Source organism: Plectropomus leopardus, unplaced genomic scaffold (assembly GCF_026936395.1).
Source record: "Plectropomus leopardus strain MGB_pleo_1.0 unplaced genomic scaffold, ASM2693639v1 Contig39, whole genome shotgun sequence".
In the NCBI taxonomy this organism is placed as follows: Eukaryota; Metazoa; Chordata; class Actinopteri; order Perciformes; family Serranidae; genus Plectropomus; species Plectropomus leopardus.
In genome coordinates this window covers 1-64,879 of record NW_028274713.1, presented here as the reverse complement: position 1 = coordinate 64,879, position 64,879 = coordinate 1, and the positions used below count along the sequence as shown (strand labels likewise).

The 64,879-nt window shown below is 39.1% G+C and overlaps 2 long non-coding RNA genes across 2 annotated transcripts; both read left to right on the top strand.

The window, feature by feature from the left end:
* The first annotated feature begins 27,444 nt into the window (after nt 1–27,444).
* LOC148185416 (uncharacterized) lies at nt 27,445–62,514 on the top strand. The gene is made up of 4 exons (XR_015775976.1): nt 27,445–27,639; nt 53,218–53,469; nt 53,573–53,600; nt 62,458–62,514. It is a non-coding gene; the product is annotated as an uncharacterized LOC148185416 (long non-coding RNA).
* On the top strand, nt 35,064–36,912 carry LOC148185417 (uncharacterized). The gene is made up of 4 exons (XR_015775975.1): nt 35,064–35,210; nt 35,815–35,897; nt 36,089–36,293; nt 36,412–36,912. It is a non-coding gene; the product is annotated as an uncharacterized LOC148185417 (long non-coding RNA).
* Nucleotides 62,515–64,879: the final 2,365 nt, after the last annotated feature.

Sequence of the window (64,879 nt, the reverse complement as noted above, 5' to 3'; positions counted from 1 at the left end):
CCAGCATTTGGAGAGATTACTTTTTGACCTTTTTTCCCTGAGCTATAGTATGGCGTTTTTCTCCATACTAAACTTTGGCCTAAAATGCTCAAAATATTGACTTTTAGATGATTTTGTCAACAGACTACAGTATAAATAGCATCACCATGCTGTTCCATGACTTTTTCAGTATTTGGAGAGATCACTTTTTAGACCATTTTTCCCTGAGATGTAGTATGGCATGCTTTTCTCCATACTAAACTTTGGCCTGATACGCTCAAAATATTGACTTTTTAGACCTTTCTTTCAACAGATTACACTATAAACAGCCCGAACATGCTATTCTATGAGTTTTTTCAGCATTTGAAGAGATTACTTTTTGACCATTTTGCCCTGAGCTATAGTATGGCGTTTTTCTCCATACTAAACTTTGGCCTATTACACTCAAAATATTGACTTTTTAGAGCTTTTTTCAACAGATTACACTATAAACAGCCCGAATATGCTGTTCTATGACATTTTTCAGCGTTTCGAAAGATTACTGTTTTGAGAATTTTTCCCTGAGCTATAGTATGGCGTTTTTCTCCATACGAATCTTTGGCTTAAAATGCTCAAAATATTGACTTTTTAGGCCACTTTTTTAACAGATTATACTATAAAAAGCCTGAACATGCTGTTCTATGACTTTTTTTAGTATTTGGAGAGATAACTTTTTTGACCATTTTCCCTGAGCTATAGTATGGCATTTTTCTCCATACTAAACTTTGGCCTGAAACACTCAAAATATTGACTTTTTAGACCATTTTTTTCAACAGGCTATACTATAAACAGCCTCAACATGCTGTTCTATGACTTTTTTCAGCGTTTTGAAAGATCAGTTTTTTGAGAATTTTTCACTGAGCTATAGTATGGCGTTTTTCTCCAGACTAAACTTAGGCCTGAAACACTCAAAATATTGACTTTTTAGACCATTCTTTCAACAGATTATACTATCAACAGCCTGAACATGCTGTTCAATGACTTTTATTAGTATTTGGAGAGATCACTTTTTTGAACATTTTTCCCTGAGCTATAGTATGGCTTTATTTTCCATACGAAACTTTGGCTTAAAATGCTCAAAATATTGAGTTTTTAGTTGATTTTTTCAACATACTACAGTATGAACAAAATCAACATTTTGTACAGTGATGTTTTTCAGCATTTTGAAGAATGACTTTTTTGACCTTTTTTCCCTGAGGTATAGTATGGCGTTTTTCTCCATACTAAACTTTGGCTTAAAATGCTCAAAATATTGACTTTTTAGATGATTTTTTCAACAGATTACACCATAAACACCCCGAACATGCTGTTCTATGACTTTATTCAGCGTTTCGAAAGATCACTTTTTTGAGAATTTTTCCCTGAGCTATAGTATGGCGGTTTTCTCTATACTGAACTTTGGCCTGAAACACTCAAAATATTGACTTTTTAGACCATTTTTTTCAACAGATTACACTATAAACAGTCCGAACATGCTGTTCTGTGACTTTTTTCAGCGTTTCGAAAGATCACTTTTTTGATCTTTTTTCCCTTAGCTATAGTATGGCGTTTTTCTCCGTACTAAACTTTGGCCTGAAACACTTAAAATATTGACTTTTTAGACCATTTTTTTCAACAGATTACACTATAAACAGCCCAAACATGCTGTTCTATGACTTTTTTCAGTATTTGGAGAGATTACTTTTTGACCATTTTTTCCTGAGCTATAGTATGGCGTTTTTCTCCATCGTAAAGTTTGGCCTAAAACGCTCAAAATATTGACTTTTTAGACCATTTTTTCAACAGGCTATACTATAAACAGCCTCAACATGCTGTTCTATGACTTTTTTCAGCGTTTCAAAGAATTACTTTTTTGACCATTTTTCCCTGAGCTTTAGTATGGCATTTTTCTCCATACTAAACTTTGGCATGAAACACTCAAAATATTGACTTTTTACACCATTTTTTCAACAGATTACACTATAAACAGCCCAAACATGCTGTTCTATGACTCTTTTCAGTATTTGGAGACATTACTTTTTGACCTTTTTTCCCTGAGCTATAGTATGGCTTTTTTCTCCATACTAAACTTTGGCCTGAAACGCTCAAAATATTGACTTTTTTGACCGTTTTTTCAACAGGCTATATTATAACAGCCTCAACATGCTGTTATGTGACTTTTTTCAGTGTTTCGAAGAATGACTTTTTTGAACATTTTTCCCTGAGCTTTAGTATGGCGTTTTTCTCCATACTAAACTTTGGCCTAAAACACTCAAAATATTGACTTTTTAGATGATTTTCTTCAACAGATTACACTATAAATAGCCCGAACATGCTGTTCTGTGGCTTTTTTCAGCATTTCGACAGATCACTTTTTTGACCTGTTTTTTCCCTGAACTATAGTATGGCGTTTTTGTCCATACTAAACTTTGGGCTAAAACGCTCAAAATATTGACTTTTTTCAACCATTTTTCAAGAGGCTATACTATAAACAGTCTCAACATGCTGTTCTATGACTTTTATTAGTATTTGGAGAGATCACTTTTTTGACCTTTTTTCCCTGAGGTATAGTATGGTGTTTTTCTCCATACTAAACTTTGGCCTAAAAAGCTCAAAATATTGACGTTTTAGACCATTTTTTCAACAGGCTATACTATGAATAGCCTGAACATGCTGTTCAATGACTTTTTTTAGTATTTGGAGAGATCAATTTTTTGAGCATTTTTCCCTGAGCTATAGCGCATGCTTTTTCTCCATACTAAACTTTAGCCTAAAACACTCAAAATATTGACTTTTTAGACCGTTTTTTCATCAGAATACATTATAAACAGCCCGAACATGCTTTTTTATCAGTTTTTTCAGCATTTGGAGAGATTTCTTTTTGACCATTTTTTCCTGAGCTATAGTATAGCGTTTTTTCTCCATACTAAACTTTGGCCTAAAACACTGAAAATATTGACTTTTTAGACCTTTTTTTCGACAAATTACACTATAAACAGATTCAACATGCTGTTCAGTGACTTTTATCAGCGTTTCGAAGGATTACTTTTTTGACCTTTTTTCCCTAAGGTATAGTATGGCATTTTTCTCCATACTAAAGTTTGGCTTAAAATTCTCAAAATATTGACTTTTTAGATGATTTTTTTCAACAGATTACACTATAAACAGTTCGAATATGTTATTCTATGACTTTTTTTAGCGTTTCGAAAGATCACTTTTTTGAGCATTTTTCCCTGAGCTATAGTATGGCGTTTTTCTCCGTCCTAAACTTTGGCCTGAAACGCTCAAAGTCATGACTTTTTAGACCGTTTTTTCAACAGGCTATGCTTTAAACAGTCTCAACATGCAGTTCTTTGACTTTTTTCATTATTTGGAGAGATCACTTTTTTGTCCCTGAGCTATAGTATGGTGTTTTTCTCCATACTAAACTTTGGCCTAAAACACTCAAAGTATTGACTTTTTAAACCATTTTTTCAACAGATTACACTGTAAACAGCCCGAACATACTGTTCTATGACTTTTTTCAGCGTTTCGAAAGATCACTTTTTTTTACCTTTTTTCCCTGAGCTATAGTATGGCGTTTTTCTCCATACTAAACTTTGGCCTAAAACGCTAAACATATTGACTTTTTAGACCATTTTTTCAACAGGCTGTACTATAAATGACTTTTTCCAGTATTTGGAGAGATCACTTATTTGAACATTTTTTCCTGAGCTATAGTATAGCGTTTTTCTCCATACTAAACTTTGGCCTAAAACATTCAAAATATTTCCTTTTTTGACCTTTTTTTTCAACAGATTACACTATAAACAGTCCGAACATGCTGTTCTGTGACTTTTTTCAGCGTTTTGAAAGATCACTTTTTTGATCTTTTTTCCCTTAGCTATAGTATGGCGTTTTTCTCCGTACTAAACTTTGGCCTGAAACGCTCAAAATATTGACTTTTTAGACCTTTTTTTCAACAGGCTATACTAAAAACAGCCCGAACATGCTGTTCTGTGACTTTTTTCAGCGTTTCGAAAGATCACTTTTTTGACCTTTTTTCCCTGAGCTATAGTATGGCGTTTTTCTCCATACTAAACTTTGGCCTGAAACACTTAAAATATTGACTTTTTAGACCATTTTTTTCAACAGATTACACTATAAACAGCCCAAACATGCTGTTCTATGACTTTTTTCAGTATTTGGAGAGATTACTTTTTGACCATTTTTTCCTGAGCTATAGTATGGCGTTTTTCTCCATAGTAAAGTTTGGCCTAAAACGCTAAAAATATTGACTTTTTAGACCTTTTTTTCAACAGATTACACTATGAACACCCCGAATATGCTGTTCTATGACTTTTTTCAGCGTTTCGAAAGATCAGTTTTGAGAATTTTTACTTGAGTTATAATATGGCGTTTTTCTCTGAACTAAACTTTGGCCTGAAACGCTCAGAATATTGACTTTTTAGACAGTTTTTTCAACAGGCTGTACTACAAACAGCCTCAACATGCAGTTCTTTGACTTTTTCAATATTTGCAGAGATCACTTTTTTGACCTTTTTTCCCTGAGTTATAGTATGGCATGCTTTCTCCATACTAAACTTTGGCCTGAAACGCTCAAAATATTGACTTTATAGACCATTTTTTGAACAGGCTATACTATAAACAGCCTCAACATGCAGTTCTTTGACTTTTTTCAGTATTTGCAGAGATCACTTTTTTGACCTTTTTTCCCTGAGGTTTAGTATGGCGTTTTACTCCATACTAAACTTTGGCCTGAAACGTTCAAAATATTGACTTTTTAGACCATTTTTTCAACAGGCTATTCTATAAACAGCCTCAACATGCTGTTCTTTGACTTTTTTCAGCGTTTCAAAACATGACTTTTTTGACCATTTCCCCCTGAGCTATAGTATGGCGTTTTTCTCCATACTAAACTTTGGCCTGAAATGCTCAAAATATTGACTTTTTAGACCATTTTTTCAACAGATTATACTATAAACAGCCTCAACATGCTGTTCTATGACCTTTTTCAGTATTTGGAGAGATCACTTTTTTGTCCATTTCTCCCTGAGATATAGTATGGTGTTTTTCTCCGTAGTAAACTTTGGCCTGAAACGCTCAAAATATTGACTTTTTAGACCATTTTTTCAACAGATTACACTAAAAACAGCCCAAACATGCTGTTCTATGACTTTTTTCAGTATTTGGAGAGATTACCTTTTTACCATTTTTTCCTGAGCTATAGTATGGCTTTTTTCTCCATACTAAACTTTGGCCTAAAACGCTAAAAATACTGACTTTTTAGACCATTTTTTTCAACAGATAACACTATAAACAGCCCGAACATGCTGTTCTGTGACTTTTTTCAGCGTTTCGAAAGATCACTTTTTTGAACATTTTTCCCTGAGCTATATTTTCCTAAATATCACACGATATTGCACACTTCTCACAAAGCCACGCAACAAATGTTCATTAGCTATCTATTTGCGACTGCGGCCCAAACAACAGCTGATGACTTGATGACATCATAGACTACAGCCCGAACAACAGTCGAAGACGTGATGACATCATAGACTGCAGCCCAAACAACAGCAAATGACATCATAGACTGCAGCCTATACAATGTTAGAAGACTTGATGACATCATAGATTGCAGCTCAAACAACAGTTTATGGCTGTGTTCGAAATCATCCACTCATTCACTCACTCCCTATCCACTACATCGTGTATATGATGTAGTGAACTACATCATATACACAATGTAGGGAACGATGGGAGGAGAATTCGGACACTACACGGTAATTTCCTGAATGTGGTTGCGTCAGCAGATGCGGCAGGTATTGCTGTGACGTAAGCGGACGCGCCAAGAATCATGTAAACACACCGGACCGGTCGATAGCAGTCAAAAGATGTGATTCTTCATGGTGGTTTGTTTCTTGGTCAATAAACTGTTGAAATATCAATGGTGTGTGAGTCTGGATTTGTCAACTACTGTTTGGTGTCCTCATTATAAGCTGTAACAGATTGTGCACGAGCCAGTGCGTTCAATCTAGTGGCAAAGTAACGTCTCTGCCAGTAGCAATTTAGCTTGTAGGCTACCGGCTATTTTCTGTTGAAAACAGTTGCCTCACAGTTGTTACTTGATGAAAAATGGTACCCGCTGTTGTTTGGATGCTGCTCGCCCAACTCCTGCTTCTCAGGCATCGACGAAGACGAAGGCAACAGCATCTTAGGCGTTTAAGGCACTATTTTTTGATTCGCCGACGTCAACTGGTAAATAACGGCAATACACCTTAGCTAACATGCTAACTGATATAGGGAAACCTATTAGCACAAATAATTTTCTTACACGATTTAGTGAATGACCACGGAATGAAACAAACTGATTTAATATATGAAACATATAAAACACAATCAGGTGTGAAAGGCAATCATGGCAGAAATATAACAGTTTTCTTTTTGCTTTAATTGAACTTCAATTAGTTTCAACCAGTTATTATATAACTCACCAACTACATAGGTTATCATGTTTGATTTATCAGTTCAAGTAATTGTAACAATAAAACAAAATAACGGAACAGGTAGTCATCTGGTTATTCAACTATAAATACCTGTAGCAGCCCTAATTTCTGTACCCTCAAACACTAAAAAATACAAATGTAATGTTCAAACAGGAATGACAAATATGAATTCTGAAATTTCTTTTATTGATGAATATGCACCACTAGAATATATGATGATCACATAAAAAGGCAGGAATCAGGAGAACACTCTTCCCTGCCCAAGGGACTCCTTCAGGGAGCTGAAGATGTCAGTAACTGTAAAACACAATACAAGACACCATTGTGAGAACAGAAACAGAATGTCAAATGTGTGTACTTAACACTTAGGTTTACACTAACTGGATATCACTAATGAGTCAAGTGTAAGGAAAACTTTGATGTGGTAGATGTAGAATGTCCAGATTTAATATTAAAACCAGTCTCTTGGTGCCATGTCCTAAATTAAACAGCAAGTCTGTTAGTTTGACAACTTTTTTTGTGAAATCTAGGGTCTGTGTCTGAGGAAAAATCTCATGCAGTAAGAGTTGAATCAGATTCAGTTAGAAAATTCACAAATTGTGCAATATAGCTTGAGGATGAAAAAGTATCAAAACCACATTGAACAGTGGGGTCAGAATTAAAGGAGATTTTTTGACCCTCCAATACAATACAAATCACTCTTGTGGACCTCATCCTGCAAAGCTTTTTATTTATAGAGCTCCCTCCAGTTGTTCCAAGGGTGAAGGGCTTCTTTAGGAGCTGTGTGTTTAGGATGAAGAGAAATATGTTTTAATGTCTTCTTGATTGAAATTAAATTATATTTAATTTGTGACATATAATCTGTTAAGATTATACATTAAATAGTGAAATAATGTTCATTTTAGCTGGAACCCCAGACCTACTGCAATCTCAACATTACCATGCCAGTACTTCGCCTGTATCTGGACGAGGAAGCGGACCTGAAGCCCGACTTTCGGCTCTCCAGGGCTTCGCTGGAGAACGTGATAGCAGCCACAAGCAGCCAGCAGGATCACAGATGGGACCACTACCTCGAGGTGCTGGTTTTTGTGTTTTGCTGGCGAGCGCCACCTCATACCGTGTTGTGTCCCGGAGCTTCGCATTCCTCGCACCACAGACACGATATGGTACACAAAGTGTCCAGAAAGCTGCTAAAAATTTTAAAGAGAGTTATTCATCTGCCTTCTGCTGCCGAGCTGGAGGATATGGGCAATGAATTTTGCCCGTCTTGCTGGTTCCCCTGCTTTCTCCAGGGCAGTGGGCAGCATAGATGGGTGCCACATCAGGATTAAACCCCCATCCCTTGATGCCCAGTGTTACCTGAACCGGAAGCTGTTTCCATCTATCCAGCTGCAGGCGGTGTGCGACCACAGAGGCAGGTACCTGGACATCTTCGCAGGGTACCCTGGGTCCGTCCCACGACTCCAGGGTCTTGAAGAATAGCCTGCTATATACAGGTTAGCTATATCCACCCCAAGGCTTTTTTATCCTTAGGGATGGTGGGTACCCCTGTCTGTCTGCTCCCATTGGCCTCATTACACCCTACAAAGAGCCAGTCCACCAACCAACGGCCAGGCGCTTCAATTACCACAATGCCAAGGCGAGATCCATTGTGGAGAGGTCCTTTGGGAGCATGAAGACCCGATGGAGGACAATATTATTCAAGGCTCTGGAGGTTAAACCAACATTTGCCCCTGATGTCATCGCCTGCTGTGCCATCCTCCACAATGTTTGCCTTTCCAACGGTGACATTGTGGAGCCAGCAGAGGAGGTCCTCAGGCCGGATGACGATGCTGGAGACCAACACCAACACCAGGACCAGCAAAGTGGAGAGTGAATTCGGGAGCTGTTGACGGCAGCTGTCTCTGCTCCTGATGGGCGAGTGCCGGCTCTGGAGGACCATGACTACATGTAGATAGGACAACATTACGTTAATACAGATTTGTAAATATATTAGAGGTCAAGGTTGATTCATTTATTCAGTCATGATTCACATTTCACATAATTGTTGTAGGGTAGTTTCTGTCGTAGGTTTTTTATAAGTGACTATATATTTATTCAGTCATGATTCACATTTCACATAACTGTTGTAGGGTAGTTTCTGTAGTAGGTTTTTATAAGTGACTATATATTTATTTAGTCATGATTCACATTTCACATAATTGTTCTGCTGGCCCCGCCTGCCTGGGCTGCTGTCACCTGGGGATGGGGTGTTCTCTGGGTGTCAGGAGGACACTGCAGCAGCCCTGGAGCTGTCCCCCAGGCCGAGGCAACGAGGACAGGAGGCCGGATGGATGGCCTCCCGCCAAGTGCCTCGTCCATCAGGGGGTACCATTTCCAGGACGCTGCAGTGTCCTCCCCTGACTCGGTCCCCCGGACTGTAGGTGGCTTCTTGAGTTCCTTTGAATTATATGCTCATTTAGTTAGGCAAATATACTGTCACTACAGGGCGTTTGCACAAAGATTCAAGACAAATCATATCTTGTAGGTCTTCTTTAAATTTTCCCATTTTTTCCCCACCCTAGCTGGGGACAAGACCTTCTTCAGGCCCATTTCCTTCAGGACCACCCTACAGAAAAAAAGAAAAGTATAACTTACATCAGTACTAATCAAATACACTCTACATAATGCATACAATAATATTGTGTAATACAATATTATTTATCATTACATTATACAATACGCCTAGCCTTGTAATTGTTATTTTGCCTTGGCCTGTCAGATTTACAGATTATATAGCACAGATTTATACAAGTAATCAGAGTTTAGGACTATAATAAGATCACAAAACTGTAAAATTCAGTAAGGAACAAAATTATACAGTCACTCAAATTTGTTTGCTTACTCCCATCCATGCAGAGCCGCATTTCTTCGGCCGGAGAACAGCTGGTTGTGCTTAACACGAAGCTTAATAAGCTTCTCAACATCTTCATCAGTCCCTTGGAACAAGAAACAGAAAAGCATTTATTTTTCTAACACACCGCCAATTGGGAAAAGAGAACAAAACTCTATGATCAGATGTGAGCGGTAAAAGGGTGTCTGCTCCTAGCTAGAGCTGCAACTACCGGCAAGTCCTAGCATTAGCCTTAGCGTTAGCATTAGCTCGCAGATACAAATAACAAACCGGATGCTTCTCCACCAACAGATCCGCCGTTATGACAATTCGCAACCCTTAAAAGGCATAAAACCACGCCACTAAAGTATTAGTAGTTACACTACTAATAGTAAAGTATTATTATTACACTAAAGGAGTTGTACAAGAAAATCTCATAAAATTAACTCATCTCCTGTCAAACAACATCATAACAGGAGAATTAAATGCGGACTCTTGAACTTTAGATCCTTATCAACCAAGGCTCATTTAGTCACTGATTTAATATTGGATAATCATATTGATTTATTATGCCTCACTGAGACCTGGCTTTATCCTGAAGAGTACGTTAGCCTGAATGAATCCACTCCTCCTGGTCATATAAATAGTCACGCTATGCTGGACACTGGCCGAGGAGAGGGAGTCGCTGCTATTTTTGATTCAAGCTTAGCAATTTACACAAAGGCTAAACTAAACTATAGTTCACTTGAAAGCCTTTTTCTTAGTCTTTCTCACCAATCCTGGAAAACTCAGCCAATTCCATTTGTCATAGTGTACCGCTACCGGCCCATACTCTGAATTTCTATCTGAATTCTCTGAGCTTATATCAAGTTTAGTGCTTAAATCAGACAAAATCATAAGGGATTTTAACATTCACATGGATATTAATAGCGATAATCTCAGTTCTGCTGTCTCCACGCTTTTGGATTCAATTGGCTTCAGTCAGTGTGTACATAAACCCACCCACCGCTACAATCACACCCTCGATCTAGTCCTTGCATATGGCATCGATATTGAAGATTTATTAGTCTTTCCTGAGATTCCTGCTTTGTCAGACCATTATTTAATAACTTTCAATTTTTATTACTTGACTATAAGCCTCTCAGTAAGAGTTGCTATTCTAGATGTCTATCTGATTCAGCAGTGGCTAAATTTAAGAAACTGATTCCTTCTGCATTGACATCATTACCATGTCTTACAGTGACTGAGAATACTCCTACTAATTTAAGTCTTCTCAAATTGACTATCTCGTCAATAATGCTACTGGCTCACTGCGATCAGCTCTCAACACTGTTGCACCCTTCAAGAAGAAAATAATGAAACAAAGAAAACTAGCTCCTTGGTTTAACCTCCAGATCCGCAAATTGAAACAAACATCACAAAAATCTGAAAGACACTGGCGCTCAACCAACCTGAAAGAGTCCCATTTAGTCTGGCTGGACAGTCTTAAAGTGTATAAGAAGGCCCTCCGCTGTGCCAGGGCAAACTGTAAATCATCATTAATTGAGGAAAACAAAAACAATCTCAGGTTTCTTTTCAATACTGTAGCCAGGCTGACTCAGAGTTACAGCTCCATAGAGCCTTGTATTCCTTCGGCCCTAAGCAGTGACGACTTTATGACTTTCTTTAATGATAAAATTATAACTATTCGAGATAAAATCCATCACCTCTTGCCCTTACCTGACTTGGCCCCGGATAGCCTGGATATGGCAGCAAGGCCTGAAATTTATTTGGACTGTTTCTCCCTATTGACCTTCATCTACTCTACACTCTGATTTCTGCATCTAAGCCATCAACATGCCTGCTAGACCCCATCCCAACTAAGCTCCTTAAGGAAGTTTTGCCCTATTAGACAACTTTTTATTAGATTTAATCAATGTGTCTTTATTAACAGGCTATGTACCACAATCTTTTAAAGAAGCTGTCATGAAACCTCTTCTAAAGAAGCACACTCTCGATCCTGAGATTTTAGCTAACTATAGACCGATATCTAATCTCTCCTTTATTTCTAAAATCCTTGAGAGAGTGGTTGCTCATCAACTCTGTGACTTTCTCCAAGATTATAGTTTATTCAAGAACTTTCAGTCAGGCTTCAGAGTTCATCATAGTACAGAGACGGCACTTTAATCCTATTAGATCTCAGTGCCGCATTTGACACCATTGACCATCAAATCTTACTGCACAGACTGGAAAACTTAATTGGCCTTAAAGGAACGTCACTAGTCTGGTTTAAGTCATACTTATCAGATCGTTCCCAATTTGTTCACATCAAGATCAAGCCTCCACACATACTAAGGTCTGCTTTGGAGTGCCACAAGGTTCGGTGCTTGGACCATTCCTTTTACTTTACATATGCTTCCTTTAGGCAACATAATTTGAAAACACTCTATAAATATTCCTTGTTATGCTGACAATACGCAATTATATCTATCTATGAAACCAGATGAAACTGATCAGCTATCTAGACTTCAAACATATCTTAAGGATGTAAAAGCCTGGATGAGCCATAATTTCCTGATGTTGAATTCAGACAAAACTGAAGTTATTGTTCTTGGCCCCAAACACCTCAGAAGCTCCTTTTCCAACAATGTAATTTCTCTAGATGGCATTACCTTGGCCTCTAGCGCTACTGTACGGAACCTCTGAGTTTTATTTGATCAAGATTTATTTTTTGCCTCCCATATTAGACTTAAGACCTTCCTCTTTGATAAAGCTTATAATTAGGGCTGGCTCAGGTTGCCTGGACCAGCCCATAGTTAGGCTGACATAGGTTTAACCTGCCGGGGGACTTCCTATGATATGCTGAGCTCCTTTTCCTTCTCTCAATGCCGCCATCTGAAAATCCTGCATGTCTGTTAACTGCATTGCCATTTGCAAGCTTAGCTTAGCCTCCGTAGTTTAGCTTAGCCTTACATCTGTAATAGCCATGTGGTACTGTCACTACCTGGAGCTCGCGACACGGAACATGGGTCTGTTGAACTGCACCACGCTAATCCTGTTGCCTCTTGGGAGCATTCCTGCTCCCTTGTTTCCTGGATCCTGGCCTGGTAACCGTGGTGATAGCTGTGCTGATGCTGCGACCCTGCCTTTGGTTGTGCTCATGCTGTGGCTGTACTGATACTGTACCCACCGCTCGCCCTGATCGTGGGCTGGTCCTGGTTGCGCCGGTGCTGTGATCTTGCCTTTGGACACCTCCCTATCAACATGTGCATGGGACTCCTATCATACCCTCAACATCATCTTAGAGTGCAATTAATGATTTCACGCCTATCATTATTGTAATATGACATGCATCTGTTGCTGCTATTGCTGTGTATGATTCCCTGATGAGTTGTATGTATATGTGTGTATGTTGAAAGAGAGAGAGATAAATATACCATTATCTGATAATCACGTAAATATCAAAACCGACAACGCTGTTGTTATACCGCAGATTAGCTGCTGTTGCTAATAAGCTAAGCTTACTACGAGAGCAATGCTCGTGGACTTGATGACATCATAGACTGTAGCCTTTACAACACATGATGACTTGATGACATCATAGACGACAGCCCATACAACACATGATGACTTGATGACATCATAGACTGCAGCCCAAGCTACAGCTGATGACTTGACGACATCATAGACTGGAGCCCATACAACAGCTGATGACAACAGCCCATACAACAATAGCTGACTTGATGACATCACAGACTGTAGCCTAAGCAACAATAGATGACTTGATGACATCACAGACTGCAGCACATACAACAGCTGATGACATGATGAATTCATAAACTGCAGCCTGAACAACAGATTACAACTTGATGACATCATAGACTGCAGCCCAGCAACAGCTGACGACTTGATGACATCATAGACTGCAGCACAAACAACAGCTGATGTGTTGATGACATTATAAACTGCACCCCAAACAACAGCTGATGACTTGATGACATCATATACTGCAGCCCGAAAAAAGGTGATGACTTGATGACATCACAGAATGCAGCCTGAACAACAGCTGATGAATTGATGACATCATAGACTGCAGCCAATAACAAAGCTGATGACTTGGTGACATCTGCTGATTCCTTGATGACATCATAGACTGCAGTCTGAATAACAATGGATGAATTGATGACATCATAGACTGCAGCCTGTACATCACTTAATGACATCATAGACTGGAGCCCGTGAAACAGGTTATGACTTGATGACATCATAAACTGCAGCCTGAACAAAAGATTACAACTTGATGACATCATAGACTGCAGCCCAGCAACAGCTGATGACTTGATGACATCATAGACGGTAGCCTATTCAACAGCTGCAACTTGATGACATCATAGACTGCAGCACAAACAACAGCTGATGTGTTGATGACATTATAAACTGCACCCCAAACAACAGCTAATGACTTGATGACATCATAGACTGCAGCCCGCAAAAAGCTGATGACTTGTTGACATCATAGACTGCAGTCCAAACTACAGCTTGTTTTAAACATTTCCGATGACTTGTAGCCAAACTACGTGGTCAAAGTCTGCTTTGGTCTAAGGTCCCAAAGCTCTGGGACATACTGCCTATGAATATCCGAGAAGCCACTTCCCCAAATATTTTCGAAAGAAAACTAAAAACGTATTTTTTCTGATGATGAGACATTTTTTTTGTTTTTTTTAAATAATACTTTTATTTGAGCATTCATTTTAATATTTTGCTAGTAAAAGCTGCTTTTCAGCAAACTTAGATATGTTAGTTGTATGTTAATTTACAAACATGTATTTTGAATTTACCACCGTAAATCAGCATCCATTGATTAATTGATTTTGTCATTGTTTTGTAGCCTCCTCATCACATTGTTTGTTTGTCTGTTCTGTGTCCATTAGGTAAGCAGCAACACCTCTGCTGGTGAAAAGCGAAAACTAAAAAGCTTGCAGCGCCAGGTATTCCCAGGCAGTCTCCCATCCAAGCACTGACCCAGCCCGAACCTGCTTAGTTTCCAAGATAAAACGAGCTCGGGTGTGTTCAGGGTGATATGGCAGTAAGCAACAACACAAGTGACACACAACCTATTTATAGTTGGATAAGACAACCAATTTCCACATTGTGAGCTCTGTGGCCAAAGTTTGTAATATATGTTTCAGATTGTAAACAAATACTACAAAATAGCATTATAAGGCTAAATTCAACAAACGCGTGTTATGCTATTAGTGTAGTGTGACAAGGCTTGTTTTGAACGTTTAAATGTGTCCAATGCCTTGTAGCCAAATTACGCGGTCAAAGTCTGCCCTGGTCTAAGGTCCCAAAGCTCTGAGACATACTGCCTATGAATATCTGAGAACCCACCTTGCCAGATATTTTCAAAAGAAAACTAAAAACGTATCTCTTCTGATGATGAGCCATTTTTTCCCATCGTTGAATGGGTTAAATAATACTTTTTGCCTATTTGAGCATTCATTTTAATATTTTGCTAGTAAAAGCTGCTTTACAGCAAACTTAGATATGTTAGTTATGTGTTAATTTACAAACATGTATTTATTCATTCATCTCTGAATGCATGACTTACATTTTTATTTTTATTTATTTATTTTATTTTAAAAGTTTTGAATTTATTACTGTAAATCAGTATCCATTCATTGACTGATTTTTTTCAGTGGTCATTTTGTAGCCCCTCAGCACATTGTTTGTTGTCCGATCTGTGTCCATTCGGTAAGTAGCCGCACCTCTGCTGGTGAAAATTTTAAACTAAAAAGCTTACAGAACCAGGTATTCCCCAGCAGTCTCCCATCCAAGTACTGACCTGGCCCGACCCTGCTTAGCTTCTTTGGTCTTTCGCTGCAAAACAGGTATTTCAGCTGTCTTTAAGTGCAAAAAGCAGATTTTGAGTGCCTTTTTTCTCAAAGCTTCCTTTTGCTCAGACTAACTGAGAAACACATTTATATGCCAGAAACATGTGACAATGGATTGACAAAAAATGTTTTTTTTGGTACATAACTGTCATAAATTTTAGAGTATGAGCAGATTTTGACTTTACATGTCTTTTGCTGCAATATGGGTATTTCCATCAATTTAGGTGTCTTTAGGCACAAAAGCGGATTTTGAGTGCCTTTTCTTTAAAAGCTGCCCTTTTTGACCACAGTGCACAATTATATGCCAGAAACATATGAAAATGGATAAATATGATGAAAAGGGTGTTTTTGGTACAGAACTGTCATAAATGTTGGATTATGAGCAGGTTTTGATTTAACATGTCTTTTGCTGCAAAATGCATATTTCAGGTGTCTTTAAGCACAAAAAGCGGATTTTGAGTGCCTTTTTTCTCAAAGCTTCCTTTTGCCCAGACTAACTGAGAAACATTTCAGTGCCAGAAACTTGAACATTGATTAATATGATGAAAAAGGTGTTATTTGGTACATAGCTGTCATAAATTATTATGATTATGAGCAGATTTTGACTTTACATGTCTTTTGTGTCTTTTGCTGCGAAACGGGTATTTCCATCAATTCAGGTGTGTATAAGCGCAAAAAGCGGATTTTGAGTGCCTGTTTTCTCAGAGCTCCCCCTTTTGCCATCAGTGACTGAGAAACACATTTATTTGCCAGAAACATGTGAAAAAGGATTGATGAAAAAGGTGTTTTTTGGTACATAACTCATGAATTTTGGATTATGGGCAGATTCTGACTTTACATGTCTTTTGCTGCAAAACGGGTATTTCAGGTGTTTGTGAGCGCAAAAGCAGATTTTGAGGGCCTCTTTTCTCAAAGCTGCCCTTTTGCCCACAGTGACTGAGAAACACATTTCTATAACAGAAACAAGTGAAAATGGATTAATATGATGAAAAAGGTGTTTTTGGTACATAACTGTCATACATTTTGGATTATGAGTAGATTTTGACTTTACATGTGTTTTGCTGCAAAACATGTATTTGGATCAGTGTTAGGTGTCTTTCAGCACAAAAAGTTGATTTTGAGTGGCTTTTTACGAAAAGCTGTCTTTTTTTCAGAATCAGTTAAAAACACATTTATATTCTTGAACTATATCACAATGGATTAATATGATGGAAAATGCTGTTTGTAGTACATAACTGTCATACATGGTGGTTTTCCTTGTTCAGAAGGTCAGCGCTCCAATCCCTGGCTCCGCCGGGCAACATGTCGAGGTATCCTTGGGCAAGATACAGAACCCCAAATTGCTCCTGATGCCACGTTATAGAAGTGTGCATGTTACCTAGTACACCTAGTTCGGTAGTCTCTGTCACCATTGTGTGTGTGTGTGTGTGAATGGTTGATTATGAGACGTCCTGTGAAAGTGCTTTGAGAAGTTGAAAAGACTAGAAAAGTGCTATACAAGTACAGTCCATTTACCATTTACCAAATGTGCTCAGAGAAACAAGTCATCAAAGTAAAAAAAAACCAACAACAAAAAAAAACAAAAAACATGTTTTCCATCATATTAATCTATTTGTACATGCATCTGTGTTTCTGGACAAATCTGACAGCTTTAACCAAAAAGGTACTCAAAACCCATTTTCTGTATTTAATGATACTGATCTAAATACACTTTTGCAGCAAATAATATCTAAAGTGCCAATCTTCTCATAACAGAGAGGACATCAAAGTTAACTCCATAAAGCCGGGCAACCGTGGCCTACCTGCTGGTGCTGTGTCCTTGTCAAGCAGCTGCATGTTTCGATTCCAGCCTGTTGCCCAAGGCCCCCACTCTCTCCCTCTTTCATGCTTAAAGCTATCCTGTCAAATGAATGCAAAAAGACAATAAATAAATTGAAAAAAAACCTCTTCAAATAGAAAAGCAGAATTACATGGCTATATGCCTATGGGCACCAGTCATATCTATAAAATTAGCACAATTTCCATATTAGAATCAGCAGTTTGTCATAAAAAAAAAAAAAACAGAAAAAGATCATTGTATAGTCAATAACAACAAAAACAGTCATGAAAATCAGAAACAACATTGTAAAGTATGTTATAAAATAGCAAAAAATCAGAAAAAAGTTTTTGCATAATATATATTATATGATATATATGATATATGATATGATATATATGATATTAAAAAACAGAAAACAAAACAAAAAGAAAAGTAAGTCTATAATTTGCAAAAGAGCTCAAGGTGTAGTTTGTCTCAAAAATGTCATAGTATTTAGTATTTCTTGAAAATGCACAACAAAAACAGGGTCTAGGTTATTGTGTGATAGAACCGTCATACTATAGGATATTATACAAATGGAAAAAGAGTCATAGTTTAGTATGTCCTTAAAATGAAAAAAAAAAATAGTCAGAAAAAGACAGTCATTTTAAAAAGTGTGTAAAGTGCCATGAAAATATAAAAGTTAAATTATAAAATGTCATTAAAGTGCAAAAAAGCCATAATATAGTACATCATCAAAATCAGAAAGAAATCATAATATTGCACTTTTTAAAAATCAGAAAAAAAGTTTAGTCAGAGTGCAGTTTGTCGTCAAAATGCAAAAAAAAACAAACAAAAAAAACAAACAAAAAAAACCACAGTATAGTATGTCATTGCAATAAAAAAGTAATCGTAGAGTATGTCATAAAACCAGGAAAAAAATCATTCTACAGAAAAAAATGCAGAAAAATGCAAAAACTGTCATGGTGTAGTTTGTCTTAAAAATGCATATTATAGAATGTTTAAAATGCAAAATAGTTTATAATAAATTATAGTGTTTCATAAAAATAATTTTAAAAAAAAATGTGTCATGAAAATAGAAATAAATGTGAAACTACAATTTTCCATAAAATTGGAAAAAACCTCACCACCAGGTCATCAGATACTGCCACATAGTGCACTTGAAAAAACAGAGTAATGTCAACAGAAGTTTAAAATGCTCGGGTGTTACGTGACTCATGGAGGCTTTGAATAGTTCCCGGAAGTGTCCGCCAAGCCATTTGAATACATTATTCAGCAGCTCAAGAGTCAGAGGCAATAGAAAAAGCGAAAAGTGCTAAATAAGGGTTAAAATATGATTAAAATACAAAAATAAAATATATTCTTAAAACACAAAATACAAAATATAAAGAATCTATATACACTATATATATATATATATATATACACATACATACACACACACATAAATATATATACACACATATACACATATATAGTACTTTTATATGTAAAATGTAAAATTACATCGTATAAATATGAGTGATGTGGATATGATATATATGGTTATGCTAACATATTTTAGATTTACCATGGTAAAGGAGCAAGTTGCTGTTTTTTGATTATATATATTAACGTGTATCTTATTTATCTTTGTCTGACACGCAGATGAGGAAAATATTGTAGAGTATGTTAGAGTGCGATGTTTGCCACTGTGTTATTTTGGTTGGCACTATTTTATTATGGGTAAGGATACGCTGTGTAATTAATAAAGGCGGAGCCTACCTGCGCTCTTGTTCCTGTCAGAGAGAGAGAGAGGTCGTTATGGCTACCAGTTAGAAGTAAACAGTCTGGCAGGAATTGGAACATGATGCTCCATGAATTTCTGATTGAGAATGAGTTTGTACAGAGCCAAGCAGACCATTGTATCTACACTAAACTATCTGACAAAGAAAATGTGAGTTTTATTAGTGTGGGTCGATGATATAGTTGTGGCTGCAAGTAATGAGATGTGTCTAAGAGAGGTCAAGGAGAAACTGAAAAGTAACTTTAAAATGAAAGACCTGGGACACCTCACTCACTTTATTGGGATTGATTTCACACAAAATGAGGGTACCGTCAAAATGAACCAGTCCAGGTACATTAACAAAATACTTGAAAGGTTTGGCATGGTGAGTGTAAAGTCGAGCCACTCCTAGTGAAACCAAATGTGATCTGATTCCAGAAGGGGACCAAACTGACCAAAGAAAGTACAGAGGAATGTTGGGCAGCCTCATCTACATCATGACCTGTACTAGGCCTGATATCAGTTGGATTGTGAGTAAACTGTCACAGTACATGTCCGATCCCAGAGAGAAACACATGACTGCTTTAAAGCATGTATACAGGTACTTACAAGGGACTAAGGACTATGAGTTGTGTTATCACAAGTGTAACACTAAACTTGAACTGATGGGATATTCTGGTGACTGGGCCAACGATGCTGAGGACAGAAAGAGCACTACAGGCCACTGCTTTAGCCTAAGTCAGGATGGTGCTATTGTTTCATGGAAAACAAAGAAGCAACAAACAGTTGCACTGTCAACATGTGAAGCGGAATATGTAGCATTGACAGCTACTATTCAAGAAGCGCCTACCTAACTCAAATACTCAAGGACATGGACCACAGTTTTGAGCAAACAGCAACCGTGTTTAAGGACAACCAAGGAACTATATGCCTTGTAAGAATCCTGTGAATCGACAAAGGACCAAACATGTGGACATAAAGTATCACTTTATCAGGTCCAATGTATTATGGGCAAAATTGTTTTGGTGTACTGTCCAACTGAAAATATGGTTGCAGAGGTCCGTTTCACAAAGCAGGTTTAGTGAAAACTCTGAGTCTGTTAACCCTGAAATGAGGGAAACTCTGAGTTTTCCGTTTCAAAAGGGAGGTAACTCAAACCAGAGAAAGAAGTGTAACTCTAGCCTGTTTCACAGAGAGGGGTAACTTAAGCTCTCGGTCAGTTACCGTAGTAACAGACTCTATGAACCTAACCTGGTCGAGACCAGGTTTTTCTCAATGAACCTCGAAGTTTCTCTCAGTCTCCGCCTCTTTCAGCCACATACGCTATTTGATTTCCTCATTCATTCATTCAGTCAACAGGCGGAGTGTCGGAGTGTAGTTCTGCCGCCTGTCAAAATGGCATGCCCTTTCATTAATGATCCAGCGGATGAAGGAGCAGCATTACTGCGCAGAGAATTAGGCCTAAATATTCGTCGGGAGATTGTTTTCAGACCACGGATAGATGTTCTCGCATTTCCGGACAGTTATCTTTTTGAGCGGTACCGTTTCACATCACAGTCCATATTATACATACACAACCTAATCCGTCCTTACATTTGCAACATTACCAAACGCAGTCATGCTCTCACATCTCATCAGATATTGTGTGTTGCGCCATGTTCTTTGCAAATGGCAGTTTCTTGTATAATGTCGGAGATGCAGAGCATTTAAGCAAGGCAACTGTATGCAGGGCGGTCAGAAAAGTGTGCCTGGCCCTGAAACGACTTTTTACACATCTTTGTCGTTTTCCTGGACATAAACCTGTCAGAGCCATCAAGGAGGAGTTCCACAGGATTGCAGGTGAATGATGTAGAGATCTGTTAAATTAATTTTGAATCATATTCCGTTAATGACATTGTGCTGCAACCTCAGACTGGGATTAGTAATTTTAATTTCTTTTAGGATTTCCCAGTGTGATTGGCTGCATAGATGGCACACATCCCCATCCCCATCCCCATCCCCACGTGCCCTCCTCCCTGCTGGATTGCACCTAAATGAAATAAAATGAAATAAATTAATACGCTACCATTCAAACAGTTTTCCCCTGTAATAGTATTGTGATTGCAAAGGACTACATTTAAACTTACGCATTGACCCGGCAGCAATGTTCTCCCACACCATCTCCCTCTCTTTTGCAGCTGCAGCGGTGTTGCACTTCTTTCTAAAAACGTGTTCAAACTCTGCATATGAGCGCATTAAAATTTCCAATTCGAGTGGGGTGAAGAACGCAGCCCTCCGCTTCCCCGTTGCCATGGTGACTCGTCGAATCGGGGCTCCATTGATGCTGGCTTTTTATAGTTGTGGTGCACGCGCTTAACTCCAGGTGAAACTACTCCGAGTTGATTAAACCAACTCAAATCAGCTCTTCTGGAACCGGAAACACAGAGTTTCCTATTTCAGAGTAGATCAACTCAGAGTTCAAGGTTACACTCAGAGTTTGTTTTGCTTTTGTAAACGGACCCCAGATGTGTTCACAAAATCTGCCACAAGGGCCAAAATTGAAAAGTTTTGTTCTTATATGTTTGGTAACTAGTATCATGGTCAAAGTGAGTGGCACCATTGAGTGGCGGTGTTAGAGTGCGATGTTTGCAACAGTGTTATTTTGGTTGCCACTATTTTATTATGCGTAAGGATACGCGCTGTGTAATTAATAAAGGCGGAGCCTACCTGCGCTCTTGTTCCTGTCAGAGAGAGAGAGAGCGGTGCGTTATGGCTACCAGTTAGAAGTGAATCATGTCTCCTGTCGTCTATGTGCTTGGTGACTAAGATAGGACTTCTGCAAAGATGTCTACTGAAACTACGGACTGGGAGGAGGGTCTGTTGTCTCCCGTGTTCCTAATCGGACACCCACTGCAGATGACCCAACAGAATAATGCCAGCAGAAGTTGTCTTACACTCACCACAGATTACAACTAAAAAAAAAATATCTGAGGTTATCAGTTTTAAAAAATTACATTAGAACATTTTACGCAAACAAAGAGCACACCATTGGGAAGCCTTGTATATGGTTTAATAAAAATTAGAAACAGGAAAAGGCTTGCAGAAAACAGGGAGCTGACACTCAGGATGAGGGTCCTGTCTTAGTGCAGGGAGTCTCCAGGCTAAAGACATACCTTTATAGGCCTGGGTGGGAAACCACTGGAGATGAGGCTTTTGTGTTCCCCAGCTTCAGTTATGGAACTTTGCTAGTTGTGTTAAGTTTGTTCTTATCATAGTGAATTACTTAGAAATTAGCTTTGCTGTGCTAACCTCAGCTTTTGTCTATAGTGTTTCATATGATAGGCCTACAAATATTGATCCTTTTTTAAAATAATTTATCAAACTTTGATCCTTTGTCAGCTGCCTGTCCCTGTGTCCAATCTTTATCTTTTGTTTAAAAAGGTCTAGGCTACTTCATTGTTCTATTTCATCACACTACTGTTAATATAAGAGAGGGATTTTAATACAAAGTGTAAACTGCTGCATGTAAATGCATAAATTAGTTAGTCCTTAATTAGGCTGTGTAATATTGCCCTCTTCTGGATTAATATCTTAATGAACTGCATTAAACTAGACCTTTCTGTGTTTTTATAACCTGCTTTGAAATAGTTCCTCCAGCACCCAGTGCTCCATTTGCAATATATAATAACAAGATTACATATATAACACCATCATGAAAAATAATATCAATGTTTATTATAATTCCCCATTAAGCCTAGTACCTTTCATTTTTCTAAACGACTTACCCAGTGATCTCATTGAGGTCTTTCAGCTTCCCTCCATTTGCCATCAATGGGAAATCAGCTAAGCTGTAACAGTATAGGCAAATGGAGTCAATAGAATCACAAAGCTAAAAAACATTCAACCTTTAATTTCTGTGTACAATAATGTTTTTTTTACGTTCCCAAATATACACTCGTCATCCATATCAATACTAAAATTGCACTCTGCTATCAAGCACCATGTTATATTTAACAAAGCTGACATGTAACTCACACTGAGCTGTAAAATACATTACACAAGCCTTTTCTCCCCTTTAACTCCCCAGTGTTAGATTAAATTATTTAAGAGAAGGACATTTTAAATTAATAGGCTGTTAGTGGCTGACGATATTTGTACAGTATATACAGTGCAGTGTAGTGACGTTAGCTTACTCCGTTAGCATATCTGTTATTGCTTCAGAATCTACTAATTTAGCAGTTGATAATCCAATATCATGCTTGAATGCGAATGTTAATTTAGCTAAGATATGCTGATAATATAAAAAACGAAGACATCCTACCCTTTCAAAGCCCATCAGAAATAGTCTTCTCTGCTATAACTCCACTGTGCTGCTAGCAATCAATGCTACTCCGGGAACTACTGAGATGCTCCACGCTCCACCATTACTGTGAAAAACCATGGATGAATTATAAGTAAGTCTGGATACAGCCGTATGGGCCTCATTCATTCCTATGAGAGCTGCTCAGTGGCGCATGAAGCAGAGAAAACTCTTTTTCCGGGTTTAGAAAAGTGTAAATAACCTGGATCTACTGGCTCATAGAGCATGCATAGAAGTGACTAACGACAGCCGAACGCGGCCAAGTGTACCCGAGCATTGACTCCCACTCACTGGCTCACTCACACAGATGACTTGAGTGCTCGAAGCGAACAGCGCCGGTGCACGAGCATTGCTCTCGTAGTAGCTTAGCTTATTAGCAACAGCAGCTAATTGACAGTATAACGACAGGGGTTTTAATATTACATGATTATCAGATAATAGTATATCTACCTCTCTTCACACACACACACACACACACACACACACACACACACAGACACATATACATACAACTCATCAGGGAATCATATCGTAATCTCGACCGGAGAAATCAAATTAACAGAATTGGTTGCTGTGAAGAGAGCACAACACACTTTTATTTCCCATGCAGATAATGACATATAATAGCTATAATACCCTAAGGCCCATTTGGCATGTCTCCATCTTATGTTGTATCCAAAATGCCTTTTCAGTTTTGTAGCACCCTTCCCCTTCATAGATAACAAGCACTCCCTACCTTAACCACCAAACACATACGATATACTTAATTGTCCTCATAGAGAAATTTGTCTTGATCGTAACACTGCACAGATAATGGCTCCACCGTTACAATAAAAAACAAAATCACACCAAAACACATAAGTCTAAACAAAAACAACATCAGATGTACCACCTCACATAATCCCAGTTACACCTGACACAATATTGCACATACATTGCATTATTGTACTAGAGACCTCAAGCACTGGGTGTCTCAGTATGTTGGTTGCCAGCAGCAGCACTCAGTCAAACTGGCAACCTTAAACTAGCTTTGCTAGAATTGAGTCTTGATAGAAAAAAAAGTGACAAATAGAACCATATGTTGTATTTTAATTACCTTTTGCTTAACTGATCACTGTAATCTTAAATCAAAATATTCTCATCTCTTTGAGTTTACAAATTGGCCTAATGACACTTAAACATATTCTATTGTATTCTATTCTAAAACCCTTTGAGAGTTAGGGTGAGTGGGTTGCAAAGAGGCGGAAAATTTCCGGAAATTATTCAGAAACTTTCCATGGGAAGTTAAGTTGGGGAATTTTGGGAATATATATATATTTAAAAAGTCCCATTCAAAATTTAAAATGAAAAGAGCCAACAGCTTATAAACCACAGACATTATATAAGGCATTTTACCTAAAACTCATTAAAAAAAATCCATAGACTTTAAGATGAGGGAACTGGAGTTGCTAAAAGGCTAATGGACTTCCACGTTTTAGGACTCATTACTTCACCACTCTATTCTCAAGTATACTTGCATGAAATCTGCTTGTTTTAGTCAAGATTATGCTAATATATATTTTCCCCAACTATATTTAAAATCCCTGTTAAAGGCCAACCTTCAATTTACTAAATTCCACGTTTCTTCCTGTTTATTCCCATAAATTCCTGTTAATTCCCATAAAAAGTTACCAACTTTTTGTGAGCATCTTGCATTAACAATGTTGCCTTTTGAAGGCTCTGTTTTTAAGCCTAAAAACAATTCTAATTAGGGATGTCAACATCTACACGTGTAAACGGGTACACGGATAACAAATCATAACCGTTCAGAAAAATCAGTAACCGTTTACACGTCATTTTTATCTCTCCTCCTCCTCGTTCATTTCTCACCAATACAGTGTTTCCTCTACACTCATTTAGTTTTAGGAGTGGCGGCCTGCCACTCCTAAATCCTACCCGCCGCTCCTTCAAATGTCGTTTTTTTTTTTAATTGCAAATATACCACCACCGCATCACAGCACAGTCCTGCACTGCGTTGGGTGTCGCGAGTGCTGAGGCAGATAACTATCTTGCTCCGTATCTACTCTTTGGGGTAGATACCACCGCCCCCTCCCACCCCCCAACAGAACTAACTGGTGCCGACGTTAATTAGCTACTCGCATCCAGGCATCCAGACATCCAGGCATCAGGTCGGAGAGTCAGAGGAGTGTCGGCTTGAAAATAGCGTGCAACTTACCGGAGAAAAGGTAGACTTATTAGCTTAAGAAAACTTGTAATAGATTTTATTAGTTAAATAAACATTCGCAAAATATTGATGGCCAGCTAAGGTTACGTAGCTTAAGTTAATTGGGCCCGGTGCCAACTCAACTCAGTGTCGCTAACGTGAGTAAACTAATTGATAGCATTAAGCAATATACACGCCATGATGTATTTTTACATTCAGCCTTTAAAAGCGATTTTCATGCCAACCATTCAATAAAAAGGGGCATTATGCTGGGCATAAAACTAAAATCTGCAGTCAAGTGTCATTTGTTTACGCCGCCACGGCTCCCCGGATAGCCTGCCCCCGCTGCTGAAAAAAATCCTAGAGGAAACACTGCAATAGTATTTTTAGGGGTGATAATGTTGCCTGAACGCTTAAGATAATAACATTAACTAACAATACACTTAAATGTTCCCACTAATGCAGTTATCCGCATACATAATAGATGCACAGGTGGCAATGTTACGTTGATATTAAAAAAAAAACGCAGCCACAGCCAGTGTCGCGTCACTTCAAGTTGACTCGGGGCCGCATGGACAACAAGCAACAAGCGATGAACAAGCGGAGCTTAAAAAAATATATTGTACAAAAGTGAGCAATAGTTAAAACAATGATTGAAAAAGAAGGTTAAACCTTTTCCAGCTTTCACTTGTACGTTTTCTTGTCTGTCAAAATTGATGATTTTATTTTCAACTCATTTTACTTTCTGTCATAAGTAGGTCTAAGCCTTAAATGGTGAGATGGATTGCCTACTTTTTAAGTTCTGTTCGCTGAATAAACGTTTTTGTGCAATAACTAACTACTGGAATGGCTTTGATTTAATGAGATTAGGAGGTATTTGAATGGAGACAGAACCATCTAGTGGTTATATAGCTTAACTGCGATAGAAAAAGATCATAAATCGTGTAACCGGGTACACGTCGGTTAGAAGTCCCGTTTACACGTGTAGAAAAAATTGTAAACGTTGACACCCCTAATTCTAATACATGGTAACAACATCTTTGCTAATATTAGCCATGGTGAGCCTAGGCACCATGTACTGCTAGCTTACAGTGAACATGGCTAAATTTAGCATGGACATATAGCTTAGAGGGTGAAAGTTTTTTATGGCCAGATCTGCTATGCCTCAGTGTTAAATGATTGCTTCTAGTAATTTTAGTTGCTCACCTTGTCATCCTTAATAACAGGAGATGGAAAAGACCCTGCAGCTCCTCTGTAACAGCACCTTAGGGCGCCTCTTTAACTGCCCATGTGCCGGCAGAATTTGCGCTGGCTGTGGCCACAGAGAAGGTACAAGGTAGAAGGTCGATTTATTCGTCACTTTTTAAAGTTTAAAAACTAAATTACTTTTGTCCTTGATCCTGCTATATTCGGCTTACGGTTTCATTTCTCCTCTCTGGTCTGGTCTGGTCTTGAGGATCCTCTCACAGTCTGCTCAGTCCAAAACCCACACAACTTTTCCTGATGTTGATAAGTGCTTTTCTGTCATAGAAAAGCCGTGCCTCAGCAGAAGGGGTCATGGTGTCGGAAAAAAGGGAAAAATACAGCAAAATAATAATAATCATCAATCATAATAATAATAATAATAATCAACATGTATGTGCCATCATTATTTAAAGTTAAAAAAATATCATTATGCTGTTAAAGAGAGAGATTTGTGAGGATTGTGCTACAGTACTATTGGAGTTGGTAGTTGGGAGTATTTTTAAAAAAGAAACATGGGAGAAAAGGCAGCTTGGCAAGATATGTAGAAAATTATATTACAAGAAAACATATATATAATTGTTAAATATTATTATTTATTTATATTGTTATTTTGTTAGAAATACAAGTGTCTGTTATTAAAGACGTATATTTGTACTTCTTGGAGCCGCCCAGCTGATGGTGCTAGTGAGGTTCCAATTCCAATATTCATATACCACGCCCATCTAACATCTGATCCCACCCATGTCTGACCCCGCCCCATTCTGCGTGGTGCAGTGGGGGTAGTTGGAGATATCAGGCCCAACATCTGAATATCTGTCCCAAACTATAAGCGGCTGTTTATCGAGTACTCAACAGGAGAGCGGGACTGAGTGGGACAGATTTAGGAAGTAGAGGAGGAGAGGGGGAAACACATCAAGATAACCCTGGGAAGAAGAGATTCTTGGTTTCATGTTGAACCAAAGACATATATTTGGAGTCAGACTGCGTGGATGCTGTCGAACAGCCTCTGTAGGACCAGAGGTAAGCTATCTGAAACAGGAATAGACAGAAAACCGCAGCAGGAGCTTGTTTAGTGCTCCATACTGCACCTTTCTGTGGACATTTGGTCCGGGGAGTCACTGGCGCTTTGTGTCATAATCCCGTGTGATGGCTCATATGTTTAGTTTATTAAGAAGCTTCGTGATGATCTTCAGGAGGCAGGTAAATGACACAGTTAACTTGGTTACATAGTGAAAATTTGTCAGGAAGCACCATAAAAGAGTGTATTTGCATGGTGAAATGTGTAAAACAACAAACAAAAAAAAACCAAAAAGGGTTGACTTCACAGTCTGTCAGTTCATCAACGTTTTGATATGGTCATATTTCAGTATTGTTTCATTAGATTGTATAGGGTTTACATTTCAAGTAGAATTATTCAAACAGTAAGAAAAAAAGACTACATTACTACATAATTACACAGAGCCATGTTATTAGTAATCTTGATAATACTGGCCAACTATATAAAAGAAAACAATTGCACACAAATCTGATCATAATAACATGATAATGCATAACATCTGGTTAAAAGAAAAAAATAAATAGATGAGAATGAGAGGACAGCAACATAACAGACTGCATGCCCTGCTGAAAAAGGCTAATCTATTAATGAGTGCATGTGACCTGTAAGAAGAGCAACGCAAACTGCAGATTTAGATTTTTCCCATTTAATGTCCACAACAGACAGTCAGTGTTGCTGCAGTGTTTTCCTTTCCAAGAAAAACAACTGGGTATCTGCAACTAACCTGCTGTGGGGCATTGTCCATATCTCAGCAGCTTGATTGTTGCTGTGATAACAGCTGAAGGTTCCTTGTATGTTGTCAAACAGAGACAATTTTTCAATAACTTAAGCCTCAACTACTTGTACTCTGATTAAAATCCCGAAACCTTGTGAGCTAGGCATATAGGTTATAACAATCCACAATATATATTTTTGAAATATATTATTATTTTTTTTTTAATAGTGTTGTTAAAAATGTGAACTATTGTGTGGTCCAAGAGTAAAGGCTGTGTGAGGCCAATAAATGAAATATTTCTTCCACATCTCCTTAGTTTTCATTAAAGTATCATGTCATCTGCCCATAATTCATATAATAAACTGTATATAGGTGTTGTATGTTTCCTAACTGTGGCACAGCAGGAAAGTTCAGAGTGTCTGAATGTGGTCAGTTCATTTAACAGTAGGGCTGGGCGATATGGCTGTAAAATAATATTACTATATTTTTAGGCTTCATTATGTAATACATATCTCAATATTTTGAAATATCCTCTACACCACTTGAAATTCCAAAAAATAAAAAAGGAATGAACTACAGTTACAAATAAAGTAGTTACTGTCATAAAATAAAGTTATATAAACTGCTGTTACAATAAAATACTAGTTTAAGTATAATGTTTAAAAAGTATAAATATAAGTATAATTAAAATATAAAGTATAAATAACACACTGTTATAGCAAAGATTAAGGCTGCACGGTGGCATCATGGTGAGCACTATTGCCTCACAGCAAGAGGGTCCCAGGTTTGATCCCGGGTTGGAACGGGGTTCAGTCCGTGGGCAGGGGCCCTTCTGTGCGGAGTTTGCGTGTTCTCCCTGTGTCTGTGTGGGTTCTCTCTGGTTGATTGGTGACTTTAAATTGCCCTTAGGTGTGAGAGGTTGTCTGTCTATACAAGTCGGCCCTGCTTGTATAGTCTGGTGACCTGTCCAGGGTATACACCGCCTTCTGCCCGATGAAAGCTGGGATTGGCTCCAGCCCCCCCGCAACCCTTGCGAGGACAAGTAGTTACGGAAAATGACTGAATGAATGAGTAAAGTTAATAGAAACATTTACATAATTAAATATATCAAAGCGGAAACCATGGTGCTTTTATTTTAAAGAACGCGGCTCATCTTGGCTGGAAGTGTTGATGTTTTTGCTGTGCTTTAAAGAAAGTCTGGATACAGCCATGAAGACGGGCCTTGTCCATTCCTATGTGAGCATCTTATTGGTGCATGATACAAAAAAAAGCACTTTTTCGGGGTATGAAATATTATCTAGGCATGCATGCTTACAGCAGTTGAAAGGGTAACTTCTGCTGATGGAGTGACTGACTTCTAGTTTAGCACCTTGCTAGCTTGAATGGCTGTCTAAAAAATGTAATCTTATGGCTCTTTTAGACTTTCCAAATGTAATCAAATTGTCTGGCTTAAATTTAGATAGTGACATGAACCATTTCGCAGGAGTTTTGATGCTCACAAAAACAATATTTTTTTATTTACAGATATCCCTTTTCTAATGTAAGTCAATGGGGAAAAGTTTTTGTGGGCCAGTGGGCATCACATAACAGACCTGGATGATGTAATTCCACTTTTGGCCACTATGTAAAATTTGTCTGTGATAGGCAGAGACCCTTAGGACAGAGGGAGAAGTGAAAACAGCATTAACTTGAACTCGAAATTTCAATAAAACACAATTAAGTAGATGACTGTGTCCATTGAGTGATATTATGCGACTTCTTTTAAGATGTTACATGACTTTCCACTTGCGATAACATTCCATGAAACATCACGATGGATGTTAAAAACATTAGCAGGTTTATTTCGCTGTAATTTCTGTCTTGTTTCTGTCAAGAGTTAAGATGATCTCTTCCTCCATTCAGACATAACGTGCCATGTTTTGTAGAATGTCATGTGGCTTTGTTGTACTTCTTTTTCTCCTCCTCCTTCTTTGTCTTCTTTGGGTTTTGTAAAAATGGCTTTTTCAAATCGCCTGAAATACCACCCTATGTGAGTGTAAAAACTTTTTTTGCAATAAACTGGAGGTTTCTTTTAAAATTTACATGTTTCCAATAGGTGTATTTTGTATTCGCAATTGCAACAAGCGCAATTTGAGGGTTAATGGAAATCTGCCTAGGGTCTTATGCTGAATCCCTATGTTCAGTATCACTTTCCAGCTCCTCCATGTTTGTTTGATTTGGTGCCATGCATTGGGCAGATGCCCCTTCTCGTCAATAATTTTTTTTATATATATAAAGTTTGAAAGGGCTCAGCAGGTTGTTCAGTTTGATAGACGCATTTACTCAAGGGTTGCTCGATTATGGTGAAAATAATAATCACGGTTATTTTGATTGATCCGGAAATCATGATTATTTCACAATAATTTCACATGATTACTCATTGGCCTTCAGATCATCATGCCGTTATTAAACAGTAACTTTGGTGTTTATTTTTAACACTGGGTGTCCTTTAACTTCAAGTACAAGTGAACTGAAAAACAATGAGAGCTTTGTAGTGCAGCCATGATTATTTAACACATCTTGCACATTATTGTCTTTTGTTCACATTCACATATTATATATAATAAAACCTAACCCAACTAATTTAATGTAACAATACATAGCAGTTACTGAACTACAGAGTGAATTTTGAGTGAGGATCATTGATTGTTTTACTAACTCAGGAGAGACTCAGCAGCCAGACATTTCTCCATTATCTGTTGCGGTCCTAGCCACTTAGCCTATATTTCCCATCATTGCTTGTGCTGCACTGAGTGGTTTTTAGTTTGCAGTGAAGTTTACTGGTTTTTGTTCATACATACAAATTTCACTTTTTGTCAGTGTTTATAATGGGTCCGTTCAGAACATGGTGGTTTATGCAGGTTTTTGTCATCTCTCGTTTTAGTTTGTATCTTACACCATTATAGGCTTATGCCATACAGTTGACTGGTTCTTAAATGCCCCTTGGCCAAAGCCTAATGTGGTATAGAAATCATATGATATGAAGAAATGGCAGTGTAAGTCCTTTAGTGATAAGTAAAGTTTTCTGCCCTGCATATCTGAGCACATTCCTAATGTGTTGTGGACCAATCAGATTGCTTGACTGGTCACATAATAGTCAATTGCATCATTCCTTATGGCTCCCAACAAGGTCTACCCATCCAGTGCAATAGCTGCCGTTGCTGAGTGAGCCTAAATCGCTTCACATCAACTACACTTAAGCAATATCACACGAGAGGGAGTGATGTTGTGCTTGAATCACGGCTGTGATTCAGTTGCAGGTACGAGGATGCAGGCCGAAAAGTCAAGGTAATCACCTCTGATGAAATATAGCACAACACATGACCTAGAGTATAATATTGCTTTTATTCAACAGTTGTACAAGTATCTTTTATTTGTTAATAGTAACAAGCGACAACAGATTATGATTCGTTTGTTTATTTACTGATTTTTTTGGCTCCGCCGACACAAATAGTAGTAGACAACAGTTGTTGCAATGTATAAACATTTTACTGCAAGCTGCTTACTAAGCTGTGTTAGCTCGGTTGTCATGTTTTAAGTGAAATAAGAGTCTGTTAACCAACACTTTGTCGGCCTGTGTGATTCAGATGAGTTAGTTTTATCAGACAGTTTGACCCTCCAGCGTGTGTCGGCTCACTGCCGTGATCTCCGCCACCTTGAGTCTCAGATCACACAGCGTGTGTGTGTGTGTCTCTCAGGCTGTGTATAGTGTCCGACGAGTGTGTCCCTGTCACTGGACATGGTTTACTCCCAGTGAACAGCGGTTCACCAAAACCTGTCTGCCACAGCTGCCCCCTCCTGGGCTTCCTCATAACTTTTATTAACTTCAATGCATGTACAGTCAGCTCAAGACACACTTCAAAATTCCCATCCTTTCTTGCTCGCCCCACTCCTCTCTCTCCTCTCTTCTTATCTCCTCCTCAACTTGACCAACTGACAGCTACATGAACAGCGCCAACTAGCTGTTTGAATCTACGCTTACACCATACTATAAACATATCCCACTTTTCAAACATATCCCACTTTCACTCTTACACTAATTAACGGCCGGATTTTGAACGGCCGTGAAGCGGAGTGATACATGCAAAGTTAAAAGTTAACAGTCCCAGTGATGTTGTATTCCTCTATCAGCACTCATGGAATGCCTCTTGCCCAGTCCAATTGCTTGGTCGGAACTGTTGTATTATCTCTTGCGACCAGACATTAGCCAGACGAAGGCTTGGTAGAGGAACAGCTCTCAGTCCAAGTCGGGTCAGCCTCGCCTGATGCCGCTCTCCTCCCTTTCTTGGTCCGGTGTTTTTGGTTTGTTTCTCCCTCTGGTCTCACTGGGTGCCCAGCATATGCTGTTGGCGATCCTCTCGCAACCTGCTGCATTAGCCCAAACCCCACACAACTGTTTCCAATTTTGATAAGTGCTTCTCTATCATAGAAAAATCATGCTTCAGGAGAAGGGGTGACTGTGTTGAAAAAACAGAAATTTATACCAAAATATAGCAAAAAAGTAGCAAGGATTTGTGGAGCTACAGGCTGCCTCATCTACATGCTCTACTGTCATCACAGCAACAGGACAGGGTGTAGCCTGCTTCCTCCACCTGCCAGAGCAAGAGAGTTTGAATGTTTAAGTGTGACACATTATTTAAAATGTGTAAGGTTTAGGGGCGGGTGTGTGCTAATCTGCCCGCAGAATAGACTGTCCACATCTGTTGTGCTTGGTGTTGTGTGTGAAAAAGTAGACAATGCAATTATCTTATGGTAATCATCTCAACTCGTGTATCATTTCTGGTTGTTGTGAGGGCAGTATTACTTTTCATGTATTCATATTGGAATGTTGACATTGATTTGAGCCCCACCAGTGTATGGATTAGCCCCACCTTTATATAGCCATTAAAAAGTCTGCTGCTGCCAATGAGTAAAGCATTTATACGCATACAGTATGTAGCTAATCAGCGACGGTACAATAAAAAAATCAAGGAATGGGGCATCAGTAGCTCAGTGGATAGAGCAGGTGCTCCATGTACAGAGGCTGAGAACAGCGATCGTGGGTTCAACTTCAGCCTCAGCCCTTTGCTGCATGTCGACCCCTCTCTCCCTCTCCCTTTCACACACACTGTCCAATCAAATAAAGGCCAAAAAAGCCCAGAAAATATCTTTAAAATTTTTTTTTAAATAATAATGACCATAAAACCAAGGGGGAATGATATAATAGGCACAACCTAAGCAAGTCGCCAGTATTAGCCGACAGGACGCTCCTCCTCTGAAACACTAACAGAAACTGTTGGTGGGATATAGAGGCATGTGAAGGATGGAGCAAAACAGAGTCACAGATGTAACTTGATTAGCACACGTCCAGTGGAATCAGCGCTTCAGGGAGCTGAGGCTTGGGTCATTAATCCCTTGCTGGTCTAGGGAAAGAGCCTCTTACCATATGCTGTACAAGAAGAAGCAAGCCTCTGCAGGCCATATGCTTTTGAGACAACCTTGACACAAATATAACTGTCAGGCAGGGAATCCAGCACTTAGCAGTAGCATCAGCAGCCAGGGAATTGGCACACGGAACTTTGGATGCCTCCCACTGAGGCAAAGTGCTGTAAATACACTGCGGTCTAGGAGGGGAAACTCTAGCTACTATGCCCCTGTTGACCTTTGTTCACCCACAGTCTGTGCAGTCTTTAGAGTTCTTTGCTGGAACATCACCAGGCTACAGGTTTAGGTATAATATATTGATCCACATATATACACATATTGATACACAGATTATTTAACTGTATCAATATCAATATATGTCACGATATACATCAAATCACCATGTCTGTCAAGCTTAAACTTTCTCTTTTACTTCTAAGTGAGATATGAAGATATCATAAGGTTAATTTTGGTTTAAATATTTATTTTCTGTCAGACACTGAACATGGCAAATATACTGTAGAACAGGCATCACCCACTGGCAGTCCAGTTACTAAAAATTCCTCCCAGCAAAGGTCCGAACCTCATACCTAAAATCAGTATTCAATTTAGTAGTAGTAGTCAATTAGCTGAACATTTTACTGATTATGATTGCTTTTTGGGTTTTTTTTTGTGGTTTATTTTTGCCCTCATAGTTCACTGACACAGTTTCATTTGACCATGGTGTGTTGGAGTGTAATAAACATATGGTTAATTATTTATTAAACTTTCCAGCATTATAAAAAAATTAAAAGCTCCATCTTAAAGGAGTCATATTATACTTTTCCTGCTTTTTAAACATATTAATCCTGTTACAGTGTTGGATGGCCGTGTTAAAGAGCATGTGTCAGATACTGAGATGAGCATATGTGGGAGAAATCCCTGTGGGCAGTTTTGGATGCCTGTAAAAGCTAACCTTTTGATCCTCTTTTTCTAAACCCAACACAGTCTCTCGTAACACTGAGAAGGATGTCTCTAATATGGGCACACTGCTCCATGTTCAGGCGGCTCCCTCTCCTCCGCTTTCCCCCCTCATCCTTCTCCCTCTGCCCGCCTGCTCTCCCTCCCTTCACCACTGGTCTGCCCGAATGTCCTCAGCTGAGAGGAGTTTCTGGAAAGTTAACCTTGTTCAGTGTTTCCACAGAGGCAAGCACCAGAAACGGATGGACTTTGTTTCCCAGCCAGCAAAAGCCAAAACGGCCATGTTCACGCCACTTCACAGAGGACCGCTTACTAAACAAGAGAAAGTAGGAAGCTGGCTATGCGGCTAAGCTAATGCTAACAGACGGTGTTGTTCCATTAATACAAGCTCGTGTGGAGGACTCCGAAGCACAAGCTGTAAGTAACATCATATCAGTGTTTTGTCTGGGTTTGTTTTGTGTTGAAAAGTGGACGTGAATACAGTGCTAGTTTGTACACATACATGTTGCTAAAGTTTACTGTAGAGCTAATATCGATTAGCACATAACAATACATTTGATAAAGTTTTTCAAAATCTAATTTATCGTAGTTACCAAATATACAGATGTGGATTAACCTCCACAAGATTATACAGACGCGCAACATGCATTAAGATATGTAATGTACTGTTTTTGTGTCTCCTAAAAAAACACAGCATTGTTTTCTCAGCTGCTGAGCTTATGTGATCATTCCTCAGACTGGATACATATTACATTTGTTCAGTGTAATCTATGCTATTTCTGTGCTAACTTTCAAACAGAAAACAACAGAGCACAGTGAGGAGGGAGAGGTGAAGATTAATACTTGTAATATTCCAGTGTTACTGTTGATATGTCAGGTAGAAATTAAATGATTTAAAGCAAGATTAGCTTTTTTCTTTTAATAAAAAAGTTATACTAAAATACACTACAGGTAATGAAGAAAAATATTTTAACTAAAATTATTATTATAATTGTGTTTTTCCAATTACGGTACATCACAGCAAATGCCTTCAACTGCAAAACTTCCCAAAAAACAAGAAGAGACAATGCACTGCAAATCCTGTGGAAACAAAGCCAACATTCAGTAAGTAATAAACAAAGCTTTTGTTTCAATTATTCAGGTATCAAAAATAAAATAAAATAAAAAAAAAAACAAACAGGTATAACATTATAAAAAAATAAAGAATTGCACTTCTGTCATTCAACATTATAGTATTGTTCTAATAAATAACAGTAAAACAAAAAAAGAACAGTAACAACAAACATATTTTTCAGAGTATGACAATGACCTGAGGAGGCCTCTGTTTGAGGAGATGTTGGAGGAGCCTTGCAGATACACAGATAAACTTAAAGAAATCCCCATCCCAGAAAATCTCTGTGTCCAGTTCCAGAGAATGTCAGAGAAAGAGGTCATTACAGGACAAGACATCATATCTGATATACAACACAAGAAGGGATGACGATCCTCACGTCTTCCCAGGTATCCCCAACACCAGCTAACAAAGCTGCAGTATGCAAGATATCTGTAACATCTGAAAGAGGGAGAGGACATCATCATTACGCGAAATAATTAGTGTCTTCTTTTTTCTGTTTTACAGATTTTGCTGAATCCAGTGTGGAAATTCACCGATGAAGACAAGTATGACCTGTGAACCTCGTTGGGGGTGTGCAGTAAAAGTAACGTGTTAGAGTAGTCCATTACATTTAAGCAGTAACTGTATAACAGATGTGTGGTATTATTATGTGCAGTAACATGTTACTACCTGATAGAAAGTGGTGATATTTTCTCTGCATTTTTCAACCTTTTGACATTTTTAATGCCTTGTTGGACTTTTGCAGTTTTTTGGGTGAAAATAATGCAAAAGTAGTGTTATGCATTACTCTGCACGGGAAGTAATATTGTAAAGAAACTTCCCTTTAAAATGACAGTTACTAGTAATATGTACTGCATTATATTTTGGAAGTTACTTGCTCAACACTGCTTGAGAAAGTTCAAAAGAACAAACTATTAATCATATTTGCTTGTATTTTTTTCTCTTCCAATGTTCTTATGGATACAGTGCACATTATATTGTCAATAAAATTCTTATTTTTCCTGATTGAGGTGATTTTCTTGTATTGACATTAGGGATCATGTGTTTGCACAGATGGAGGTAAACTAAAATTATTCCATGTAGTAACACAACTTTTATGACAAGAAGAAAAACATACTCTTCCTCTGCTCTCCTCACACATCCATAGTCTGCTCTCTGTGTGCTGTGGATGATATGTAGGCATTCAGTTTGGTTTGAGGCCTGGATGGGAAGTCATGTATATGATAGGGGACTTGGCTCTTGATTCGTTCTTCGTACAACCTAGTGTGGAAAAAAGAAAAACTATTTTTGAAATGAACAGATTTCATCAAGAATGAACATAGATAATTTCTCACTATTTTGTGTAACAGGAGTGATAATTATCCTGTTGGGGAAAACAAATACATGTTCTTTGATCCACCAGATATTAATGTCCTCTTAAAATGAATATAGTTTGTAGGGGATTTACAGTGTTAAAAAGAAATTCAGAATACTTTCTGTTATTAGAAATCCCACCAAGACAGTGTGGGAAAGATAATACTGTCTTTACAACAAACATTTTCGAGTAACAAGTAACAGCAGTTTATATAACAGAGTTGTTATGCTCAAGCGACAATATTCCAAACCAGGAGTCTAAAATAACACTTTTCTCTGTAAATGTAGCTTACACATTTTTACAAATCAGTCCACTTCAGCTGGCGTACACACTTGCATGTTAATCAGCAGCAGTGAGCCATCACAGTTTATAGCAGAGGACACATTTTATCAGCAACTTTACCGTTGGTATTTCTTTTCCACTTCACTGGGCATCTGTGCATTTTCCACACGTGCACCTAGTAACAAGGGAGCGGCTGTGGCTCAGATGGAGAGTGGTTGTCCTCTGATCGAAAGCTCAGTGGTTAGATCCCCAGATCCTCATGTCCTCATGTTGAAGTAACCTAGGGCAAGATACTGAACTCCAATTTGCTTCAAAGCTGGAGTGTGCATGTGTATGAATGGTTACTACCTAATAGGTAGCACTTTGAATGGTAGCCTCTGTCACTACTGTGTGAATGTGCGTGTGAATGGGTGAATGTGACATGTCCTGTGCAAGCACTTTGACTAGTCGAAAAGACTAGAAAAGCGCTATACAAGTACAGTCCATTTACCATTTACCATTTATTAGCAACTAAGTAAAAGCGGAATGCGAGTAAAAAAAAAAAAATGCACCATATGATTAACCAGTAACACTGATAACTGTTTACTCACCATGCAAAGATGGTTTGCAGAAGTCTCTGTTGCTGTGGAGGTTCATGCTGTAAACTTTCATTATCTGGACCGGATTCACGATCCAACATGTGTCTCGATGGTCACCATGTCCGAGTAACAACAACAAACTATGTTAGTTTGTCTGTACTGTTTGCAAACAGAACTTCTGCATTGACAGATGCCTCTTCCTGGGTGGCTTCGGCAAGCCGATCAATTAGCGGAGTGGGCAGGGTGGGATGCGGGCACGAAGGGGGAAGTTGAAACTGACTGTCTCAGGGCGCTGATGAAAACAGGGCTCTGATAGAAAATTTCAGATACAGTTTTCTGAAGATCTGGAAAGTTTTTTGACAGTGAATGATACAAAGCTGCTCCACTGGAGTTCAAGTTCAGTGTTCAAGATACTGAAAATGGGCATAATATGTCCAGTTTAAACAAACTTGTGGTAAATTTAAGCACATCGTGCTGATAATACCCTCCTGACTGCAGGACTCTGAGTTCAACTTCTGTGAATCTTCTGTGAAATGTCTGTGCTATTGGGGGACTTCCGGCCCGACTCCAACATGGCGGCAGCATAAAAAGGTAACGCCCCGACATTAAGATTAAAAAGGCCCTATAAACCTATCAGTTTGTGAAAGTGACGATAAATGCGAGAATGTGGTAGTAGGGGCGATAATTAAGACCAGAGGAAAAAATCGAAAGTCGAGTAAAAACACAAATTTGAACATCGAGCAAGATCACGAGCTAGCTAAGCTAACAGGCGAGTCAACTGAATTAACGGGAGAGATTACCGAGCTAGCTGATGAGCTAGCGGAGTCAACAGGTGATAGAGGGACAACCAAGCTAGCAGTGAGACCGAGCCAAGAAGGAGAAGAAACACAACGACCTGCTAAAAGCATGGCAGACCTGGAAACAATACTGCAAGAGATACGTGAGTTTCGCCGGGAGAACTCTGAAAACGTGAAAGAAATCAAAGATGATATTAGAAAGACAAACAACAGGATAGATGACGCTGATAAGCGGATCAAGGAAACAGAGGAGCGCACTACTCAGAACCTGGAGGAAGCCACAGTGGGAGCTCATGGAGCTGCAGAAGCAGGTGGAGATCAGAATGACGGATTTAGAGGGGCACGCGAGGAGGGAGAATGTTTGGATTCACGGGGTGAAGGAGGGTGCAGAAGGCAACGCCAATCGATGATCACTTTTGTTGAAAACCTCCTGAGGGAGAAGCTGGATTTACCCCATCACTTGAGTTGAAGATTGAAAGAGCCCACTGGGCTCTAGTCTCGCAACTTCCCAAGGACTCACCGCCTAGATGCATTGGGATGAAGTTACAAAGTTTCCGGATTAAAGAAGAACTTATTAAGATAGCCTGGCAGAAAAAGGGCTTTATGTACGAGGGGAGAAAGGTGTTCCTAGACCATGACTATGCGAAGACTTTGAGAAAACGCAAAGAATACGCGGAAGCGAAAAGGGTACTGAGAGATAAAAATATACGTTTCCAAACGCCTTTTCCAGCGAAACTCCAGGTGTTTTATGAGGGAGAGACGCGCATCTACAACACGGCTGAGGAGGCAACGAAGGACATGGTGGCCCGAGGGCTCCAGGTGGAGATCGTGAAACCGGCGGAGAACTGGATAGAGCGGATTAAACGGTTAACATGGACAAGGAGCAGAGCGAAGAATGGACACGGGTCAACGGAGACACGGCAGGGGTACAAACAGAAATTGCAAGCCTTAAGGAGAGAACGGGATAACTGATGTAAAACTGCAGTCTAAAGTTAAAACTGACCGCTTCCGGATATATTTTGAGCTTACTGGGAAGATTTAGACTACAGTGTTTTATACGGATTTTTCAGTTGAAAAGCTAATATCCTCATAAGGTAAAGACGTCGGGGTAGCACTTAAAGCTGTTGGGGACTTATGGACGATGCTGACTATGGCAGCGAGGGCCCTCTGCACCTAGGGAGCAGAGGACATCCCTCAGAGCGGACTGAACATCAGAGCTCAAGGGTCTATAATAGGACCTCATCTAAGGAAGTCTGTGTAGTATCTTGTTTGAAGTTATTAATGTTATACCTTTGTTATATGTTGTTTAAGGTTCGTTACTGTTTTTGTTGCAAAAGGGGGAAATGTGAAGGAGAGAATAGGAGAGAAACACAAAGCATGAGAACGAAGATCAATGACAACAGCCAAAAACTGCATTAAAGTAGCCTCATATAACATAAATGGTGTGCTCAACCCAACTAAAAGGAGTAACATAATAAGTAAGATGAAAAAAGAAGGGGTCTTTTTTGCCTCCTACAAAACAGGACACCGGAGAGGGGTGGCTATTTTAATCTTGGGGAAGAATTCATTTGAAAAAATGTCTGTGACAGGGGACAAAGAGGGTAGATATATCATGGTTAAGGGGAAACTAGAGGGTGAGATGATAACTTTTCTTAACATCTATGCTCCACCAGGATCAGACTGGAAGTTTTACAGGCAGATGTTTGATTTGATGACATCAGAGGCAGAGGGTGTTTTGATTGTTAGAGGGGATCTGAACCAAAGACTCAACTCACAGCTAGACTCCTCAGGAGGTGGAATACAAAAAAGTGCAATTAGTAAAAAAATGAAGGGTCTGATGTCTGAACTGGGAATTGTAGATGTATGGAGGGATCTGAATCCCACAAGTAAAGATTACACTTACTACTCGTCACCACACAACCTATATTCGAGGACTGATTATTTCCTGATGTATAATAAAGATAGGCATAGGATAGAAAAATGTGATATAGGAGTAATGGATCTATCAGACCACAGCCCTCTCTATTTAACAGTCCGTCTTGCAAGTGAGAAAAAAACAACAATCTGGAGATTAAATTCAAATATATTACAAGGACACATGAAGGAAGAAATAATGAAGGAACTTCAAACATATATAGAAGATAATGACAATGGCGAAGTTTCCCCCTCTGTACTATGGGATGCATGAAAGGCAGTGATGAGAGGGAAGATAATAGCTAAATCAGCATATTTAAAGATGTAGCCTTGGAGGGAAAATTGACTCAATTATTGTGTACCAGTTGTATGCAGAATATATGGTATGTTAAAACGTCTAATAAAAAGAAAATTAAAAAAAAGAGAAATGTCTGTGCTATTGATCATTTTACTCAGGGAAAAAATCTTTTGAGTAGGCCTACTTCTCTTATAGCTCCTATAATTTTTTATCTTTAGTACCATGTCATGGAGGGAGATGTATATCTTCTGACTCAGGGTATCTTCAAAGCTTCTTAAACAACTTAACCAATAAGATGTTTAGGACGCCTGTATTTATCCCTTAGAGTTGAATCCCACAGTGACAATTTCCACAAATCTGAAACAAACTAATGCCCTATGGTAAAGCATGTAAAAACCCTGAGCCAATTACTCACTTTGCCCAGTTGTTGCTTGGGTGTGTATGTCTAATTTGTGGTGCAAATGAGGGGTGACAGGTGGTAGTGCTTAAAAGCCATATGTTTAATCTCCCTAGCAACAAGATCTGCTTGGTTGTGTCACAACAGTGACTAATCCTCTGTTTTAAGTAGCAGCTGTGTCCCATGCTACTCAGTAGAGCAAAGGTCAACAATTTGTTTAACATCTTGCATTATCTTACAATGAAATGACACTGTTCCACTTCATGGTACCAGCTCTAATCTACTATACTCTACTCACCTTTTTTGGTTTTCCATTAGGAAAAAGTATCTGGTACCTGGAGCTTCTGGGGGCTCAGCTCCCCTGAAAGCCTCTCTTGAGACGTTTTGTGTTTAAAGTGTATGTTTGCAATGTGGATGCACTCTCCTGTTACTGAAAAACAAATCTACCTACGGGTATAAATAAAGTCACCTGAACCTGACATTGATACTGATAAGCTCATCTTGGAAAGAGAACAACAAAGCATATTTCTCTTTTTCCTCTTTTCTTTCAGCATTTCAGCATTTCCAAGTGTTTTGCTGATATATCTATACCATTAACTGTATATGAAGATGGGCAACATGACAGTTCCCCCAAAGTGAAGCTTTTCAATCCTGATTGCCACCTGGTGTCTATCTGAAATATAGGTCATAAAGCCTGCCCCTCCATGTTAGTGTATTAGACATAGGCCAAACTAAAAACTCAAACTTAGACGCCAAGTCAATATTTTCCCAAAGATGGTTTCTGTCATTGACTTCAATGAATTATTTGATTCTACAAAAAGGGGATTTTCCGCCATGACTGACAGCTGTGTTAGCCAATCCTTGCATTCGTGTCTAATGGGGCTTCTTAGGATTGGCCAGAGGGGTGTTTTAGCTGAAACTCTCCTCCGCAGATATTGCTACTATGCAAAAACTCTGGCTCTGAATGATGTCACCAGAGCAAGATGGCAGCGGCCAGATATGGTTCAGCTTTACTTTGGCAACAACGTGATTTTCACTTGACCCAGATGTTACATTGGCTAGCTGTTGGTACGAGCAAGTTAAGAGGAGACAATCAAGGAAATATGTTGATTTAGACTTTTATTTCTCTGAGTCAACTTACAACAATTTGTACAGCTGTGCTGGTCTCTGTTGGGGTTGTTAACATTTATTATGGCAAGATGACATCTGGATTTTTAGTCCGATCTACAAAGCCTTAACTGGTCAACTGTTTCGATCGCTTGTCAGAGAGCGCACCTATATTGACACACACTGTAACCATTTTATGTAATCTGGACAGCATTTTACTGTAATATGTACTGTAAGATACTGTGAATGTTTAGTGGTAAGGGAGACCCGGTTTCAAGTTTATGTTTACTGTTTTGATGGAGAACAAAAATAAAAAGGAGTAGCCAAGCACCTACCTCAATGAAAAATATGTGTCCAGCCATGAAAAAAAAAACAGGAACAAGTCTCCTGAGGGGCTTTTTAAGTTATTTACAGATTCTGAAAGTTTAGTGTCCAAGCTTTCCAACGATGTCTAACACATGGAAATCTGAAAATATTTGAAGAAGATGTGGCCATTTGAATGTAAGCACTCCTCAAACTAGTTTTGTGAGAAATCCAGCCTCAAAGTTTCTGAAAGATTCTCATCTACCTGGGGAGCCAGGTAACAGTGGCTACTCATTTGCATCACATTTACATAAATCCAACCCCCTACCGGTCTTGCTATCAGTGATATCTGTTAGCCCACAGGACAGACACTATTGTAGTAGTTTAAACAATAGTTATCAATAGCAGGATTAGGGGCCTCGGGGGGTCTTTGAAGAGGTCCCAGGGGGTTTCCAGAGAAAGGAATGAATGTAGTTAATATTAATGTAGTGTTATTTGCCTTAAGGACTTTAGCAGACTGATCAGAATCAGAATTTACTTTATTGATCCCCAGAGGGAAATTCTTTTGTTACAAAAAGCCCCTGAATAAAAATGAAAAACAAGAAAGGTAATATACTTACTTATAGTAATATACTATAGTTAGAAGGAGCAAAAGTAGATAAATATTTCTAATTATTAACAATTACCAGTTGTCAATTTGAAACAAAGGCACACAGTTCGAAAAATCCCACAGGACAGGAGCGTGATTTCCAATTATAAAATATTTTTATTAAACAATTATTAAAATGAGTAACAGACTAAATAAATCATAATAATAATAGTAATAATAATAAGGATAAGGCGTGATATGAGGAGCTACCAAAAGGAAAAGGGGACAGGGCTAGGGCTTACCACGACAGCTGTAACAAAACGGGGAGGGATCCAAAAACTACACCGCACCCGTGACACAGCAAACCAAAAAGTGATAAAGGAACCACCACCAGGGGAACCGCTGCCACTCTAGGCCCTCAGCACCTGTCAAAGGAAAAGAACATCATTAAACACATGAAATCAAGGCAACTCTCACACACACCATAACCAAAATGTCAGCCACCCCAAACTCAAAAGAAACTATTCCAAATCACAAATTATCAAGATAAGGGCAAAAAGGTTTCTAAACAATAAAGCAAATATAACCCACAAACCCAATCAATAATAATTCGAAGAAAGAAATAACAAATGGAAAAGGAATAAACTCAGGTAATTAATTAAATGTCTGCCACTCTAAATTAATTAAAATCAGTCTCTAGAGGGGACGGCTCTGAGTCAAAGGGAGGGTCAAGATGCCCTCTCCTGGCTTGCGTTGGCAGCTTTTTTTCTGTCCAGGCTGTACTGCCACAGCTTTGGGCCGCAGTTAATGGGGACAGATAAAGGCGCCAGATACGAGCCGAATCAGAACGCCAAATTAAAGCGATTGGAGTCCCAAGAGTGCCAAACCAAGGGGAGTAAATACACAGAGGGAAGAGCCAAAACAGCAACGAGGCCCACAGCGGCAAGTGACAGCCAAGACTGCAAAATAAACTAATTAACCTAATTAGAATCTGGGCATAAAACATTACAAAAAATAACAAAAGCTACAATAAACATTTCCTACCGGAGGGCAGGATCAAGGCCACACAGCGGGAAGAGGAAGCCCGCAGCCCAGACTCCACCAGCGATGGCTGGGAGAAAACAATAATCAATACACCTCACCAGACCATCGGCAGCTTAATATAAAAAGGCAGACAACTAAGTGTCCTACCCACAGAAAGCGCACCGCGCACACACAGGCCCGAGGGAGACAGCCCGGCCCCCGGTAACACCACACTGCTGGACGGAGTGAAACTGGAGTAAACACAAGGCCCATAACACTGAATAAATCGAGCAGAACAGAGCATGCGTACCTTTGTTTTGAAACCCGATCTTCTAACCAGCAAGACGCTACCACACACGGCTGCCGGCTCCGTGAAGGAGGAAAGAGGAAGCGGAAGGAAGGTGAAAGGTCCGACTGGGTCTATTTATAGGGGATCGCTTGCACAATTGTCTGCCACACTGCCCCTCACGGTGGGGAATGTAGCGCTGTCCTGCCACATTAGCAACCACCACTGATAGATGTAGGGCAGTCTGTATGTCGCACGACAACTCAAAAGTCCTTGTAGAGCAGCCGAAGATAGCCAGGTCGTGGTTTGGTTGAATATCCCTGGAATAAGCTTTTGAAAGCCATTCAAAGATTGCAGTCCAGAAGTTGTGTAGAGTGGGGTAGAACCAGAAAAGGTGCCAATGATCCTTCCACAGAGAAACACTTGTCACACTCAGAAGACACTGACGGGAAGATGAGGTTGAGTTTTGTTTTTGAATAATGAAGTCTATGCATTACCTTGTATTGAATCAACCTGTAACAAGAATTAATAGAGCAGCAATGGACCCGAGACATTGCCTCTTCCCAGAACTCTGCCGATATCTCTTCAAATCGTGTGCCCAGGCTTCCCTAATATGATCTGAAGAAACTGAAGTAGTAAAATAATTTACAAATTTTAGTTGCTTGGAATCAGGAGGAAGCTGGAAATTCTCTAGAAAAGGATGAATGGTGGGTGAGGACTCAAACTGTGTGAGGTTTTCCTTAACGTAGTGCCTGACCTGCAGGTACCGAAAAAAATGTGAATTTGGAAGGCTGAATTTAGTTCTCAATTGCCTAAAGGAAGCAAACTGGCCGTTAATGTAAAGATCTAGAAATGTTCTAATACCCTCTCTCTCCAGATTGTAAACGCCAGATCTAATTGACCAGGTTCAAAGGAAGGATTTTGGCATATGGGCGCATAGATAAATGCATTACAAATTTGGCAGGCAGTTCTTATCTGATTTAATATTCGCATTGAATCGTTCAATGTAAAGTTTTGCTTAGTTATCTTATCAATATGAGAAGAGCCAAGAAAACAAAAGAGCAGGGAGAGAGAAGTTTTTGACAGTTGAGGCTTCTAAGTGCAGCCATAAAGGATTATCCACCGTTTCTGCCTGTTCAAATATTTCTAATTTTACATAAAATAAAATACATTTAAGTCACTCTGTGGTGCAGTGTGGATGGATCAGTCTGTTGATAAACTCCTGTGGCTGATCAGCACATTGTGGAGAGGGTGTGAAGTAGAGTCCAATATTTTCCAGACCTTGGACAATATTCTCCTTTCCAACATCAGTTCCTCCCTCACAACATGGCTGTAAAACCACTCTGTCCATCACAGTCAATATGCACGCAAAATGGTAATATCACACCCACATCCTCTTCTGCTTACTCTTCTGTGCTATGACCTTTGGCGCTGGGCATGTGATGTCTTTTGCCTCGTCAGAACACCTGAATGGCCTGATTTTTTCAGATAGGTCTGCCTGTCCATGGTCAATCCAGGTGGGGCCAGGACAGGAAGACTGTCAACAGGGGGGAGAACTCCTGGGTTGCGCAGTAGCTGAAACTCAACAGGCTCTGCATCACTGTGAGTCCTAGCAAGCGCCACACCTGGTCTGCTGGCATCAAAGCTGTGACAGACTATAACAGTGGTCGGCAACTGAGGCCCAAGGGGCCAAATTTGGCCTGGCCAATAATATCTGGCCCACCAGATGACATTGATTAAAAAAAAAAAAAAAACAGATATATGTATTTGCTATCAAAAGTCGTGAACTGACAAAATATGATAAAATAAAATAAGGCAGCATCTGCTTGACTTCAGCCAAGACACTGACTTCAGGTAGGAACTTATTTGGCATATGTGCGCTCTGAGAAAAAAGAGGGCAAAAAACTCTGTGTGCCACTCCAACAGACATAATGCAAAATCTGTTTCATTGAATTCAAACAAACAACAAACTTAGCTCAAAGATCAAATAAATAAAATAAATTAAAACAAAAGAAAAAAAAAGTTCTGCTTGACTTTGGACGCACACCGGCTTGTGGTGGGAAATTGGGACATGCGCTGTGCTCCTGAAATTACAGAGCAAAAAAAGCAAAAAAGAAATTACTATTTAAATAAAATCAAGCAATAATATGACTATTAAAAACTTAAAAGGCTACTCACTTAATGGGAAAACTGGCATCTCCCTTCAGTCACAATCTTTTGGATGTCTGGCGACATGGATGTCAGTTTAATCCACAAGCAGTTCTCCAGATTTTGCGCGTTAGGCGTGTTCCTCGCATGCGTCTTGATGGCGTTCATTGAAGAAAAGCTCGATTCACAAGTATAGGTAGAGGGAAACATCGTCAGTACATAAAAGGCAAGTTTCTTAATCCACCTGTACTCCTCTGAGCATGCGATCCAAAAATCCTCCAGGGATTGCGCTCTGAGCGCATCGCTGACCAGGGAGCTTGTTTGAAAATCAATAAGCTCCAGCTGAAATGCGGCCTCATCCAACGAGGGGATGATTTTTTTAGCCAGGGAGGAGAAATCCGCACTTCGGACAGTGAGTGGGTCACGGACAAAAGCGATGATGTCCCTCGGGATGGAGTAGTCCTCAAACCTGGACTTGAAGTTGGCTCGTAGTTGTTTGACGAAGTCAACCATCAGCCCTGTCACTTTTCCCCGTCCCTGTGATTTTAGTGTAGTGAAGTGCAAGAGCCTTCCACTTGATATGTCTGACTGGAACAACTCCAGTTTCTTGGTAAACGATTCCAGCTTTTCAACCAGGTCCACAATGGTTTTATCTCTCCCTTGTAGCTGCATGTTAAGCTGGTTCAGGTGGCCAAAAATATCCGTTAAAAATGCAACGTTGGACATGGCCATTTCATCTTCTAGAAAGGCAAGGTGGTCGCCTGCAGCTCGTATCTTGCTTAATCTCAGGAAGGCTTTAACCTCATCCAGTAGCGCACACAAGCGCTCCAGCGCTTTGCCTTTACTTAACCAGCGCACGTCGTTGTGAAGCAGCAGGTCATCATAAATGGCCTCCTCTGACTCAGCCACAAGTTGTCGGAAAAGACGATGCTGTGTGCTTGATGTACCTCTGACAAAATTAATGACACGCATTACTTTATCCATAACGCCCTTTAGCTCTCCACTGAGCCTGGCGCACAGGACACTCTGGTGAATAAGGCAATGCAATCCATGCATTTGGGGCGCGATCTCCTTCATTCTGCTCACCAGACCTCTGTGGCAACCAACCATGGCAGGTGCCCCATCTGTCACAATGAGGTTGATTTTCTCAAATGACAATGAATGGAGTTTGAATAATTCTTCCAGTTTGGTAAATATAACTTCCCCAGTGGCGTTCCCCTCTAGTGGAATTAGAGACAGCAACTCCTCCCTGAACTCCTTTCCATCAAAATATCGCACATAGACACACATCTGGCTTACATCTGTGTTGTCGGTGCTCTCATCAATGGCCAGAGAAAAGTATTCGGCCTGACTCAGATCACTGATAATGACTCCATGCACAGCATCCGACAGTGCGTCTATGCGCCGGGAAGCTGACCTCGCAGAAAGAGGCACCTGTTTCACTGAGGTAATCACGCCATCCATTGATTTATCAGTAGCCAGCTCCTCCAAAACTGCCACCATCACTTCTTTAAAAACCTCTGCATCAGTGAATGGTTTGTTGTGCCGGGTTAGAACCCATGCCGCTTTAAGGGATGCACTTGTCACCTTTTGCTGCGCCGTGAGTCCTCGAACCAGGATCTTGCTGCTGTGTGCATATCCAGCTGTCAGTGCGTTAACTTTCTGCCTTCGCGCCTCTGTCTGGAGTGGATATGCAGCTTTGAAGTTGCCATGCTTAGTCTCGTGGTGCCTTCGGATATTATATTCTTTGCAAACTGCAACAACCTCATTGCAGATGAGACAGACTGGCTTGGCGTTCATAAAATCAGGTAGGATGAATGCATATTTTTCTCTCCACTCTTCTTTATACGTCCTACCTTCGCTGTCGACTTTCCTTTTGACTGCTTTGGACAATGACATTTTGTCTTGCTAGCTAGCTAACTAATGTCTCACGTTATCGCGTTATCGCAGAAAAAAAAAAAACAATAACAGCATCACGTCACGCGAGAATAGGCTGCGTTACCAACGGAAACCAAATCATTACAGCAAATGACCTTAAAATGATGAATAAGTTAGTTAAGCTCAGAAAAGTGTTTATTATTTAAGCATTAAGTCTTAACAGAGTATGTGTGATTACAGACAGCAGCCTTATTATCACCAGGCTACTGGCTGTTTCCTAACGCAGACATTGTAATAACAGTGTAACAAATTCAATTGATTTAATATAAATAACTTTATTAAATCATGTTTATGTAGAAAAATGAGAGAATTTTTTTGTGGAAAAGACAGGTTTGCCTGATGAAAATGTAATTTTGGCCCACCATTGAGTTAGTCAGAAAAATTTGGCCCGAGGCCAAACTTAGTTGCCGACCCCTGGACTATAAGCACACAACAGGATATTTAAAACATGGCTCACTACTTTTTATATGTACACAATGTGGAAGTTTGAATATAAATACCTGAAGTGCTGATAACTCTTGATCTGTGGGAGCTTTCGGAAGTAGGGACTCAGATGCGTCTTCCAGTCGAAGGTCTTGACTATCACTCTGCCATCAGCAATTCCAACAAGCTGTGGGATATTGAGGTGACTTTCTGGAGGGCTGTTTTCTACTACCAGTTGACAACAAGGACCGCAATCAAAATAATTCTATTCTATTAATTCTTTTCATGACTTTTTAAAATGCATATTTTACAAATTTAGTCAGTCATTTTCTGTAACTGCTTGTCCTCGTAAGGGTCCCACAGTCTTTGGACTGTGGGAGGAAGCCGGAGACCCCGGAGAGAACCCACGCAGACACGGGTAGAACATGCAAACTCCGCACAGAAGGGCCCCTGCCATTTACCATATTTACAGTAGTCAAATAAAATAAACTAACCTTAGCGATGTCTGCCAAAGTTTTGACTCTGGTCCTCATGAATGCTTGCTTGATTAGTCCAAAGCCTGTGGCTTTGGGGCAAATTTGGTCTGCCCAGCAATCAGGAAGTGGATGCTAAGTGTGGAGTGAAGCTTCATCCCAATCCCCATGCCCAGGATGTCAACAAGGCAGCATGATGGCATTGTCTTCTGTGTAGTTTTTTTTTTTTTTTTTTTTTTTAAATTCCACAGCTCTGTCGATCTGTTCACGGCTGATGATCCTGGCTGGCAGTGGCTGTGAGCCCCTCTTCCTTAACCGTGGTCTTCCCTGTTCTCATCAAAGTGTTTGATTATGTCAGAAAAGGCAAACAAACAACAGGCATCTTGTCACCTGACTGTGGATGTATGCATACAAACTGCCCTCAGGTAGTTGCTAAATCATTAGCATCACAGTCAGTACTTTATTCATGCACCCATAGATGTGTTATTCTTGCACCCAAAGGTGTTATTCACCCATGGTGTGTTATTCACAAATTATTCAAGCACATTATCAGGTTGTTGTGTTATTCAAATTAATAGCAGATGCTCACAGTTGCAATGTAAGTATCATTTGCATTTTAAAACAACAATACTGAGCTAGCTAGCTAGCTAGCTAGATAAATTGGACATGAATGAAACTCATGGTGGATTAATAAAGGATAGCTTGTAGCATGAAAAACAGTTTGTAATCCCTGTATGTGATTTTAAATGAACACTAACGTAACGTAGATAACTTGGACGTTAATGAAAACTCACCCCATAAGAAACTAAAAAGTATTCCTGCAGACTTCATTGCCTTCGATCAGATAACAAGTTCAGGGGTGCTTTCTTTTCATTGCAGGCCTCTTGGTGGATGTAGTTATTTCATAAATAACTACTACGCCTGTTTGCCTCAAGGTGTCCAATTATTAAAGCTAAAGAATCCATCTGTATGATGTACATAAGCTCTGGAGAAAGGCTACACGACTGTGTTCCAAGGAGAGAATTCTCCTTTCTTCTTCTGTAGCATTTGCAGTCAAAGTTACGGATCTTCTCCATTTCTATTTCTTTATTGTCTTCAAATGTTACAGTAGATATAATTTCTGATATCTTACAGAATCGGAAGTGAGATCGGCGTTGGTATGACCAGGAGCATCTGGCTTCTGCCAAATATTTGTGCTGTAACAGCCCTGATTTAGTTCTTCTGCAATGAGTTTTTCCTGCTCCATCTTCATTCAGTGATGAAAACACACAGCTTCCAGAAGTAGCAGTAACAATTTCTAGCCTACTTTAAACGCAGGAGCGGCTGTTTAAGTAGCCATGTGGTTCCTCTTTAACGTGCAGCTGATTGGCCGAAAAAAGGAACAAAAGCAGGTGAATAGCCAAAGAAAGCCAGTATGCTAATTTACTGTGGTGTCACCACTAGCAGCCGTTTTTTTCTCTAAAACAACCCATATACAAAGTTTATGGTTTTAAGGCCCCCAATACTGTTATTTAAAGCATGGGATGGCTTATTCGTGATTTCAACTTGCATACTCTGCAAAAAATGAAAATCACTTATAAAAAAAAAAAAGATTTTTCTTTGTTTACACAGCCCCGATTTAGTTCTAGCTAAAACAGTTCACACATTTATTTTGCTATGTTAAAAACTCCAAGTGTAAACAGACTTTCTTCTCAGAGTGACAGCAGGGACAGACAGGAAGCTGATGGAGAGGTAAACAGTGCACACACTACACTGCATCAAATGGGTCTGAAAACAGGCTATATGAGTGAAAGAAAACAGCATTTAAAATTCCAATATACTAACATATGCTCATGGAAGTACTCTGATCTTTTACTGAAGTAAAAGTAACAACAGTGCAGAAATACTGTTTTAAGTAAAATTTCTGCATTCAAAATATCATTCAAGTACTAGTACAAATGTATGAACAACAAAATATACTTGAAAAAGCCAACCAGAAATAAAAGTATTTACCATAGTGAATGCCCCATTTCAGAGTAACATAACCTGTATGTTAATTATTATGAAATATGGACCTAGATTAATCTATAATAATACATCATAATTATTAGTTGATTTATATTTTGTATTAATAATCTGAATTTGTAAAGTAACTAATACAGTCACAAAAATGTAGTGCAGTACAACATATGCCTCTGAGATGAAGAGTGAAGTAGCCCACAAACATAGCATTAAATGGAAGTACTCAAGTACACAAGCCTTAAAATTGTACTTAGGCTGCCTATAACACTTAATTAGATTACCTAGTTACATTCCAAAACTGTTAACATAAATACAGAACTAGTCAATACATGTGTAATGAAAGCAGTTTTTGAAGTACCCCCAGTTGTGACATTTTTGATGTACACATTTCAAATTTTCAATTAAGATGTGTACTTTGAATGTAAATCAAGGGCCAGAGTGCATAAAAAGCATCAAAGGGGAGAAAATCCTGAACTCCGTACTGAGTGTGGTCTAAGCCCGAAACATCCTTAAACCCTAAGAAACAGTGCCCATTACCATGCTCCCCCCCCATGTATGCAGACTTATAGATGTTTGAGGGATTGTGCTGACATGTCAACTCTTGACTAGGACAGTCAAGTTTCTTATTGTCTTATTGTTTCATTTCAGGTCCTACATTTCCTGCCCTTGTTCATGTTTCCTCCTGTGTGATGACCTGCCCCAACCTAATGTTTTACACCTGTGTCTTGTTGCCCCCCCTCCCTTCAAATAGTTAGTCTAACCACAGTGTAGTACAGATGCTCATGCTCCCTTCAGGATGAATTGCAGTAATTTTGGTGACCCTTTCACTCTGCTATGCTTAAATGTTGAATAATGGTGTGTGACTGTGATTTAAATTAAATAAGTATCTGTGCTGTACTGCAATTTGATTGTTATTGTATCAGAGTAACATATTACTAACAATATTGCTTACAATTTCTCAGTAGAAATTGTGATTTAAAATATTTACTTTTGATATGTTGAAAGGTAATGAAACTATTTGTGAACTGAAAAAAACCCACCCGGAAATAATAATATACATATAAAAACATAAACAATTAAAAAAGCCCCAATATAAAACATAGAAACAGTAAAAGTACTATACATGAAAATACAGTAACTTAATACTTTACATTAAAATACAGCAATAAACCTTTCAATTGAAATACAGTAATATTTACAGCAACATTTTTACAGTATTTGTTACTTTTTATTACTTTCACATAAACAGTAGAGTGGCTCAGTACAGCCATACATGGCATTGAAGATAGAGTTAAATCTCAACACTGCGCAAAGTCAAAGGATAAATATCTATGCTTCTTCAGTAAATACAGGGAAATGGGGCTATATTGAATACTAAATCACTCATTTCTTTCCTCAGTGTCTGTATCTAATGGAACGTCACACATAGAGCAAGATAAGCAGGAGGAGTTTCATGCCGGGGATTACATTGGACCTTCAAGATGAGTTCTGGCTTTTTTGATGAAGAGTGACTGAATTACAGACACAGCATTGTCAAACCTTTACTCCAAGACAAACACAGCCCAAGAGACAGCAAGGCAGAGCATGAATAGACCAACCAGCACAGGGCAGAGGGGCCAAAATGCCTCACTGAACCACAGCCAAAGCTCACGTAAATGCAGCATGTACACAATATGGTACAGATATATTAAAAAAGTAGTTTTATGCTAGATGTCATTGTAATGGGTTTTTTTTTTCTTCATTTTTTTTGCCAGATATGGACGTCAGGGAGTCACCAGAGGGGTAAGTTATAATGGAATGGAATGGAATAAATTATAGCCTGTATAACACACTGAAAGTAACATTTATTTGACCAAACTAAAATATGTAAGCAAAACATAAGAAGACTAATTATTTTAATTATTGAATTTAAAATCAGCGTTCTGTGTAATGTTGTAGAGCCATACATAAACACGTTTTGCATATAGGCATGTCCGATATAAGTAGAATTGAAAACTTGTCCAATTCACCTTATTCCTGAGGTATAAACAGTTATGGGTGCAACTTCCGGTGGGTTTACAGTAAACTAATTCATTACAGGATTACAGTAAGCTAATTCCTCACACTGACTTTCTATGGATGGTAATCTCGGTTGCTAACCATCAACAGCAGTTCTTTAATAAAGTCTTTCACCTTGAATTCAGTAAATACAGCTTCAGTTTTAATAGATATTTAACTAATTTACTTAATTTATCATGTTCTAAAATGTCCTCATGGAGCTATTGATCTGTCTATGTCTGTAACCAACAACCTGGCTAAGCTAAATGTGTAGCTTCAACAACAGTGTACCTTGAACATATTGTTTGCGAAACCAATGGTACAGTTTACCTACAGAGAGAAACAGGTTGCCACCATAGACTATATACACAGTCTGTGAATGCCATCCATACTATATAACGTTAATACCGTATTGTCTGGTAATGTCAAATAAAATGCATTGTTCCTGACTGGATCAAAGTGGGCCGTGATTTGTCCCATACTTTCATGCACTAATGCACACACTATGTTTTCACATACTTCACATATAAGAAATAATAACGTTTTGTTTTTTTTTACTTTAGAGAGTGGAAAGTATTAAATCAGTTGGTGGAAGAGAATGACACTCATAATCATAGATCTGTCACTAAACAGTACCATATGATACCCCTGTTTGATCCTAGGAAGTTATATATTTAATACTATACTACTACTTATAATATAAAAATATTTTCTAGTTTCTTGGTCTTCCCCTGTCTGACTACATTTTCTGCTATATTATGTTGCGGTTATCAATAACTATGTTAGAATTTGGATTTTGCACTCGTTAAAGGAAAAGGGGCACCATTCTCCATTTAGGAGAAAATTTTATATTATGACAGTTTCAGAACATGTCATCACTTCAATCAGTCTCACAATCTGTACCCTTTATCCTGTATACACTGATCTTGTTTCTCTCATGAAATAATATTCACAGACAACGACTTGGCAATAAATTAAATATTTTATTTAGGCTAATAAAATGATGAGTAAATAGAGGAAGTAGTATGACATATAAAGGACAGTGAACAAATGAAAGGGAACCTAAGTGATGTATGTTCAGGTGATGTACATGATTAATTATGGATGATAGTGGGTAGAAATATGTGACTCTCTAAAGCGTGGATGCGTGCTGAACGGTAAAATAGAATTAGAAATTTGGCATTAAAGCTTAGCTATATGACATCAACTCTGATCACTAGAAGATGTTATTCTGCCTACTTTTGCCGACATGATTAGACTTCTCCGGAGAGGTCCAGGTCGTTGCTTCACTCCAGTGGAGAGCTGCTGCGCTGCCTCTTCTAGACGAGGTGACCTGCTGAAAGGCGGCGGCGGCCGGGCAGGTGGAGTCGGTGTGTGGCAGTCTTTAACTGGCCTCGGTGTCCGCCTCAGCGAACCGGTAAAAGTCTTTAAACAAAGTCTTTAAGAGCAGGCAACGGATGCTGACAGTTTGTGCAGCAGGTGTTGCTTCTAGATCTGTGGCAGAGTTGACGGCGAATCACGGAGTGTCCTTCTCAATTAAAACTCGCAGAAATAATCAAAAGTAGTCCCGTTGGTCTGACAAATGCCCTTTAAATTGTTAATTTGAGTTTACTTAAAACGAATTGCAAAAGTGTCTTTACTGACCAAAAACTGGTATAAAGAAAAGCGTCAAAGATTTAAAAAGAAAATGGCTTCAAAAATTAAAGTTAAGCAAAGCTCTGGTGAGCTGTTGTGGCTCCTCTTATAAAACTGAAGAAAAGAAAAGGTGCAAAAAAGGATCAGGGTGTTGAATGAATGAAAGTGGTGGCACTGAAGCTCTAGCAATATCATACCTCCTGTTGGGAAGACATTTTCATTCTTTTGCCCAGCCAACAATTTAAAATTGTTGGCTGGGAGACTTCCGTATGGCGAGAAGCAAATGGCAGCAAAAGCGGCGGCTCCCAGACGACCTTATTTTCCCCCAAAAAACCCTGGATAATCACGCAGAAAAGTTATCAATGTAGCATGACAGGGGGAAAGAAAAGACACACCAGACAGAATTCACAACAAAACCCTGGAAAAGACGATAACTCGCCGTCAGAAAGTGAGGATACAGCTAACGTTAGCATACTAGCTGAGCAAGAGGCTATGGAAGCTATTCAAACGAAGATAATTGACGAGATACAGGCAGTTCTTGTGGTTGTGAAAAAAGACCTGAACGAGGCAATAGGGACACTCAAGAGCGAGCTGGTGGACTTCTGAGGAGAAATGTGTACGAACCTAAACGGCATTTCATCTGAGTTAAAAGAAATAACGGATAGAGTTGAGGCAACGGAGCAGAGAGTGGCTGACGTGGAGGAAAGTCACGCCGAGCATGCGGAGATGTTAATGTACACAATTGAACTCCAAAAATCCATTCAAGCCCAGTTAACGGACCTAGAGGCACGTTCCCGGAGGAATAACATCCGGATCCATGGTATTGCAGAGGGGCCGAGGGGACAACATGAAAACTTTTCTGGAGCAGTTTTTCAAAAATGAACTCTCTCTCACCACCCCTCGGTATTCAGCGTTGCCACCGATCACTGGGACCCAGACCACCGCAAGACTCCAACCCCAGGTCCGTGCTCAGATATTTCCTGGAGTATACAACTAAAGAGCAGGTGTTCATTCCCGCTTGGAGAAAAAAGGAGATCCACTACAATGGAAAACGAGTGTTTTTTTAGCAGGACTACCCCACAGAAATACACATGAAAAGAAAGGCATACACCTTCATCAGAAAAGCTCTCAAGGAGAAGGGCATTCGTTTCCAGATGCTTTACCCAGCAAAATTCAGAGTGTTTTTTGACACGGGGCCAGTTATCTATAACAACGTGGAGGAGACGACTGAGGACCTGAGGAAGAGGGGACTTATCCCGGACGGACACGGAGCAGACCCCCACGCAGAGAGTGCACCCCCGACGGGATCAAAACAAACTCCGTGGGAAACAGCTGGCCCAAAATCACGCCGGCAGCAGGAGGTCCGCCTCAAACATATTCAGGACAAACTGAAGGGGTTTCGTCGCAATGAGGAGGCTTCATGAGAGGTTTTGGTATTGTGAATAACTGAGTAATCTGCAGAGACCGGTAAGACTATTACAGCCAATACCACACCAGACTGTATAGCATGATCAGGTTTATTTCTCTATTCTAAACCGTTGCCAGTTAAACTGACTGCATGTCTGGGAGCCAATGTTTATTTCTCTACGTGCACTGCTCTGATGTTATCCTGTCAGAGAGAATGGGTGACACGGGGAGAGGCACCTTCTAGGTTAAGGGACTCCCCTCCCAAATTAGAAGTTGAAACTACACTTCTAGGATGGAAGTTACGAATGTTCATTATGTATGTTAGGTTCATATGTTACGTTCTACTTTGGTACACAGGCAGATGTTTTGTTGTTCTGGTCATCTATGGATGTTTAACTATTAAGATAAACTTGTTTTTCTTTTTCCATCAACTGAAATGCATCATCAAGAGTACAGAGTGATCACTCTTAATGTTAATGGGCTAAATAATCCCATCAAGAGGAGTAAGGCCATTGCTAAAATGAAAAGGGAGAAGCAAGATATAATCTTCTGGCAAGAGACTCACCTAACAAATATTGAACATGGGAAACTGTGTAAAATGGGATTTAGGAACTCATTTTACTCCTCTTTTGAGAAAGGGAATGCAAGGGGTGTAGCAGTATTAATTTCGAACAGAGTAAATTTCCAGTTTTCTTCACAAATTACAGATAAAGAAGGGCGTTACTTATTGGTTAAAGGTTTCATTGATAATAAAGAAGTAACATTATTTAATTTTTATAGACCATCAGGAACTAATAAAGGACTAATTAAAAAGGTGTTTAACATGATAACTACAGAAGCATCAGGTGTGCTGATAAGCGCAGGTGACTGGAATATTAATTTACACCCCACCTTAGACTCTACAAGTAGAACAAAAAATATAAAACCTGAAGCATTATACACCAAAAAAATGCTTAAAGAAATAAGCATGTTGGATGTATGGTAATTACATCCGACAGATAAATGTTTTACTTTCTTCTCCCACTCGCATTGTATGTATTCAAGAATTGATTATTTTTTTATGTTTAAAACTGACATGCATAGGATTTTAAAATGTGACATAGGGGTAAGAGATATTTCAGACCATGCCGGGGTATATTTGACACTGCATTTAGATAACAGACCTAAAGAGACCCTGTGGAGTCTAAATACTAGCCTCTTAAATGACTCCCAGTGCCGAAAATATATAGAGAAAGAATTTGAAGAGTATATGTTGTTTAATGATAACGAGATGGTGTCTCCCAGTACATTATGGGATGCGGCCAAGTCTGTTGTCAGAGGCAAACTAATAATGTGGTCAGCACGTAAGAAGAAAGAAAATGAGAAACAAATTAATGATCTGACTGTAAAACTAAAATCCCTGGAAACCAGACACATGAAGTATAATGATAATGATGTCCTAAACCAAATCAGAGACACAAAACAAACTCTGAATAACATATGCGAAAATCAAATGGAAAAAAGACTTAAATTTATCAAACAATCATTCTATGAAAATGGGCCTAAATCTAAAAACTGCTTGCATGGAGGATGCGCAAACAATTGGCAGAGAGATTTATTCACAAAATTAAAGACCTACAGACTGATAGAATGTGTCACGAACTGGAGGATATTCAAAACACATTTGAAACTTATTATAAGAACTTATACTCACAACCCCAGGTAGCTGAATCAGTAGCTGTGTCAGATTTTTTATCATCTTTAGATTTACCATCGGTGGGTATGGAGCAAAATAAAATAATGACCCAAGACATTATGGATGAAGAAATTAATAGAGCCATATCGAGATTGAAAACAGGTAAAATGCCAGGAGCTGATGGCTACCCTGCGACATGGTATAAAACCTTTCGAAAAATCCTTGTACCGGTACTCAAAAAATGCTTTAATTATGTCCTGAGGGGCGGAGAGACACCGCTTTCCTGGAGACAAGCTATAATCTCAGTGATCCCCAAACCAGGTAAGGACAAGACACAATGTAGCTCGTACAGACCCATATCAGTGCTTAACATGGATTACAGATTATATGCATCAATACTAGCAAAAAGGATGGAGGGCATCGTCCCAGATCTGATAGACCCAGATCAGACTGGCTTTGTGAAGTACAGGCAAACCCAAGACAACGTGTGACGAGCCCTCCACCTTATTAATCGGATGAGAAGTAGCGACAGGGAATCTATAGCCATTAGCCTTGATGCTGAAAAGGCTTTTGATTCTGTTCGTTGGAAATATTTGTATTTGGTTCTTAAACGTTTCGGCTTCAATGATCAGGTAATTGGATGTTTGAACTCCCTATACTGCTCCCCTACAACCAGAATAAAAATTAACGGGTCCCTGTCTAATACAATACTTCTGGAGAGGGGCTGTCGTCAGGGGTGCCCCCTTAGCCCTACACTTTTTGCTCTTTTTATTGAGCCATTGGCTCAGGCAATAAGAGAGGATGAGGACATAACTGGTGTACAGATTGGAAACACACAATATAAAATTTGTCTATATGCGGACGATATTCTTATGACCCTTAGCAACCCCAAAGTAAGTCTCCCCAAATTGTTACACCTACTTGAAGAATTTGGCTCATACTCTGGCTATAAATTAAATTTACATAAAACCCAAACTCTAACCTATAATCTGAGTCCACATGAAAATATCTATACAACATGTAAATTTAAACTGACAAATAATATTATGAAATACCTTGGAGTACAAATACCAAAGGACTTAACTACCATTTATGACCACAACTATACCCCTATAACAGCTGACATCAAGACAGACTTAAATCGCTGGTCCTTATTACCGACAAATATGTACAATCGGATAGACATTGTTATGATGAACGTGGTGCCTCGACTCCTGTACCTCTTCCAGTCGTTGTCAATTGAGATACCACCAAAGCAATTTAATGAATGGAATAGGATGATATCTACTTTTATCTGGGCAAAACAAAGACAGCGGATTAGACTTCAGACACTACTCTCTTGACGTGTCCCCCACTTGCATAGGGGAACTCGAGAATTACAGAGACCATGCCAAGGCAGTCCACCACAGGTTGGTCAGATTGATGTTTTGGTGGGAACTCCCCAACTGCGGATATTGCTACTGTGCGGAACACAGCTCTCATTGACATCACCATAGCAAGCACCACAGCAACACCTGTATCTGGGATTTTTAACCTCACTTAGGCATAGCAGGGATAAGTGGGGGCATATCGTCCATCTTTATGTACAGTCAATGGGTGGAAGAGATTGTGTTTTTCACGTTTTATTTTACAATCACCCTGAGAAAGAAGATTTGTGAACCATTCTGTACCGCAACTATTGAAAACGCCAACTTGTGCCCAAGCACCAGAGTGACGCCCATAATCCACACAAGGCAGCATGGGGCTCATATCCCCAAGTAAGTGTTGTGCCTGGCTCAATAGCTGTGTTAAAAAATGTCCCCTATCATGGATATAGTGCACTTCATAGTGTGTTTGCCATTTTGTGATGGTGTTCAAATTCTCAGTAGTTAATTCCATCCACTATATAGTGCACTATAGGATACCTACATTGCACAGCAAATTTGTTTATGTTTGAAAAATAGATGTTGCATCTTGCTGCTAGCTTTACCTGCCAGGCTAAGCTAAGCAGGCTAAAAGGCAAAACTGCCTCTACACACTGCTTTGGGGTTTGGGAATTATTCATATGTATTTAACCTCTCTGGCTTGTATAGCCTACATAACATAATGTATATACATAGAGTTGCCTATGCAATCAATTGAAATAATAAGAAGCATTAACACACACATCGCTGAGATGCAGGTATGGTAAGTAATGTCTGAAAAACATTTCATCAGCAAGCTGCCATTTAGCCTGCTTAGCTTAGCTTGGCAGGTAGAGCTAACATTACCCAAGTCCTACAACATCTTTTTTACATGTATTTATTTCCCTTTATATACAAACCACAGAGTGTAAATACATGGCAACAATTTCCCAACCCCAAGACAATGTGTAGAGGATTCTGCATTCAAGCCTACTTAGTTTAGCTTAGCTAAGCTTAGCTAATGCTACCAGCAAGATGCCTTTTAGCCTGTTTAGCTTTATTTAGCTTAGCTTAGCAAGTAGAGCTAATGTTGCCACAGGTCCTGTAAATCATTTTTTTACACATTTATTTCCCATTATATACAATCCACAAAGGTTATATACATAATAATTTCCCAACCCCCAAACAGTTTGTAGCCTTAAAGGATGCTGCATTTTAGTCATGCGTAACCTAGCTTAGCGGGTAGAGCTAACATTTAGCTTAGCTTAGCAGAAAGAGCCAATGTTAATACAAGTCCTGTAACATCTATTTTTCAATCATTTCCTTTCCCATTAAAAAGATCCAACAGCAGTCAAGTATATAGTAATGAAATGTGCTGAAAATCTGAGCAAATCTCTGCCTGCTATTGCTGCTTGAATGACTTTGAAATTAGCGGGTTTTTTTTCTCTTCATGGGCGGATAACTGCATGGTGCACTGTAAATGACATTACAATTGCTACTGATTGGCTGGTTGCAATGTGAATCCTGGACAAACAAGTTAGTCATTGATCTAGGGACAACACTTACTAGGGATATCTGCTATCCTGCTCGCCCTGATCATGGTCTTGTTCCTAGTTGCGCCAATGCTGTGATCATGCTTTTGGACACTTCCACTCTCAATATACACATGAGACTAATCAACACCCACAATATCATCACAGAGTGCATTTAGTAATTTCACACCTATCGTTATTGTAATATGACATGCATCTGTTTCCATTATTGCTGTGCCTCTCTCCCACTCTCTCCCCCTCTCTTCCCCTCTCTCTTTCTCTTTCCTTTTTGCCATGACTGTATTTCATTTGTTATTTACGACATTGATTGCATGTCTGTCTGGAAGAGGGATCCTCACCATCCTCTGCCACTCTTCCTGAGGTTTCTTCCCGTTACAGGGGTTCCTTTTGGGAGTTGTTCCTTAGGTGATATGAGGGTCTAAGGGCAGAGGGATGTCGTATGCTGTAAAGCCTTCTGAAGCAAGCCATGTTTTGTGATAGTGGGCTCTATAAATAAAATTGACTTGATTTAAAATTGACTTGATTGCTTCTCCGCTATGTGTGGAATTTCCACCAGACTGTTGATTTCTTTTAAATGTAAGGTTTCAGCTGACAATTAAAGTTAACTATGGATCTTTTGGAAACAGCAATACAAGGTCCTCTTTTCGAGAACTTTAAACCCCATTGCAGGACGTTAAGCAACGAATGTAGACTGTCTCAGCAGAGACAGGGTGTACAATCTCCATCCTATATGTGACCACCAAGTGATCATTTCATCATTATATAAGCAAATAATTGGACCCTCAGTTCCTAATTTGGCATCCAGCATTAGGCTTTTATCTCTTAAGGATTTTCATCTTCAGAGTGAATGGCAAACCACTTCATAAACTGATAAGGTATATTAAATGATTAATATAAAAGCTTTTTTTTAAAAAAAAGTTTTGACCTTAACATTAAAATGCTTGTTGCAGATCCACTTCCTCTGCTCTGGTGGTGACTGGAGAGTCAGAGAGTCTCAGGAAAGCGGGCAGTATTTATGAAGGTAAGGAAAAATATTACCTGATAGGACAGCCTGACAGACCTCATCTGGTTCTCACATCCAGCTTAGAGCCAGAGCTCCAGCTGCAAGTCTGACCTAGTCTGTGCCTGAATGCTCACAAAGATCTTTTTGTGTTTTATGGCATTTGGACAGGACAGGCATCACATCCAGCCAAGGAATGGCTCAGTGTGGTTTCAGAGCTCACAATGCGGTTACAAAAGGTACAGAACCTACATGTAGTGTTAGCTTTAGAAGTAGCTAGCTTGTAGCAAAGCTAAGGTGCTGTATGCCAGGGATGTTGACTCTTTAAAAGAAATGTCAAACAATGCCCTGTAAAGTTAGAATAGTTAACATGGTTATTAATTCCAAATAGGAATCTCCTGCTTCCAGTGAAATGCAGCCAATTTCATCTAGCTGTTAGCATTAGATGTCCTCAGCCCCACATCCCTGTAATGTATTAGTTCCTGATCTATGAGCTTCTTCTCTGTCTGTGTCTATGTTAACCAACAAACATAGACAGGCCTGGTTCTATGACAGTTCAAATGCATGTGCTGCACACTCTGTTTACTTTTTTTGCATCCTGAGCTGAAATTTGAATAATAGGCACACAGACAGTGAGGGCTATGTGTAGTAGTACAATGTGCACAATGGCTTTGTGAGGGTGAATATAGCCAAGATCAGGTTAATAGATAAGAATAAATAGCATTATGATTATATTGGATGTATGCTATTTAACAGTACATGGTCACATACTTTAGTGATTAATGATACACAAAGATGTGCACTGCAGTGTGTTTCAGGAAAAACCATAGACACTACTTTTGCCCAAAAGAAAGTTGAAAAAGAAGCGATGATGGGTCCTGGTAACTGAACACCTCCTTCATGAAAAGCAGAATATAACGTAACAGTCTGATGAGTCTTGAGGTCTGTATGGTTATACTGCAGGAACCTAGTTTTATTTTTTAGGTGATTTAATGAACGTAAACATTGAACAGCCATGTGTAACACCACACACAATCTAATATCCCCAAGTAAGTGTTGTCCCTGGATCGAAAACTAATTTGTTTGTCCAGGATTCACATTACAATCGACCAATCAGCAGCACTCTTTGACTGAGCTATCATTCACAGTGCACCATGCATATATATGCTCATAAGGTAAAAAGAAACTGCCCATTTCAAAGCCATTCCAGTGGCAACCGCACAGAGTTTTGCTCAGATTTGAGGAACATTTTGGGGTGTCAGAATTACTAAATATATATTATATATTATATATTATATATATCTATATCTATATATATATCTATATATATATATATATATATATATATATAACCTCTGTTAGGTCTATTTAATGCGAAAGAAATAGGTTCAATGTGTGAAATATAGATGTTACAGGACTTGTGGTAACAAAAGATCTACCTGGTAAGCTAAGCTACACAGGCTAAAAGGAAGCTTCCTTTACAAAATATTTTGGGTTTGGGAATTTATTATATGAATTGAACTGGGTTCTATTTAATAAGAAATAAATATGCGTGAAAACAGATGTCACAGACTTGTGGTAAAATTAGCTTTACCTGCTAAGCAGGCTAAAAGGCAGCTTCCTGTTAGCTTTACCTGCTAAGCTAAGCTAAGCAGGCTAAAAGGCATCTTCCTCAACAAACTTTTTTGGTGTTAGGGATTTATTATATGTATATCATATATATTTAACCTCTTTTGGTTGTATTTAATGGGAAAAAAAATGTGTGAAAAAGAGATGCTGACTTACATTAGCTCTAGCAGCTTTTAACAGGCTAAAAGACATCTTACTGCTGAAATGTTTTGTAGCGGAACTAAACCTGTGTTTGGTGGTATTTTACCAAAAAACTGGCATTATTGACCATATCTGCACATGGCAATGTGTACTTTAATTCCTCTTATTGCCACAACTAAATGGATAGTGGTGATAGGATTGCTACTTTTGCTATATTTTCCTTTTTTTTTTTTTTTTACTCCATGGCCCTCTTCGGCTTAGGCAGGGCTGTCCTACGGTAGAGAAGCACTCATCAACATTGGGAAAAGTTATGTGGGTTTTAGAATGAATGCAGCAGACTGCAAGAGGATCACTCAGCAACGGGAGATACGTGACTGCTCTTCGCACATCATCACAAAGACATGGTTAATCCCTAACGTCCCGGATCAAGCTATTGCACTGGATGGGTGGACTTTGGTGCTCAAATGCAGTTAAAGTAGATGGATTGTGGTCACCAGATATTGAGTTGGTGGTGCTAAGATGTTGTCCATATTATCTGCCTAGAGAATTCATTCATTCAAAACACAGATGCAAATTTGATGGAATTTTCATGGTAGCTGGTG